Source organism: Lontra canadensis, unplaced genomic scaffold (assembly GCF_010015895.1).
Source record: "Lontra canadensis isolate GAN:19392208 unplaced genomic scaffold, GSC_riverotter_1.0 scaffold206, whole genome shotgun sequence".
NCBI lineage: Eukaryota > Metazoa > Chordata > Mammalia > Carnivora > Mustelidae > Lontra > Lontra canadensis.
In genome coordinates, this window is record NW_022631200.1 from 1,872,238 (window position 1) to 1,943,080 (window position 70,843).

At 50.0% G+C, this 70,843-nt stretch overlaps 1 protein-coding gene and 1 pseudogene across 1 annotated transcript; both read left to right on the forward strand.

Annotated features, from left to right (window-relative positions):
• The first annotated feature begins 1,868 nt into the window (after positions 1–1,868).
• Positions 1,869–28,186, forward strand: NLRP12 (NLR family pyrin domain containing 12). Its single transcript, XM_032848597.1, has 10 exons — positions 1,869–2,208; positions 6,989–7,069; positions 9,583–11,284; positions 14,816–14,986; positions 16,911–17,081; positions 18,508–18,678; positions 21,443–21,613; positions 25,616–25,786; positions 27,487–27,657; positions 28,099–28,186. Exons 1-10 carry the CDS (start codon positions 1,926–1,928, stop codon positions 28,184–28,186), a joined length of 3,180 nt encoding a protein of 1,059 aa, XP_032704488.1. The 5' UTR covers positions 1,869–1,925.
• A 12,671-nt stretch (positions 28,187–40,857) lies between these two features.
• LOC116861873 lies at positions 40,858–58,580 on the forward strand (annotated as a pseudogene).
• Positions 58,581–70,843: the final 12,263 nt, after the last annotated feature.

A 70,843-nucleotide genomic window follows, 5' to 3' on the forward strand; every position in this document is an offset into this window, starting at 1 on the left:
CTGTATTTCTTTTCTTACACAGGATGATCTAGCTTGCACTACTCTTAAGCTGGATATAGATTTAAGGTCTCATTTTCATTCCAAGTAGTTGAACCAAATACATATATTCTTTTTTCTCCAAATACTGTGTCCTCCCTTAGGTAATGTCTCCATCTAGGGTCACATAAAATGTTATATGTATGCATGATTCATTCATTGTGTAGCTCATCAAATGTAATGGGGGCATTTATAGCATTTCAGGCACTATTCTAGTTGCTGGGAAGAAAATGGCGATCAGAACGATTGGAGCTCAATTGAACCCCCTTCCTAAGGCAACTGATACCATAACTCCTAACATTGTTCACTGGTTTTACCTGTTTGTGAATTTCATACAAATGTGATTATGAAGAACACGCTTTTTAATATCTGGCTTCTCTTGCTTAACATTATGCCCACAGGATTAATCTGTATTATTTCTTGTAGTGGTGGCTTGCTTCTTCTTACTGTTTAAGACACTGAAATTAGGATTCTAGGCACCTGGGTGGCTCAGTTAGTTGAATGACTGCCTTCGGCTCAGGTCATGATCCCGGAGTGCCAGGATCAAGTCCTGCTCAGGCTCCCAGCTCTGCAGGGAGCCTGCTTCTTCCTCTGATCTTCTCCCCTCTCATGCTCTCAATTTCTCTCAAATAAATTTTTAAAATCTTAAAAAAAAAAAAAGAAAGAAAGAAATTAGGATTCCCAGTTTCAGCTCTAGGCATCCTAACTGAAGCAATCAATGCTGCTTTGACTGCCCTCCCCAAATCATCAAATCCCTACACTGGTCAGTTTTGGCTAAGGTATGCTGCAGTAAGGAATGAGCCCTCTGTCTTCCTGACTTACAGCAACATTGTTTCCCTACAAGTTCGCTGTGAGCCTGTTAGCCCTGGTTACATCTATATTCTTTTCATTCCTCGTCCAACCCAATGCAGACAAAAGAGTCTGTATCAGTTTCTTATGCTGCTATAACAAAGCCCCACTACACACACTGACTATTTTAGTTTTGAGGTCAGAAGTTTGGGAAGGGGCTAAAATTAGGGCGTCAGCAGGCTGCTCCTTCAGAAGCTCCAGGTGAGAATCCATTGCCTTGCCTTTTCCAGCCAGACATGCATCATATCACTCCTTCCTCTGCTTTCATTTCTCTTGGCTCTGACTCTGGGCCTCCTTGCGATGACACCAGGCCCACCTGGACAATCCACAGCGACGTCCCCATCTCGAGAGCCTTATATTTAATCACATCTGCAAAGCCTCTTTTGCTATGGAAGGTAGCATTTCAGAGGTTCTGGCATTGGGACACAGACATCGTCTGGGATCCAGTATCCTGTGTACCACACGGTGGTAGGTATAGGGCAGTCTTGGGGCCAAGAAAAGAAAAACGGTTGGTCCCTGCAGGTAAAGAGCTTCATGCTTCTCCCTAGAAGGGAGGTTTGCTCGCATTTGCCCACATTTCACTGCTCCTCTGGTGCAGGGCCACCTGCCGTGGCAGGTTCTCTGCGCACATCTGACACCAACAGACAGGATCCCACGAGGAGGGGCAGTAGCTAGTCTCATTATAATCCAAAGGAGCAAAGGCGCGGGCACACCAAGAGCAGGAAGGATTATGTTAGGAGTGTGGCTCTTGGCCAAAGGAGCTGGTAAGAGGGAGCAGAAGTGAAAGTCTTTCTCATGGTGGAATGGCTCCTGGGATTTCCTAATCTGCCCAACTTCCTCTTCTTGGAAGGGAACACCCACGACCTGGTGACTCTGGCCCGGGGCGGGCGTCACCTGTGAGGGGAGGAAGCTCTATTTCAACCCTAGGACTTTCGCCCCTGGCTCTGCGGAGGCAGAAGGAGGGCCTGCTGGCATCGCTCCGCGTGCGCCCACACGCCCAGGCCTCCGGCTTCTGCCCTCCGAGGTTCACGACGCCCCCCATGCCCCGAGCCCCGGTCAGCCACGGCCTCTGTCGCCTCTCGGCCTACCTGGAAGAGCTGGAGGCCGCAGAGCTGAAGAAATTCAAGCTGTACCTGGGCACGGAGGCAGAGGCGGGCAGGATCCCCTGGGGGCGGCTGGAGACGGCGGGGCCCCTAGACACCGCGCAGCTGCTGGTGGCGCACTGCGGGCCGGATGCCGCCTGGGCGCTGGCGCTGGGCCTCTTTCAGCGCATCAGCCGGCGGGACCTGTGGGAGAGAGGACTGAGAGAGGACCTGGTGAGGGGTAAGGAGGTCGCAGCCTGCCGCCGGGGGCCCTTTCCCTGGCAACAGTCTCAGTGCGCATGAGACCTGGGTCCCGCGTCTGCGCTTGGCCTTGCTTGCACTGCGTTCTGCCCCCAACGCCCTCGCTCTGCCCGGAACATCCCTGCTTCGCCATCAGAACCATGGAGGCACTACGTGGTGTGCGAGTTCTTTACTACCTCTGGGCCTGCCCTGTGTGCTCAACCTGACTTCTGCAGCGCCCCGATTTCTCTTCCTGTATCTCCCGCCCTGTGAGATACTTTCGGGGCTGCTCCCACGCACTCCCTCCTCTAACACTGCGTCCACGGTGCACAAGGACCCTTTGGGTGTTTGTTTGTTTGTTTGTTTTGTTTTTAAGATGTTATTTATTTATTTGACGGAGAGAGATCACAAGTAGGCAGAGAGGCAGGCAGAGAGAGAGGGGGAAGCAGGCTCCCTGCTGAGCAGAGAGCCCCGATTAAGGGCTCCATGCCAGGACCCTGGGATCATGACCGGAGCAGAAGGGAGAGGCTTAACCCACTGAGCCCCCCAGGCGCCCCTGCGCTCGGTGCTTTAAGTGCTTTGTGAGAGAGATGATTATGATCCCCCCTGTTAACAGAGGTGAGGAAACTGAGGCTCAGAAAAACAAGGTGTGCCCCAGGTGAGAGTTCCTGGGATAAACCATGCAGAGTGTTTCAGGCGATGTGCCGCGCCTGCCCGCTACTGTTGGAGGGGGCGCGCATGAGAAAACAGAGACCCTGGTTTGTAGCATTTGCTACTCTGGGTTGTGTAAATACTCCCGGAAGGGCTGATCTGGAGTTCCCAGTGGGATGCCCACTGACTTGTAATTCAGCGGGTGAGGCCTGATGACAAGAGGCCCCCTCAGATATGGTCTCACATGGCTCCTACTCTCCTTGTCTCCATCCCCGGAGAACACTGCAGAGGCCTTGGACTGTGGGAGTGCGAGATGGCATTCCATCTTGCCTCAAGGACACCTATGAAAGTCAAAGCACTCTCAGCAATAAAGAAAAAAGGATAAATGAATTAATTTATGATCTCATATAATTGTTGGACTTCTAGAAGTTCTATATACTTCTTATAGGAGATTCAAATAATGTACAAATATTGCGTGCCCCCTTCCTTCTCCTATTATACCTAAACCTCTCCCCAGCATCACTTTGGCCAGCACTTTTCTGCAGACTGTGTCCTTTCAACTTGTGGAAGGGCGGCCCTGTGGTCTGAAGCTCATTTTTTTTTTCAGCTGTGTGGTGCTGGAGGACCAGTGTATCTCTCCAGGCCTCTGTTGCCTCATCAGTAAGACAGAAGGGATTGGAGCAGCTCAGTGGTTTTTGAATGTTAGGCATGCAAGGGAATGGTCCAGACGTCCTGCTGGGAAGGGAGCATCCAGGACCAGCAGGTTTGGGGCACCAGGAATCTGCATTTGGATGTGGGTGGTGTTCATGGCACGCTTCAGAAAACGCTGAGATGGACCTCTCTGATGTCTTTGTCAGCTGTAATACTCACTGATGGCTTTTTTCTTTAAACTGTGGTAAAATACACATAACGAAACTATTATAAATGAATAGTTTTGGACTCTTCAAGAGATGTCATAGATGTGGAATCATAGAGTGTCTTTCGGTGGCTGGCTTATTTCATCTAGCATAATGTCTTTTTTTTTTAAGATTATATTTATTCATTTGAGAGAGAGAGAGAACAAGTAGGGGAAGTGGCAGGCAGAGGGAGAAGCGGGCTGCCCACTGAGCAGGGAGCTGGATGCGGGGCTCATCCCAGGACTTTGGGATCATGACCTGAGCCGAAGGCAGGTACCACCCAGGTGCCCCAAGCCTAATGTTTTCAAGACTGAAACATGTTGTAGCAGGTGTCAGAGTTTCCTTCCTTTTAAAGGCTGAATAATATTCCACTGTGGAATACACACACACACACACACATTTCATTTTATTTTATTATTTTTTAAAATATTTTTATTTATTTATTTGACAGAGAGAGATCACAAGTAGACGGAGAGGCAGGCAGAGAGAGAGAGGGAAGCAAGCTCCCTGCTGAGCAGAGAGCCCGATGCGGGACTCGATCCCAGGACCCTGAGATCATGACCTGAGCCGAAGGCAGCGGCTTAACCCACTGAGCCACCCAGGTGCCCCACATTTCATTTTAATTCATTCATCTCTTGACGAGCACTGGGGCTGCTATTCCCTTTTGCTTATTGTAAATATCGCGGTGGTTAACATGGGGCTACAACTAGCTCTTGAAGGCTCTGCTTTCAACTCTTCTAAGTATGTACTCAGAAGTGACATTGCTAGATCAAATAGTAATTCTATTTTAATATTTTAAGGAACACATTGTTTTCCATTGGGGCTGCCCCATTTTACGTTCTCACCACGGTGCACAAGGGTTCTAGTTTTCCCACATCCCCACCAACACCTGTTATCTCTAGCTTTTTGTGTCTTTTTTTTTTTTTTTCATTTTTAAAGAAAATAATCTGTACGCCCTCTGTGGGGCCTGAACTCACCTCCCTGAGATCAAGAGTCTCGCGCTCCACCGGCTGAGCCAGTGGGGGACCCCTCTGTTGTGTTTGTTTAAAGCAGCCATCCTAATGCATGTGAAGTCTGATTTCCATCGTTTGCAATTAGCTTCAACTGCTGTTACCTTAGTCCTAGTTTCCCAAAACCTCACACATCCGGTCTTTGGCAAATCCCAGGACTTCCAGCCCCAAGGCCTCCCTCGCTGCCACCCAGTGGGTAACACACCTTGCACTTGGGTAAGGGCCCCTACGTGTGCTTTGATTCCCACCCCCTCCCACACCCACCCCTCCCCCAGCTCCCCCAGCTCCTTCCTTACAGGCATAATAATCTGTGCAACCGTCTATTAGATCATTCCCCTCTCTCATTTTGAATTCTCCAAAGGCTGCCTGTTGTGAATGGAATGTAATCCAAACTCTTCAAACTTGCTCTCATAAGATCTGGCTGAGCCCCTCTCTCCAAACCCAGCCAGCACTTACCCTGAAACTCATTCCACTCCAACTTTATTCCTCTCTTGTGTCCACACGACCTTTATACTTGATGTGGTTTTTGGTTTTTGTTTGTTTGTTTTTTTTGCTTAGAACACCTTTGCTTGGGGCGCCTGGGTCACTCAGTGGGTTAAGCCTCTGTCTTCAGCTCAGGTCATGATGTTAGGGTACTGGGATCAAGCCCCGCATTGGACTCTCTGCTCAGTGGAGAGCCTGCTTCCCCCTCTCTCTGCCTGCTGCTCTGCCTACTTGTGATCTCTCTCTGTCAAAAAAAAAAAATAAATAAAATCTTTAAAAAATAAAAAAAAAAAACACCTTTACTCACGTATCTGGCCCCTTGCCACACTTAATCTTGGATTAAGTGTCTTATACTCTGTTCTGTTTACCCCCCATCCACCCCACTGATGAAGGAGGGATATCCCACCCTAAATGGTTTTAGATGGCTGCGCACATGACACCAAACACAGGAGAGATGAGACTGGCAGCAGGAGCACGCACTCAGCCCAGGGGAGGAGACCCCAGGCACCGTGCAGGTCTCCCAGGGTTGCTCTTGGAACACAGTGAATCTGAGGAGGCTGCAGGAGGCAGGCGTTGTAGACACAGGAGCATGGGGGCTTTGTGATTCCTGAAAAAAGGATGAGATCGACTTGTTTGATTTCACTGGCCAGCAGGGAACTGGAACCTTTGAGAATGAGGACCAGGTGAGGTGGAGTAAGGTCTAGGAGATGGGGATGAGGTGGGGGGCCGCTGGTCTACTTTTACAGGGAAAACTAAGCAGCTGGGGAGCCTGTCCCACTAGATGGGGCTATACCTGGTCGGAGCACCGGAACTCACACTTAGGCTCACATTTCAGGGTCCTGTGGAGCTCAGAGATGCCCAGGAAGCTCTTGGAATCTCTGATTTTACAAAATACATCCCCAGAAAAGCCTTTCCCGGCAACCCAAATTCAAACACTACTTTTAATCACTCTGTTGTGTGCCCTTCTTCAATTTTAAGTAAACTTTCATCATTATCTGGAGTTATCATGAAGTGTTTATTTAATTTAATCTATTTTATTTTAAAGATTTTATTCATTTATGTGAGAGGGAGACACAGCATGAGCAGGGGGAGGGGCAGAAGGAGAGGGAGAAGCAGTCTCCCCACTGAGCCCATTGAGCCCAGAGCAGGGGACATGGGTCTGGATCCCAGGACCCCCAGATCATGACCTGAGCCAAAGTCAGACACTTAACTGATGGAGTCACTCAGGCACCTCTGAAATATTTCTTTTTTAGGTGCTCAGCTCCCCACATCACTAGAATGTAAGGTCCACGGAGCAGAGCCCTTGTTTATTACTGTGTATCCAGTGCTAGCAAAATTTGCCTGGATAACGCTGGTGGCCAATGTATGTGTATTGGTTCGATGGATACGTGGGTGGGTGGGTGCATGGATGGACGGGTGGCTGGATGAGACATGGCCAAGGATGGAAGGAGAAGGAGGGAATCCAAGCTGATTCACACCTTCCTGCCTGGGGGAATTCTTGGGTGGATGGAGGTGCCAGTCATCATCACCCAGAAAGGAGAGCAGGTTATGAAGGATGAATGCTTTCAACAGCGATTCATATGTGAGGAAACTGCCAAACATTCGCGGCAGGGGTGGGCAGAGTTATATGCACAGCTTGATGTAATGGTAACTACTATTATTTTTTAAATTGACATACAAGTTATGTTGGTTCAGGTGTGCACGGTAGATGCTAGCTGACCTCCTAAAATGTCTCTTCCAGATACTGCACCTGGTGGCCCGTCCTCACTGGGAAGCCAGTCAGCATGTTCTCTCGAAGTCTTTCCTGGAGCTCCAACAAGAGGTGAGCTGTCAGCCACGTATCTCATAGAATGCGCAAGGCCACACGCATCAGACTATCCACCAGAGTCCATCAGGCCAAAAAAAAAAAAAAAAAAAAGGGACGTGTAAAATTAATGTTTGCATATAACAAAAAATCTTGGGTGGGGTGGTTGCAGAGTTGATTGATGTAGTAGATCAACAACACTGTCAAAGCCCCAACTTCTTGCTGGTTCATTTGTCCTGACACTTGTCATTGCACAGTTACAAGATGGCAGCCAAACCATGCAAGTGAATTCCAAGCTAGGGAGAAAAGAGACGGAAGGCTCTCTTCCTCGACAGAGTATCGTTTCCTTCAGGAAAACATCTGTTCAACAAGCTTCCCCCTTCCCAGCGGTCATCCCCATATACCTTCTTGATCGGGACTGGGGCCCATTCCCAGACCAGCCACTGGCAACAGGGAATGAGATTGCTCATGACTGGTTGAGCCAACATTCATCCTCTGGGGCTTGTGAAGGGACAGCATTCCTGGAATCAAGGGATCAGCACCCATTACCTTAATAGAGTCAGGACTGTTGGCAAGGAGGAAGTGACTATGGGCTGCAGGACAGGCAGCACCACCGTCAACAATAATGCCAATGATTCTGGACACCTTTCAAGGCGCCTGAAGTCACGGGGCATAGCACAGGGCCAATATATCGTAACTCCCTCTTTGTTCTCATCCTTATTTTAAGCTTTTCTATTTTCCTAATGTTCTGTGTCTCAAAATAAGAACACTTTCTCAGGAGAAGACAAAGAATTTTACAAAATCCAACATTACTGTCACAGTTATCTTTGTTCGATTGAAATAGAATCACAGTTGACAAAAGGGAAGGACAATGGGTGTATTTATGAGCCTAGAAGTGTTAATTTTTTTAAAATATTTTATTTATTTATCTGACAGCCAGAGATCACAAGTAGGCAAAGAGGCAAGCAGAGAAAGAGGGGGAAGCAGGCTCCTGCCGAACGTGGGGCTTGAGCCCAGGACCCCGAGAGCACAACCCAACTTAGCCACCCAGGCACCTCAATATTTATTAATACACATTAAGAGAGCTAATGAAATAACTTTATCAACAGATGAATGGATAAACGAAATATGGTGTATATATATATGTATTCCACATGTATACAATGTATTCTGTTTGTATACAATGGAATAATAGACTTAAAAAGGAATGAAATTCTGATACTTGCTACAGCATTAGGCCAAGTCAAAAAAGCCAACACAAAAAGGCAGATCCTGTGTGATTTCACTCACATGAGGAGCCTAAAGTAGTCACGTTCATGAGACTGAAAGTGGAACGGTGGCCGCCAGGGCCTGGGGTAGGAGGAGGAATGAGGAGTTAGTGTTTCATAGGCACAGGGTTTCTGTTGAGCATGACAGAAAAGTCCCGGAAATGGACAGGGGTGATGATTGCACAACTTCGTGAATGCAGTGTAATGTCACTGAGTCCATCAAACACTTAAAAAAGGGTTAAAATGCTAAATTTTAGATGATGTATGTTTTACTACAATTGAAAATAAAAGAGAACGTGCATTCCTTTTGAGAGAGTCCTGGGATCACATTGCGATCTTTCATTTACCTTCCTCTGGGCAGATAGTATGAGCCTCTGCTGACATCCAAGTAAGACAGGATGCATTTTAGTCTGGATCAGGGTTCCCCTCCCGTGACCCCCTGGCAGTTTGGGCTGGATAATTCTTTATTGTGGGGTGTCCTGGGCACTACAGGATTTTGAACAGCCTCCCTGGCCTCCACCCACTAGACAATAGTAGCCTGCCCTCACCCGCCCATCCCCCAGTTGCTGTGGCCCCAAATATCTCCAGACCTTGCCAGAAATCCCCTAGGGAGGACACTATCACCCGGCTGAGCACTCCTGTTCTAGATTAGGCATTCACTTCTATACCAAGTCGATTTCCCAAAGAGACTTTAAGCACGGGACTTATGGGAGGGATAAGTTCTCTGGTGCAGATAACGCATCTGGCTTTTTTTTAAAGCAGGCACAGAAAACTTGGCGGCACAGCCTTCTCAGACTTAAACGTGCCTGTAAATTATGCAGCGCTCGTTAGGAATGCAGTTTCTGATGCAGTGGGTGGGGACCGGGGCTCGTGTTCCCATTTCCCGCCCTCTCCTTCTGAGCCCACAGGGGATTTCAGTGTCTCTTCACCAGGAGGACCCCAGGGAACCGGTGGCTGGGATTGACATGTCCTTTAGGTGCCCTCGTGGCCTTCCATCAGCTCCTGGGCGTGCACCACTGTTTGAGTAGCAAGGATAGAATGAATACTCTTGGCTAAGGACAGTTCCCATATTAGTGTCTCCACTTCCCAAGAACAAGGGAGAGATCTTTTTAGAGAAGTACCAAAGTTCCCAGGCTCCATCCAGAAAACCCTCCCGTGGATACTTTAGAACAAGCAGGCAGTAGACCGTGGTTTGCTTTAAGTCATGAGTCGGTCAACGGTTGCTGATGATTCTTTCACGGACCCCTCCTTCCTCCCGGTTAGATCCCCAGGAAACCTACAGGGACTACGTGCGCAGGAAGTTCCGGCTGATGGAAGACCGCAATGCGCGCCTAGGGGAATGCGTCAACCTCAGCCACAGGTACACCCGCCTCCTCCTGGTGAAGGAACACTCAAATCCCATGTGGGCCCAGCAGAAGCTTTTGGACACAGGTTGGGGACAGGCGAGAACCATGGGACACCAGGCCAGCTTCATCCAGTTGGAGACCCTCTTCGAGCCCGATGAAGAGCGCCCGGAGCCGCCGCGCACCGTGGTCCTGCAGGGAGCCGCGGGGATGGGCAAGTCCATGCTCGCCCACAAGGTGATGCTGGACTGGGCCGACGGGAGGCTCTTCCAGGACAGGTTTGATTACGTCTTCTACATCAACTGCAGGGAGATGAACCAGAGCACCGCCGAGCAGAGCGCCCAAGACCTCATCTTCAGCTGCTGGCCTGAGCCCAGCGTGCCCCTCCGGGAGCTTGTCCGAGTCCCTGAGCGCCTCTTGTTCATCATTGATGGCTTTGATGAGCTAAAACCCTCTTTCCACGACCCTCGGGGCCCCTGGTGCCTCTGCTGGGAGGAGAAGCGGCCCACAGAGCTTCTCCTTTGCAGCCTGATTGGGAAGAAGCTGCTGCCCGAGCTGTCGGTGCTCATCACCACCAGGCCCACGGCTTTGGAGAAACTGCACCGCTGGCTGGAGCACCCCAGGCATGTGGAGATCCTGGGCTTCTCAGAGGCAGAGAGGAAGGAGTACTTCTACAAGTACTTCCACAACGCAGAGCAAGCTGCCCAAGTCTTCCATTTCGTGAGGGACAATGAGCCCCTCTTCACTCTGTGCTTTGTCCCCATGGTGTGCTGGGTTGTTTGCACCTGCCTCAAGCAGCAGTTGGAGGATGGGGGGCTTCTAAGACAGACGTCCAGGACCACGACCGCAGTATACATGCTTTACCTCCTGAGTCTGATGCAGCCCAAGCCTGGGAGCCCCACCCTCCAGCCCCCGCCCAACCAGAGAGGGCTGTGCTCCTTGGCGGCCGACGGCCTCTGGAATCAGAAAATCCTGTTTGAGGAGCGGGACCTCCGGAAGCACGGCCTCGATGGGGCCGACGTGTCTTCCTTCCTCAACATGAACATCTTCCAGAAGGATATCAACTGTGAAAAGTTCTTCAGCTTCATCCACCTGAGTTTCCAGGAATTCTTCGCTGCCATGTACTACCTCCTGGATCCCGGGGAGGTGGGGGCCGGCCCTGAGCAGACTGTGGCCAGGCTGCTGGCGGAGTATGGGTTTTCAGAACGGAGCTTCTTGGCCCTCACCGTCCGCTTCCTGTTTGGACTCCTGAACGAGGAGACGAGAAGCTACGTGGAGAAGAGCCTTTGCTGGACGGTCTCGCCTCACGTCAAGGCAGAGCTGCTGCGGTGGATCCAAAGGAAAGCGCAGAGCGAGGGCTCCACTTTGCAGCAGGGCTCCCTGGAGCTCTTCAGCTGCCTCTACGAGATCCAGGAGGAGGATTTCATCCAGCAGGCGCTGAGCCCCTTCCAGGTGGTGGTGGTCAGCAACATGGCCACCAGGATGGAGCACTTGATCACCTCCTTTTGCGTGAAGAGCTGCAGGAACGCCCTGGTGCTGCATTTGCATGGGGCTGCCTACAGCACGGATGAGGACGATGGGGGGAGATGGGCCTCGGGGCCCCAGATGCCACCGGCACAGTCGTAAGTACTCGGTGGGGCTCACTCTCCCAAGTTCTTGCTTTCAATCACTTCCACGTCCTCACCTGGGGTTAACGTGGCTGCCACTCCAGGAGATACTTGGCAAGATCTGCAGAAATGTTGGGTCATCACAGCTAGAGGAGATGGGGTTGCTGTGGCATTTGGGGGGTGCAGGCCAGAGTCCCCAGAATGGCCCCCCCAACCACAGAGGATGGTCTGGCCCCAAGTGTCAGCAGTGTCCAGGTTAGTGTCTTGCTCTAAACAGTACCATTTAGACTCATTTGGACTCATTTGGGGCCCCAGTCAAGGAGAGCATATCCACTTGACAAATATTATCAAGGGTGCTTTTCTGCAATGCGCAGACAGTGGAGTAGGCCAGCAGTACCCCTGCAAGCCCGGACATCCTAATGGGAAGAGAGAGAGACAATGAACAGTTAACAAATGAACAGGCAAACAAGCAAAAAAAATTGATCATTTGGGTAGATTCAGATAGAGAGAAGCATTATAAAGAAAATACAACAGAGTGGTGTAAGAGACAGTGATTTGGAGGGCTGGGGGGCTTGAAGGGGGGATGGAGGAAGGAAGCTCAGAGGATTCTTTTGGCTTTTTGGCAAGGAGTAATCGTAGACGTGAAGAGTTGAATGTCACTAAAATAGAAGAGGAAAATCATCCTTTTCCCTTCTACCCTCTTAGGTCTGGCGTGGAGGCCTGTAAGTTAAACAGCCAAAATACAGAGTAACAGAGAAGAACAAAGACGTTATTAGATGTTTATTAGTTCTGGGGTGCCTGGCTGGTGTAGTCAGTAGAGCATGTAACTTTTGATCCTGGGGTCATGAGTTCAAGCTCCACATTGGGCATAAAAAAAGGAAGTTTATTGGTTGTTCTCACTTAACACTTGGGAGTCCCCAGAGATGAGTAACTCAAAAGGCTATTAGAACCTGGAATTTTATAGCATCCTAACACAAGATCAGGACATTTTTAGGGGCACCTGGGTGGCTCAGTGGGTTAAGTGTCTGTCTTCAGCTCAGGTCAGGATCCCGGAGCTCAGCTCAGGCTCCCTGCTCAGTGGGGAGTCTGATTCTCCTTCTCTGCCTTTCCTCCCTGTTCACGGGCTCTTGCTCTCTCTCTGTCTCTGTCTCAAATAAATAAATAAAATCTTTGAAAAAAAAAAGTGCAATACATTTTTAGAGAAGTGGCAAGACAAAGGAAAAGGACACTGAGTTTCTCCGGAGGTTAACTGGGGGAAGGTAGAAGTGTGGGGGAAGCTAATGGACTGACGTGTTTGATCAGGTCTGTCTTGGAGCTGTAGGGGAGGAAAATTCTCTTCTTCCCTCTTTGGGTCCCTGGCTGGGCCTAAGAATCAAACTGACATATGACAGATTCCAGGGGAAAAGCAGACACAGTTTATTGAATTTTCACATGTGCCCGGGAGCCTACACCAGAGCAGGAAGCTCTCATCCACTCTGATAAAGACAATCAACTTGTGAAGAACTGAAAGGCCATCTGAGGGCACATCAGGCTGAATTTCGAATCAGCTTTATCTTGTCATTACAGAGAGAGCTACACTAAAGGATCTCTGAAATTTAGGGGCACCCGGCTGGCTCAGTGAGTTAAGCATCTGACTCTGGATTTCAGTTCAGGTCATGATCCCAGGGTCCTGGGATCGAGCCCCCCATGGGGCTCCCTGCTCAGCGGGAAGCCTGCTTCCTCTTCTCTCTCTCCTCCTGCTTGTGTTCCCTCTCTCGCTGTCTCCTGTCAAATAAATAAATACAATCTTAAAAAAAATTAAATAAAATCTGTAAAAATAAACAAAATGAAAGATCTCTGAAATGAGGGGTGTGCCTGGCTCAGTCAGTGGAACATGTGACTCTTGATCTTGGGGTCATGAGCCTGAGCCCCACACTGGACCCAGAGGTTTACTTAAGAAAGACCCTAAACATGGGTTCTAAGACAGACCGTGTAACTGGGAGCAAACCAGGAGGCCTCACGGGCCGCATGTCATGCCCTGTGCGGTGAGTCAACCCATTCTCTGTCCCAGGCTGATTCAGAGGAAGGGACTGTCATAAGACTTTAGAGATTCCAAACTGCAGTGTCTCCCAAAATTCCCCAGAAGGTGAAGAGCTTCTAATTATAGCTCGGTCTTTCTGGCCACCAGTCCCACCCAGAGGCTCACCCTGAGTCTCCTCAGGAGAGCAAAAGCTTCTCCTGTCCCCCAGAGAGTCCGAAGGACTTAGGAGCCCTGGGTCAGGGATGGGGTCAGAGACCACGTGCTGGAACAAGAGACGTGCCCTAGTGCTCTTACCACTTAGGAAATCACTAAGGTTTTAAGGGGGTTTGTGCCAGGAACCGGGGGGGGGGGGGGCGGCAGAAACCAATATATACACTTTCTAATCTCTCCAAAGCGGGAACCACAAATGGAAATGCTTGCCGAAGCCAGAGTGGGGGAGGGGGGCGCGGAATAATTCCCCCACCCCCAAAGACACCTGCGCCCTAATCCTGGAATCAGTGAGTATGTCACCTCCCAGGTTAAAAGGGACTTGGCAGGTGTGATTAAATTCAGGATCTTGAAGTGGGGAGCCAGGAGACACCTGCCAAGGGATGCGAGGGCTTTGGAAGGAAGACAGTCTGCCTTGACGCCCGCCCTGGGAGACCCCGTTCCGATTTCTGACCTCCAGAACCAGAAGACAGCCGGCCGTGCTGTTTCAAGCGGCCATGCTCGGGGAGATGGGAATCAGATGCCGGCAGGGGGCCGCCTGGCGCATTCAGGTTTCGTGGAACAAGGTCATCACGCACCCAGCTCTGGGACCTGGTGGCTGCCTCCTGCTCACGAGGTCCCTGTGCAGCCGGGCTTGGTTTTTCAAGAAAGTGTAGAAACCCCTGTTTTGTGTGAGGCCTCCTGATTGAGAAATTATTGGAGGAATTCAGCTCCCAGGCCACAGGCTCGTACTTCCGGCTCTGGATCTTTAGGGAGAGGGTTGTGCATTCCTTAGCTGGGAAGAAAGGGAGAGACCGCAGAAAGCCACCAGGTTCATCTGTGTTTCTGGAACGTGAGCAGAGCACCGGGAGGCTGTCGGAAACAGATTTCGGGGCTGCACCCTCCGGCCCGGGGAATGTCTGATGCAGCGGGGTTCCTGTTTCTGGCAGGCTCCTGGGGGCTGCTGCTGCTGGCGGGGGAGGGAAGAGGGGAGAGGGGAGAGGGGAGAGAAGGCCTCCCTGGTGTTAAATCCACAAGAAGCAAAGCCCTGACATTTTCTGCCCTGAGTTGGCTGCTAATGCTCTTGAAAACTAATAATAATGCTTACAGTGGGATATTTAAAGTACACGCAGGAGTGGGGGGCTGGTGGGCTCTGTTGGTGGAGTGTGGCACTCTTGATCTCAGGGTTGGGGGTTCAAGCCCTGAGTGGGCGTGGAGCCCACTTTGTAAAAGTAAGAAAGATGACAGATGCTTCCTCAAGCCCGAGGTGACACAGTCCGCACGCAGTCGTTGCGCAGCGTCGGGCACAACGCGGCTTTGTCCTGTGTCGCTCCTTGCAGAGCCGAAAAGAACCTGCTGCCCGAGGCCTACAGCAAACAGCTCGCCGCCGCTCTGAGCACCAAGCCCAACCTGACCGAGCTGGTTTTGTCCCGCAACGCGCTGGGCAGCCGGGGCGTCAGGCTCCTGTGTCAGGGGCTCAGACACGCTGGCTGCAAACTTCAGAACCTGAGGTGAGTCGGGGCGGGCCTGCACCCAGTCTTCGCGGGGCAGGGGGGCTGCGTCAGAAAGACCCGTGGTGGTGCTCGCTCTCACTGCCCTCACGAAGCACCGCACACTGGGGGCTTAACAGAAATTCATTTCCTCAAGTTCGCACCCAGGTGTGGGCGGGGCCGCTCGGCTCCAGATCCAGGTGTGGGCGGGGCTGCTCAGTTCCAGATCCAGGTGTGGGCGGGGCTGCTTTCCCCTCAGCCATCTCCTCACTGTGCGTTCACACCTGCGTTATCTGTGTCCTTTCCTCTTTTTGTAAGGACACCAGTCACAGTAGTGACCTCATTTTAGTTACTTCTTTAAAGACCCTATTTCCAAAAACAGGCACACTCCGAGATACAGGAGTTAGGATCTCAGTGTATGAATGAATGTGGGGGTACACGACTCAGCCCATGCCTGCCGGAAGCAGTCAGCAGAAAGCCCAGCTTCATTACCTCCCGCTTCTCTTATTGTATCTCTTCCTTTCCAGGCTTCTTACCTCCAATCACGCTGCCTGATTTCAAAGCAGAGTGCACAAAGCCGCAGTAATTAAAGCAGTCTGGTGCCAGGGGCGCGTGGCTGACGCAGTGGGAGGAGCAGGGGACTCTTGACCTCGGGTTCCTGGGTCCCAGCCCCACACTGGGGGCAGCGATTACTTAAAAAAAACAAAAACAACAACAAAACAAGTGAAGGTGGTAAATTTTACGTTATCCATATTCTACCACGCTGTTACCAAATGTGGCACTATTAAGGCTCGGCTTCCAGAAGTGAGATGACAGCCGGTTGAGGGAACCAGAAGTGTGTGGATGCTGACCCAGAGCACAGCCCTGCTCCTGTGGGGAGCGTCCTGAAGGGCAGACACAGAGATGGGGGCCCAGAAAAGCAAGCTACCATTATGTGAGCAGGACATGGGCCGGATCCCAAAGACATAATGATAATACTGTGCGTTCTCGAACCTGTGTCAAGTGCAAGGAACCACGCCCAGAGCTTCCGTTATATATGTCACCAACTCATTCGAGTCAGTGCCATCAGACTTACTTTCCTGGGGCTCAGGGACAGACGTGATGGGCAAGCTTCCACAGGCGGGTGGGTGCCTTGGGACATCTTACGTTATTCTTGTTGCTTTTATTTATTTATTTTTTATTTATTCTTTTATTGACATATCATTGACAGGCTGGAAAGCTCAGTGGTGCTTTTTCTTTTTTTTATATATTTTAAAGTTTTATTTATTCATTTGTCAGAGAGAGAGAGAGGGAGAAGGCACAAGCAGACAGGGTGACAGGCAGAGACAGAGAGAGAGAGAAGCAGGCTTCCTGCTGAGCAGGGAGCTCAATGCGGGACCCATCCCAGGATGCTGGCATCATGACCTGAGCGGAAGGCCGCCGCTTAACCCACTGATCCACCCAGGTGCCCATCAGTGGTGTTTTTCCTTCAGTGTATGCACTGTGCCAACGTCAGCATGAACTCCAGGCAATTTTCCCCACAGGGCAAGCAAACACCCTAGCCCTTAGCAGGCACTCTCCAATTCCCTCTCTCCCCTGGCCCCTGGTGCCCCCTGATCTCCTTCCTTTTACTTCAGATAAAGGGGAAATAGGGGGCACCTGGGTGGCTCAGTCGGTTGTGTCTGCCTTCAGCTCAGGTCATAATTCCAGGGTCCTGGGATTGAGACCCGCGTCCGTCGGGCTCCCTGCTCGGCGGGAAGCCTGCTTCTCCCTCTGCCACTCCCCCTGCTTGTGTTCCCTCTCTCGCTGTGTCTCTCTGTCAAATACATAAATAAAATCTTTAAAAGAAAAAAAAGGAGGGGGAATAGGTGTAGACCAAAGGAAGGGGAGAGACAAAGGACAAGGGGCAGAATCACCACTGTGGTGACCTGGCCCTTTTCCCCTCCTCCCCACCCCTCCCCCCCAGCCTGAAGAGGTGCTGTGTGGCCAGCTCTGCCTGCCAGGACCTTGCGGCCACCCTGATGGCCAGACGGACTCTCACGAGGATGGACCTCAGCTGCAACGGGCTGGGGCTGCCGGGCGTGAGGCTGCTCTGCGAGGGGCTCCGGCATCCCAGATGCAGGCTGCAGGTGATCCAGTGAGTCTCTGCCCCTCTCACTGCAAGGCCACTGCCCTAGACAAGTCCCCCAGCATCCCCTGGGCGGGGGGCTGGTTTCAATCCCTACACTTCTGGTCACAAATGAGTGGGGTTTCCCACAGCAAGTAACTCTGCACCCCAGTGGGGCGCCCTACAGTTCCTTTACAGTTCAAGTCCATTCTGCCACCATCTGCCAGGAGGTGACGGCTCAGTCCCCCCGAGACTGCCCTCTGCTGCCCCCCCCCCAAGCTTCAGATCAGTTACAAGTCCCTGTGGTCACCTGGTTTCTGAACGGCCTCGGGTTTGATTACTCTCCTAGAGTGGCTCAGAGAACCCAGGGAAACACTTAGGTAGGTTTATGGGTTTGTAAAGGATATGGCGAAGGAAGCAGGTGATCAGCCTGAGGAGGGCCCCATGGGGTGAGGTCTGGGAGGGTCCCAGAGTGGGTGCTCCTGACCCACGGAGCTGGGGCGCATCACCTCCCAGCGTGGACGTGTTCACCAGCTTGGAACCTCCGAGCTGTGTGCTCTGGGCGGGGGTGTGGGGTGGGGGGGGGTGTGGGGGGGTGTTAAGGGTTTATGGAGCCTTCCCCTTGTGACCCAAAGATCATTAACTCCATTCCCGGCCCCTCCGCCCTCTGGAGGAGGGTGGGGGGCAGGGCTGCGCATTGCCTGCCTCTCATCCTGGCTGGTCTCTCTGGCGCCCGGCCCCACGTGGCCCACCCATTAGAACCAGAGACTCTCCTGGCATTCTTGTCACATAGGAAATGCGGGGACTTCAGGAGCCCTGTGTCGGGAACAGGGTGGTGGGGCAGAAACCAGCATGTGTGTTTTCTATCATCTCCTGCCGCGTGTCTCATCCTGTTCCTGACCCTGAATGCCTACTCAGCCTTCGGGCACCATCCCAGATGACCCAGAGAGCCCTTCCTAACTGTGCATAGCGTGTCAAACCTGAATTAGACGGCCCCTCCCCCGGGTGGTCTTAATCGACAGTAGCTCACTGTCTGAGCACCTGCTGTGTGCCCTGTCCCTTTAGTCAAGTTCGCGGTCTTTGCAACAGCCTTATGAAGCAGGTGTGATTATTGTCCTTTCCGTAGAGGCAGTGAGCCTCAGACACAGCGGCAGCTCCCAGAAATATGACACACGCTCGCTGACAGCTTGCTTGAGGGTGTGGAGCTCTAGGGGCCTCACCCTGAGCTATGGTGCGCTCCGGCCTCACTGGCATTGCCTTCCCTGGAGGGTCCTTGCTTACCCCCTGCCTCATGGGACCAGACGCTCCCTGCTGGAAATGATGAAGTCTTGTTCATCCGTGAGCTGTAGTGACACGTGAGTGGGTTTGTATCGGGTGATTCGAGGACCCAGGAGATGAGCGGGCAGGATAGAGGACAGCCAGACGGCACCCTCTTCACCGTCTCTTTCCTCCCGAGATTGAGGAAGTGTCAGCTGGAGGCCGGGGCTTGCCAGGAGATCGCGTCCGTGCTCAGCGTCAACCAACATCTGGTGGAGCTGGACCTGCCGGGAGACGCGCTGCAGGATTCGGGTCTGAGGTTCTTATGTCAAGGCTTGAAGCGCCCCATGTGTCGACTGCAGATCCTGTGGTGAGTTCTTCATGGGGCCGACTTAAATGCAAGTCTCCTGGGGCGCCTGGGTGGCTCAGTCGTTAAGCATCTGCCTTTGGCTCAGGTCATGCTCCCAAGATCCTGGGATCGAGTCCCACATCGGGCTCCCCACTCAGCAGAGGAGTCTGTTTCTCCCTCTCCCTCTGCACACTCTCTCAAATAAATAAATAAAATTTAAAAAAAATCTTAAAAAGATGCGAGTCTCCTCATATGGAGGGATGGTATAAAAATGCATCCATTACTTGTACACCTGTGTTTGTAGCAGCCTTATTCGCAAGAGCCCAAAGGTGGAAACAGCCGAATGTTCATCCACAGGTTCATGGGTAAACAAAATATGGCCCAGCCCCACGACGGGAAATTATTCTATCTTAGAAAGAAAAAAGGGTGGAATTCTAACACGTGTCCCAATGTGGATGAAACTGGAAGACATGGTGTTGAGTGAAATGTCAGTCAATCACAGAAGGAGAAAGATAATATGGTTCCATTTACGACACCCCTAGAAGAGTCCAGTCCAGATGGAAAGTAGGACCTGGTTGCCATGGGACTGGGGCAGGCGGGAATGGGGAGTTATGCAGAGTCTGTGTTTGGGACCATGCGAAGTTCTGGGCGTGGGTGGTGGTGATGGTTGCACAGCCCTGCCAGTGTACTTAGGGCCACTGAGTTGTACACTTAAAAATGGTTAAAACGGGGGCTGGTTCAGTTGGAAGAGGGTGTGACTTTTGATCTCGGGAACGTGTGTTCGAGCCCCACGTTGGGTTGGGCGCAGATTCCTAAATAAAAAGAAAAGGTTAGGTAAATGTTATGTTTTATATCTTTATTTATGTATATACTTTTTAAAAGTAAGCTTTATGCTCAGTGTGGGGATCAAATTCAAGAGCACCCCTCCCCCATCAAGAATCGCATGCTCTACCGACTAAGCCAGCCAGGCATGTCATGTGATGTATATTTTACCAGAATAAAACATAAATAAATAAACATCAAGGGGATAGTAGCATCAGTGGCAAGCATCAGTGGCAAGCATCATAAAGCCCCTTAAAATAAAGAACCTCCCCCAAAACGCTTGTGGTCGCCAGCGACAGACACCTCATCTCAGTGTGTTTGACGATAAAAGTGAATTTGTTGGCCTCTGTGACCAAGAAGCCCAGAGGGAAATACTGGTTTCCAGCACGGCTGAATCCAGGGACTCACGTGGTAAAATCAGGACTCTGTCCCTGTCTTCCCTTTCTATATATAGGCAGACACTATGCTAAATGTCAACAGAGGACATCTTTGAGGGACAATAGTGTTGCCCTGCTCTATATTTCTATCAGTGAAGGCGGTTCTAACTGAACCCCGGACACGTGACTACAAATTTATGGTGTCACATCCAAGAGAGGTTGAGGAATCACACACGACGGGCATGGAAATGTTGTTCTGTGTTTTCGTGGTTATTTCAGCCAAGAAAATGCATTGCACACACACACACAAATGAATAAATAAAATACACATGTCGTAAATGACCACCTTAGTTTTTATTTATTTATTTTTTTTTTTTAAAGATTTTATTTATTTATTTGACAGAGAGATCACAAGCAGGCAGAGAGGCAGGCAGAGAGAGAGGAGGAAGCAGGTTCCCTGCTGAGCAGAGAGCCCGATGCGGGGCTCGATCCCAGGACTCCGAGATCATGACCTGAGCCGAAGGCAGCGGCCTAACCCACTGAGCCACCCAGGCGCCCCACCTTAGTTTTTTTTTTAAAGTAGTCTCTGCACCCAACATGGGATGCTCAAACTCACGAACCAGAGATCAAGTGTCCCATGCTCTACCAGCTGAGTGGCCAGGCGCCCCCACCATCTCACCATTTCGAGGCGTACAGTTCTTGCAAAACTAAGAGTGTCCGTTCAGCGCGGACTCCCTGTCTCCCTCCCCCGGCACCTGATAACCTCCATTCTACTTTGTGTCTTTACGAACTTGACTGCTGTAGGTACCTCATATACGTAGAATCACAAAGAGTATGTGTGTGTGTGTGTGTGTGTGTGTGTGTGTGACTGGCATATGTTACTCAGTATCTTTTCAAGGTTCATCCACATTGTAGCATGTGTTCATGTGTTCGAGGTTCCTTCCTCTACACAGCTGAGTGACCTCTCATTGCATGGATACACCACAGTCTACCCATTCAATTTCTCCACTGATGGACACTTGGGTTGCTTCTACCTTTTGGCTATTTTGAATAATGGTGTAAACACTGGAGTACAAAAGTCTCTTGGAGCCCTTACTTCTAATTCTTCAGGCTATGTAACCGAGAAGTGGAATGGATGGATCCTATGGTTTCTTTAATTTTTCATGGAGCTGCCATATTGTTTCCCACAGCCACCGTACCATTATCCACTCTTACCGACAGTGCGTAAAGTTTCCAGTTTCTTCACGTCCTGGCCAATGCTTGTGATTTTTGGGCTCTTTTTTTTTTTTAATTCTTAAAAAACCTTATTATTTTTTAATAATAGCTCTCCTAGTGGATGTGACATGGAACCCTGGGGTGGTCTTGATTTGCATTTTCCAAATGATGAGTGGGGCTGGGCATCTTTCCATCTGATTTTGGACCCTGTATTTATTTTCCGTGGAGAAACTTCTATTCAAAAAGCTGCTGCCTGTTTAAGAAAAAATGAGTTGTTTGTTTGAAAACCATTACGAGTGGGGGTAGGGAGGATAAAATCGGCGCTGTGTGGAGAACACTCCCTGATCCATGTTGAATGGGGTTTCCGGCAGGTTGAAGATTTGCCATCTCACTGCAGCTGCCTGTGAGGACCTTGCCTCCACCCTCAGTGTGAATCAGAGCCTGCTGGAGCTGGATCTAAGCCTGAATGACCTGGGGGACCCTGGGGTGCTGCTGCTGTGCGAGGGCCTCAGGTGTCACCAGTGCAGGCTCCAGACCCTTCGGTGAGTCTTGCTTTGCTCACCGTCATCCGAGTTCAAGTCTGCAATCCTTGCTCTTATGTCTAAGCTCACTGGGGTCATGCTCACTCCCCTCTTCTCCTAGCCTCTAGCTACCCCTGCTGCAAAGATTTTTCTGCCACAGGGCCTTTGCACAAGCCATTTTTTTCTTCCTGGGATGCCCTTCTGCTTTGCTGATCCCCCTTTCACCCTGGTGACATCTGTTTTATCTGTGAGGAAAAACAAACACTTCTTCCCCCTGCATGGCTTCCCTGACCCCTAAATAAGGTCGAGATTCCTAGTTGTAGGATTTAATTTGATGTTATGCTTCTCAGCATCCATCATTAAAACTTGATATTTGTGTGCATGGGTGTGCACTTCCAAAAGTGAAGAAGCTGTGCCAGCTCCATGCTCTGATGGCTGGTGTAAGACCTGGCTCAGGGAGGGGTATTTGAAAATTTGCGTATTTTATTTTTATTTATTCTTATTAAGTTTTTTAAAGTTTATTTTATTTATTTAAGTTATGTATTAAATTTATTATTTGTTATAATATCCAACTCATGACCCTGATATTTATTATTTTATTATTATATTTATTAAATTTATTATTGAATTTATAAAATTTATTTGTTATTTATTTGTTAAGTTTAAGTTTATTAAGTTTTTATTTTAATTCCAGATTAGTTAACATTTTTTTAAATAAATAAACACATAAATACACCCAAGGATTAAAAAGAACACAGAGGGCTGTTCATTTTCAGAAAATCATTTTTTGGGGGCTCCTGGGAGGCTCAGTGGGTTAAGCATCTGCCTTCGGCTCAGGTCATGATCCCAGGGTCCTGGGATTGAGTCCTGATCCTCCCCTACTGGTGCTCTCTCTCGCTCTCCCTCTCCAATAAATAAATGAAATCATAAAGAGAAAAAGAAAAAAAGAAAGTCATTTTTCTCTGTAGTCCTAAAGGAGAGTCTGTCTGTCCCACAAAAGCCTCAGGCTTTTTGGTTTTGTTTTGTTTTCCTTTCAAGACATTGTGGACAGTGGGCTTTCTCTTGCTGTTGCTGCGTTTGGAGACGTGCCCTGTTTCTTCACCTTCTTTTCTCCACTGCATCTGGTATCACTACGGACCCACACACACCTGTGGGTGAATTCTGTCTCCTTCTGGCACCCCAGAGCTCTTCTGCAGGCACCCCTGTCATCTCGCCATTGGCTCCCTCTTCCCCCACCAGCCCCACTGAGCTCTACACCTCCTGAGGCACTGATTTGCATTCCTTTGCCCTGCCTGGCCCGCCTTCCTCTGCACGCCCCAGAGGCTACGGAGCCATGCCCCTCCCCTCCCCTGCAGTTCCTTCTCTCTGAGCCCCAGGGAGATCCCACCCCGGAGTGGAGTCGCACACTCAGCCTGAATTTGCACCCTTGAGATCGCAACCCTTCTGAATAGCTCTCTAGAAAGATGGGCCATTTAAACTTCCACCCGCAATTTAGGAAAGCTACTTTCAGTTCTCTATCTGTGAAACCCTGGTCGGTGTAAACCATTCCTAAGTGGAATTTCAGTGTTCAGTAGCTCTTCCTGTGCTTACCCACTTTTTTGGTTCCTCCATTCTGTGGATTGCCTGTTCGTATAATTTATTTATGTCTTTGGTGTGTGTCCTACATTGGTCTTCATGCCCAGATGTTCCCTGTGTCAGGGATCAATCTTTTGTTGAGGGCAGCCCTTGGAAAGGTCTGCTCAGTGGGTCACCAATCTGTCAAGTCGTCTGTGGTTGCTTTCATCAAACTCTAATCTTTATGTTTTGAGGTCAAATCCATATGTATTTCTATAATTTACATTCTCTTTTTAGAAGATTTTATTTATTTATTTATTTGACAGAGAGAGAGAGAGAGAGAGAGATCACAAGTAGGCAGAGAGGCAGGCAGAGAAAGAGGAGGAAGCAGGCTCCCCGCTGAGCAGAGAGCCCGATGCAGAACTCGATTCCAGGTCCCTGAGATCATGACCGAAGCCAAAGGCAGAGGCTTAACCCACGGAGCCTCCCAGGCGTCCCCGATTCATATTCTTTGGCCAGGCTCCTGGCTGGCTCAGTCAGTAGAGTAGGTGACTCTTGATCTTGGGGTTTTGGGTTCAAACCCCCCATGTTGGGCGTAGAGATTACTAAAAAAAATAACAATAATAATAATAAGTTAAAAAAACTTAAAAAAAAAAAGAAGTCCTTTGCTAGTACACTATCACAGGTGTATTCCTTTTCTTGTGTCTACATATGTGGTTAGGCACAGTTCAGTTTTTTTCCTCTAATTTTTGTGCTGCCATTTAATAAAGGGCCCATGCTTTCCTTGCTGATTTGTAATGCCAGTCCTATTGCAAACTATTTCCCCATATTGTAGTTTTTTCTCTTTCTCTCTCTCTCTCTCTTTCTTTCTTTCTTTCTTTCTTTTTAGGTTTATTTATTTAAGTAATCTCTACATTCAGCATGCGGCTCCAATGCATGACCCTGATATCAAGAATCCCGAGCGCTTCCGCCTTAGCCAACCAAGTGCCCCTCCCCCAGCCTCTGCTCTCCCTGTGTCTGGGCTTGGAATCTAATTTCCTGCTGTTGTAATTGCTGTAGCTTGTCACATGCTCCACTGTGAGGAAGAGTCTGTCTTTTGCTTTTTGTTTTAGCAGATTTTCAGTTCTTCGTAGACATTTATTCTGCCATTAAATTTTAGGATGCATAAAAACAAAACAAAACAAAACAAAACAAAACGAAACCAAACCCAAGTCTTTTCAGAGTGCATTGGTCCAGTTACCGAGCGTGGCTCGTACTGACGGACTGAGGCTGGGCTCCTCCTCTGGTCCAGACACAGCGGGCCAGCCAGACGTCTACGTTACACAGACCCTGCGGGTCACCCTCAAAGGACAGTTCAGGAGTTCACCGTTGGGAGCTGTATCTCAGGCAGAAATACCTGAAAACCAGGGGAAAAATACTATGCCGTGAAATAGGGCACTTCTGACCCTCTCAAGCCCCCACATGGTCTCCCAGCGGTAAGGGCAGCTACATTAATGGTGAGGACGGTGGCTGAGGGTCCCCAGGTCTGTGACCTTGAGCAGTGCATAGCATCTGTCTGTTGGGACCTCGGAGCTCACAGGTGTCTCCTAACAATGGTAGGACATGTCGCATTTCCCTCCCAGCGGCTGCCGCCAGGAGCAGAGGAAGTTCGGCTTAGGAATCGCTTGCTGTCCCGAATCACAAACCGCCCCGGTTTCTGGCGGGCTCAGTCAGAAAAGTAGGCAGCCTGCTTCTCCCTCTTCCTCTGCTGCTCCCCTGCTTGAGCTCTCTCTCTTTCTGTCAAATAGATAAATAAAATAAAAAAGATTTTATTTATCTATTTGAGAGACACAGGGAGAGAGGGAACACAAGCAGGACAAGTGGGAGAGGGAGGAGGAAGCCCAGTGTGGGCCTTGATCCCAGGACCCTGGGATCATGACCTGAGCCGAAGGCAGATGCCCAATGACTGAACCACCCAGGCGCCCCAATAAATAAAATCTTAAAAAAAAAAACAAAAAACTACTTCAGGTGAGGGCCTGCTGAGGCCTCCTCCTGAAGAAGGGACATTTGGACACAGTGCACAGGCAGGAGGACGCAGTGTGAACATGGGGGCAGAGAGAGCGGTGATGCTTCTACAGGGCGGGGAACACTGAGGACTCCCTGGGGCGGAGGCTGGAGCAGGTCATCAGGGCCTCGGAGGGAAGCAGGCTCCCGGCGCAGTGAGATGGTGTTTCGGCCCTGGGCGCAGCTAGCGTGGTACTCATTACAGCAGCTGGGGGATGCTCGTGCTCCGACAGCCGTCCGATAACCAGCTCACTCCAAACATTCCTGTCTTCCTCCCTTCCCGCTCCCCGCTTCCATTCTGGTCTCTCTTCCTTCTGCCTGCCCCTTGCTTCTCCCTTCTTCTGTCTGGGGGCGCCCAGCTGGGGAGCCCTCCCCAGGGAGGTCTGCAGGCTGAGTCACCTGGGCTCTGGGCATCCTGTCTTCCAGGCTGGGCATTTGCAGGCTCAGCTCGGCCGCCTGCGAGGGTGTCTGCACGGTGCTCCAGATCAACCACCACCTTCGGGAGCTGGACCTGAGCTTCAATGACCTGGGGGACGCGGGCATGTGGCCGCTGTGCGAGGGGCTACGACATCCCACCTGCAGGCTGGAGAAACTGTGGTGAGCCCGGGGCGCCGGGACAGGTGGGGTGCATCCTCGTCCCATGGCCATCCCTCCGCGGCTCCGGCAGACACCCCCAGGAGCCCCCGGAGGTGGAAGGAAAAGCCACAAACAGCTTCCGGAGGAAGAGTTCATTCTGTGTGGGATGCAAACATAAAATGCCTCCCTTTCTCTTGGCTCCTTGCCCGTGAACATTTTCTGTAAAATTCCCCTTTTCCGTCGACACTCACTTGCGCAGCTGCGTGGCTCTTCAGTGACCTTTATAGAATAAAAACTCAGTCTGCTCCAGTGTGAATTCTGGGCAAATGTGAATTGTCCCTTCCTCCTCCTCCTCCTCCTCCTTCCTCCCCGGAACCGCTTGGCCCCCACCCTGAGGGAAGGACTGTCTGTTTCTGTTGTGGTTGATTCTGAGTCTCTCCATTATCTGGGGCCCTGGGTAGGTGGCCATCGAGATGGGGTCTCAGGGACAGCACTTTCCTCTTATTTGTGCTGCTGGGGTCCCTGGATGTCGGTATCTCTCCCCATTTGGCCGGCATCCAAACGCCACCGGCCACTCTGTCATGGGGACCATGTGGGCATTCTTACGGGACCCCTGGGAGGTGCCCCGACTGCCCAGTCTCCTGTCATGAATCAGGGTCGACCCCCTCATATAGCACCCCCCTCCACTGTGGGTCTCACCCTAACCTTCCTCTCCTGACCCTTCTGCACCCGTGATGTGGGTGGCCCTTCAGCCCCAAGCTGGTTTTTCCTCTTCCTCTGCAAGTTCGTGGCCGTTGTCTTGTACCTCCTTTTGGAAGCTGGCATCTCCTGCCTCACAGCCTCAGCCAAATCAAGATTAAATATTTCCACTTAGCATCCCAGCTGTGGTAGTACTTCTTTCAGACAGTTGCTGTGAGGAATAAATGACAAAGCAAACAAAGCCCTTAGCAAGGTGCTCAGCACACAGTTGGCCCTCAGTAAATGTGACCTGTTCTTATTCTAACAGCAGAGAATGCAGGAAAGAAACACAATGGGAGGCAGACTGGAAATCAGAGAGAATCAGAAGGCTTACGGTTTGGGCAGGTGGCAGCCCAATTCATACTGGCTCCCTAAAAAAAAAAAGGGGGACTTATTGGTATGTGTAACTGAACACTAATGGCTTCAGGCATGGCTTGATCTAGGTGTCTGGAGTCTTGGTGTCTATTATCTTCTGTACTTGTTCCTGCCTTGGTTCCTCTATGGAAAAAGTTTAGCCTTGATTCTGCCTGGTGGCAAAACATCTGCAGCTCTACGGAGGACTTCTTACCAGGTCTAAGTTCTGAAAGAAAAACTCCAGGAATTGAATAAAGTTCTGATTCACTGGTTTTGGGTAGGTCCTCTGTCTAACCAAAACATAGTAACTGGAGCCATGGAAACCACCAACCAACTCAGGCCTGGACCCTGAGCTTAAGGACAGTGTTAACCCCCGATGGGCTGAGACTGGGGTTTCAAGGAGAAATTGGGGTAGAACTACCAGGAAGGGAAGTGGGTACTTGACTGCAAAATCAGTGGGTGTCCTAGAGGCGTAGAGCTGCGATTGACAAGCATCCTTGAATGCCTCTCAGTTGGGTGCTACTCTGCTGTCTCTTCAACTGGTCCCCTAAAAACATTATCCTGAATCCCTCTCAAGACTTTCCAAAATAGCTCCTTAGGTTTCTTCCACCGTTCTTTGTCCTCCACAGGCTGGATAGCTGTGGCCTCACAGCCAAAGCTTGTGAGGATCTTTCTTCTGCCCTCGGGGTCAACGAGACCCTGAGGGAGCTTTATCTGACCCACAATGCCCTGGGGAACGGAGGTGTCAGGCTTCTCTGCAAGGGGCTGAGTCATCCTGGCTGCAAACTTCAAGTCCTCTGGTGAGAGATGGGTTTCTGGTTTCTGGTACAGAAGGAGGGAGGAGATGGGGCTTGGAGGTGGGAGTCAGGGTCAGTGATGGAGATCCATGATTGGGATGGACAAAGCAGCTAGAAAATTTACTAACATTTCTTCCGGACACTAATGTGTGCAATTAGCATGGAATGCCGAGGTGGCCTTCCTTTCCTATTCTAATTCGGCCACTTGCCAGCTTCGTGATGGGTTTCTGCATGTTCTCGGGCTCTTCAGTATCTGTCAGATTGAAAGGGTCGGCACAGGTCAGGGACAGATGATGGTGTGGAGCCCAGTCTGGTCCCCGATGGGATCTGAGCTTTCCAACAAAGTACTAGTCAATAAACTTAGGGTAATAAGGCAAGAGGTATGATGGATTCCAATGTCGCAGCAGTGGCCTGGAGTAATGTGTCCCACTCTGTTGTCCTAAGGTTGTTTGGAATGGACCTGAACAAAATGACCCACAGAAGGCTAGCAGCCCTTCGGCGAACGAAACCTTACCTGGACATCGGTTGCTGAACATCCTAGCTGCTGGCTCTTCGCTCGGACTTGGGGCAGAGGAAGGTGATCCCGGGACCCGCCAGTCAACATGTTGGTCTGCAAACTCCCACACCGGATGAATCCCTTGGGGACTTAGGTCATCCACGCGTGCCCTGGAGCGTTGGTTTTGGGAATGTGGGTGTCCTGGGGAGAACTTAGGACAGGGCCCCAGGACTCTCAGAAGGGGGTGGTTTTGCACCCCCCTCCCTCCCCAGGACGCTGGGGTGGTGCCGGGAGCTGCTGGAGTGGGCCGAAGCCAGGGGTCCTTCTGAAACACCCCACAAAGAACACAGCCCCGCTCTGGCCAAGTGCTGAGCTGCAATGACATTTGGGGCAACGCTGAGAAACCTTGTTCAAGGATCCCTGAAGGCCGGCGTGCCTTAGGACGCATAACACCCACAGCCCCAAGCCCATCAGTCTTGTTCTGCCCGCACATGGCTCTGGCCACTGGCTGGAAGCAGGCACATCGCAGCTAGACCCCTTCCATGGTTAATCTACTGTAGGCCGCCCAATAATCATGCTTTGGGGGAGAACCTGAAGTGGGGCACCTCAGGCCCCAGCCAGTGATGGGCAGTAACACACTCCCCGCCTCGTGATCATGACCAACTGGAACCATAAGTGGTGTCTGGAAGACTGGAAACTTCCGACTGTCAAACTTTGACTTGCAACCCAAGTCCTAAAACTCTTATACAGAGGTCATTTGTATGGTAACACATCCCAAGAACGGCTTGTCACACGAGTTCGGCTGCTCATTCACCAGCTGCCTGTTAAGGCTCTACATGCGTTTCACAACGCAAGCCCTACACCAAAAACTCAGAGAAAGCAGGCCCTCATGCAGACCCCGGGATACTCAATGGCGAGGGAGCCAGTTAAGGAGTCTGGGGAATCTAGCAAACGCAGGTGCACAGCCGCTCCTCAGGCCAGCGTACTTCAGAGGTCCGGCCGGCAGTTTGTCCTTGCCTCACAGTAGGGGGACCGCCAAGCATGCATTCTGCAGTTTTTCTGTGGGAGCCCACCTGAGCTGGACCTCTCCAATCTCAACAGCGTTCCAGGAGCTTGCAACTACGGGAGGGGTCATGCTGAAACTACCGAGGGGCTCTAATGGGGTGAAGCACGTGGTACGACCATGGAGAGGACTGCAGGCCGTAGTTCATTTAGCTTCCCAAACTTGTACAAGACAGGCCCTTCCCTCACGCAAACACCACGACCGATTTGTTTTTTAAGATTTTATTTGTCAAGAGGGCAACAATGAGTTTGTAGGGGGACAAACAGGCTTGCCTGGTCAGGAAGTCAGCTCTTTGCCAAGACCCCGGGATCATGACCTGAAGGTGGAAGCAGACACCGAGGACTGGACCACCCAGGTGTCCCAGAGGTCTTTACACCAGGTGAAGCAGCATGCTCTGTAGCCAGCCAGAAAATGCACACCTTGAATGGGGAGGTGAAGTCAGAAGGGAGGTCGATCCTAGGCTTTACTAAAAGCTGCTAAGGGCCAGATAATGGAAAAAACTTTAAGTTACAAAAAACCCATAAAGTTAGACAAGTGGGCAGGACAGATGGACGTGGGCTGTGGGGACAGCTGGGCTGGAGGCCGCGGCTCAGACCCCGGAACTGGAGGCTGGAGAAAGCATGGCTGCCACCTTTGGAGTACATCCAACAAGAGCCCTTGCTTCCCAGTCGGGCTCTAAAATGCAGCTGCTTTCCTCAGACAAGGACACACAAAAATGGGAGCACTTTCCAGACGGGAAACAGGAAGTGCCCTCATTTTGTGTATCCCAGCGTGAGCAGTTGGAATCTGCTCTTGCTGTCACCGCACCGCGAAGGTCAAGCACACATGGCACCAGAAGCTAATATGGAAATAAACGATGTAGGTTAACATGCACTGAAATGTTTATGTTTCTAAGACCCAGACGTCCCCGGAATTCCCACCAAACCGCATGAATTCCACTTAACCCCATCTCCCTCAAAGGACTCAGCCACTGACAGGATTTAGTCAAGCGTAGCCCAATCTGGGTTCCGTGATGGTGCCCTCCAGCAACACCCAAATATTGTAGCACTTTTCACTGAGTTGTCCGAAGAGTGCTTCCACATTTGAGTGCCACGGGGGAGCCCTGCAGAGACGGGACCTCGGCCCCCTCCACCCAAACACGTGGCTCTTCAGAACGGTCAGGGACCCGTCCCACAGCTCCGAGGAGACATTCTCCGTCGGTGACACTCAAAAAATGGCGGCACTTCCCTACTCAGAACAGAAAGTGCCCCCACAGTTTGAGTGGCACAGACTGAGTCCGCACGGCCAGACCCCAGCGGAGGCACTTACCAGGCAAGACCGAGATTAGACCTTTGCCCTGAAAACGAAGGATGATATAGTGAAGGGAAAGCGGGATACAGAAACAAAGGCTTTTTGACGTGGACCTTAGAACTCTTGAGAACAAAGGCCTTGAAATTGTGATTCTTCCTCGGACACTTCAGCCCGGAACTCTGAAAGAAATGGGTTTTAATTCAAAAAACGAAGAACCTGGGTTTACGCACTCAACCAGAAAAAACTCCACTCACACCCACTTCTCCCCACACCAGCCCACAGGGTGAGCCCGCACAACACGAAAGTGCTTGGAAAGTGGAGATTCTAGCGAAAAAGAGAGAAAAATAGTCCAAGTCCTCCAACAACCTCAGACACACAAAACGGGGGAAAAAAAAAAACCGTAGAAAGCCGAAAAAAGCGAAAAAAGCGAAAAGAGATAGATAATACTCACAAAAGAAGACACGAAAAAAAGACGATGCTTTCCGAGGCAGGTAAGGGCCCTGGTCCTGCCGGGCTCTTATATAAGCTGATGGCCCAATCTTCCCCAGATCCCTGGGGGAGGACCCTTCTCCCCTCCCCTTCTCCTCCCAGACCCACCTGAGTGCCTCTGATTGGAGCTGGTCTGGGTCAGGCACTCCCTTACCTGGTAAACTGTTTCCTCCGGGCAGGGTGGCTCTCCTGGGGAAAATGCAGATTCATTCAGCAAACACTTATGTATGATCTGTTTTACGTTTATGGAGTTGACAAGATTTACCAGGCTTTGCTAAGCTCTAGCGGGGGTGGGGGGCTGGGGGGGTGGGGAGAGGATGAGTAAGACCATGGGTTGTGTTGTCTAGAACAGGGGTTTCCAACCAGAGGCGGGTGGCTTTCTCCTCAGGGGACAATTGGCAATGTCTGGGGGACGTTTTGGTTGTTACAGCTGGGTGGGGGGACAGAGTGCTTCCAGCATTTAGTGCCTGGGGGTCAAGGACTGCTTGTAAGCATCCTCCAACGCAGGCAGCCCTTCTTGGTGAAGAAGGATCCCCGGCCCCAAACACGAGGAACTGATTAGCACGAGGCTGTAGAGCCACCCCCCCCAAAAAAAAGCCGGTTCCCACCCCGCCCCCCCGCAGCCAATAAGCACACAGATGTGTAATTGCTGTTCAAATGAGTCCATCTCAATGTTGCAGGATACTCATAATCGTCTGTGTAGGGAGCAGGCCTCAGTGCTTTTTAAATCCAACAGTGTGTTACAAAGTATTTAAAATGTATCTTAAGGGGGCGCCTGGGTGGCTCAGTGGGTTAAGCCTCTGCCTTCAGCTCAGGGCATGATCCCAGGGTCCTGGGATCAAGTCCCGAATCAGGCTCTCTGCTCGGTGGGAAGCCTGCCTCCCTCTTTCTCTCTGCCTGCCTTTCTGCCTACTTGTGATCTCTGTCTGTCAAATAAATAAATAAAATCTTTTAAAAAAAAAATGTATCTTAGGGATGCCAGGCTGGCTGGGTTGGTGGAGCAGATGACTTGATCTCAGGGTTGTTGAGTCTGAGCCCCGTGTTGGGTACAGAGATTACTTTTTTTTTTTTTTAAGATTTTTGTTTATTTATTTGACAGATCACTAGTAGACAGAGAGGAAGCAGGCAGGGGGGCGGGAAGCAGGCTCCCTGCTGAGCAGAAAGCCTGATGCGGGGCTCGATCCCAGGACGCTGAGATCATGACCTGAGCTGAAGGCAGAGGCTTAACCCACTGAGCCACCCAGGCGCCCCTAGAGATTACGTTTAAATAAAAATCTTAAAACATGTTTTTACAACCATTTAAGTTTGATACTTTTGAAAGTGTGCCGTTTTACTTAATTCATGCATCTTGCTGTGGTCTGAGGCCTTACTGGAATTCTCCCGTAATAGATCTTGGAGGTGTATCTGAAGTCCTTGGGACCTGATAAGGGAGGTTGGGGGAATTAGAATATATAAGCAAAGCCATTGAGAAATAGGTAAAATGTGTTTTAAAGGCTGAAGGACATTACAGAGAATGCTTTATCATAATTTCACGAATCCTCTACAGTTAGACGTTTTCAATTAAAAAAATATTTAGGATTTTTTTTTTAAGTAGGCTCCTCCTCCAATGTGGGGTTTGAATTCTGACCCCCAAGATCAAGACTCAGATGTTCTACCAACTGGGCTAACCAGGCACCCCTAAATTTTAGGATAATTTAAAAAGTTATCCCAAACTTGTCTGAGGGCAGCTCTAAGAGTGCGGGCATTTCTGACATCATTTAGGAATCCAAGTTAACCCTCCAAAGGCTGTGGACGGTTGACAGATGTGACCATGGAGATGCAGCGATTTCCCCGGGAAAATAAGGGCCAGAAAGAAGTAAGGTTTAGAAGTTCAGGCTCCAGATTCTTGCTTTGGCTCTTGTTGAGTTGCTGGAGAGCCGTGCATTGGACGGGGGTCCTGCTCCAGATTCAGATCTGGACTGGTCCTCTCCCCCTGCCCCCCACCACACCCGGACACCTGGACCTTCAGGCATTTCTCCAAACTCAGCAAGCTCTCTTCCGTCACTGCACCTAGTCCTTGTGACTTTCTGGGCCAGCGGCAGCTTTCTCCTCCCGCCCTTGACCCCCGTATGCCTCCTCATACTGACAGTTGCCTGTCTAGGGGTTCCCATGGGCACTGCAGAGACAATGTCCTGTATGCCTTTTTGACCGTGTGCTCCTGCTTACGAGTTCTGTCTGTTGCTCTAATGAAGCACTTAACCAGCTCTGGTTATTTCCCAGTTTTTTACCTGCCTCTCATGCATAGCTCTTGGGGAGCGATGGCTCGTCTGTGGTATTCATCTGTCCCACCTCCCCCTGCCCCCAACCCCCACACCAGTCCTGGATTTGACACAAGGTAGAGGTGCAGCAAGCATTCTCCCCCCACGCCCCCCAGGGCAATAAATGTGGTCAATGCAATTGAATTTAAGAACATTAAAGATGCAAAGGTGCTTTTAAGTAAATTGATAGTAAAGGACCCAATTTGGTATTTTCTCAGTGGATTTGTGATGTTTGTGCTGAGACAGGGAAGAGAACACACCCCTCACGCCTTCCTCTGACTCGCCAATTCCAACCTTGGTCTAACCTTGCATTTTGGCAATTTAACACATCTGTTGAGTCTCAAGTCGATATCATTGTTAGTAATTTTTTCTCCAGCGTTCCGCTTTCTTTGTTTCCAGGTGTATTGACTTTAAGTCTCAAATTAATATTCTAAAGATTTTTTTTTTTTTGATTTCTGATGGAAAGAATCAAAAATTCCACAGACTTGATTTGATAGCCTGAGGTGGAGGTCTTCGCGTGAGGTTAGGAAGACATCCAGGAGTTTTCCCTAATCAGGAATTCTTCCTGCGGAATTGGAAGATCTTCATTTGCAAGTCACTAGACCTTGTTGTCATTACAATCTCCCTCGACAGCCTTCCCCGCCCCGCCACACGCACACCCTCCCCACCCAGGGCTCAGCACTCTCTGGCTGGTTTCCATACCAATGAGAATAGGTTCTTCCGTGAGGATCCCAACAGTTTTTTGAAATCCTTTTAGGTAGGTATTGTTCCCTCTAATCCCACATTCTCTTGCTCCCGTGATACCTACAGCCCCGGGGGTGGGGAGAGTCGATAATCCTATTTTTGACGGTGAGAGAATCCCGCCATTTTATCTAAATGTCCAGCTTTGGAAAGAGGTTTGGGAGAAAAAATGGGGAAAGGATCCTTTCTTGAGTAGCTGAGATGCTCCTGAAGAGCATAGAGGACGTCCCTGATGCCTATCTGTGCCCAGCACCTCCCAAGACTCGAGACACATCCTTTAATATGGTGGGAGACTTAGTGGGGGCTGGCAAGGCTAAGTGCTGGCTAGGAAACACTGAAGCAGAGTCCTGACTCAACTGGGAGTTTGCATCATGGACCAGCAAAATGTGCGGTCACGTTAGGAAGTCACACCGTGGAACGGAAACCGGGAGGCTGGGAACGGAGCTCACGCAGACGCAGAAGAGTCCATGAGCCCGGACGTGGCCCCTAGGGCTCCATGCAGGGCCACGGATCCAATCATGCCTCTTTCTGGAAGCTTCCTCCCGTGGGATTTCTAGAGGAGCAATCCCTGATGCTTTCCCCCACACTGCGGCCATAATAGGTCCGATGACTCCACTTGTCTGTATACGGCCCTGTCTCCACGACTAGAAGGCAAGCTTGCTGAAGGTGGAACGTTCTCCTGTTTTGTTCAGGGCTGTATGTCCCACAGAGGCTCAAAGTATTTACTCAGTCAGTGAATCTGTCAATTGGGGGGGGAAAAAAAAGGTCACGTGTGGGGGACACTTGAGAAACTGGGGGAATCCTGGTGAATGTGCTGTGTTGTGATCATTTTGTCTTTGGAAAGTATAAGCAAACCTTCACTTTTGGGAACACCAGCTGAGCAGCTAGCAGAAGACTTTGGGGGGCATTTTATTTAATTTTTTCAAGATTTTTATTTATTTGACAGAGATCACAAGTAGGCAGAGAGTCAGGCAGAGAGATAGGGGGGAAGCAGGCTCCCCTCTGAGCAGAGAGCCTGATGCGGGCTCAATCCCAAGACCCTGGGACCATGACCTGAGCCGATTGCAGAGGCTTTAACCCACTGAGCCACCCAGGTGCCCCTGGGAGACATTTTAGATGTTCATTCTTCACAAGCACAGGGGCTCAGGGTGGGGTGGGCATTGAGTGAAATGGCCCCAGGGTGGAACATTTTCTGAGGCTTTTTTTTTTTTTTAAGTAAGCCCCATGCCCCTTGTGGGGCCGTGGGGCTCAAACTCATGATCCCGAGATTGAGAGTCCAGCCCCACCGACTGAGCTGGCCAGGAGCCCCTCTGACGCACCTTTGCAAGTTCTGTGCTGGTTTTCACCTCGATAAGTTCCATTTCCTTCAGGGTGCTCGCATACCGTGTGCGGTTAGGAAATCCAGGAAAGGGGGTGAGTTTCGGTCTCTCCCAGATGTGCCTAAGGGCCTAGGGAAAGAAACTCAGCACTTGTAATGTCAGGACCGCCCTCCCCGGACCCCAGGGGTCGCTCTCAAACTGATAAACGCTGATGTTAAAAAACAGTCATGACCCACGCCTTGTAAGTCTGTTGCATTCCCCGGCTGATGGAGGTAGGGTTAGGGTTAGAGTAGCGGACTTGGTAGGAAATCGGGGTTTCTGGTGCTAGAATGGGAGGGTTCGTGGTGGTCCTGCCCCCTGGTTTGGGGGAGTTGGCTGAAGCAAGTGCCTTTTGTGGTCATCAGCCAGAAGGCCTCAGCTTGGGGCCAGCAGGGATCTGGCCTCCAGGGTCAGTCACTCAAGGTCCCTGGACGTCTGCGCTCATCTGAGGAAGCCGGTGATGATATTCTGCAGGTGGTCTGGGGGCCTTCTAGGCAATCCTGTTGCAGAGACCCTCCTGGGGTCTGCTCGCACTCACCGGGCTGCAGCCTCTCCCTCTCCCGCCCCCCCCATACCCTTCCTTAGAATGTCCATGACCTCAGGATCCCATCCTGCCACCCCCATCCCGCCACCTTAAACCACTTGATTTCTCCTCAATACCCTTGTGACCTTCAGATGAAGTGTCCGTTTTTTGGTTTCATTGGCCAGCCTTGGGCTTTTCCTGCGTCCTGAAAGCAGCGCTGGTGAGGAAGTCCCTTCCGGACCCTTCCGTGTTCCAGGGAAAGACTCTGTAAATTGCTCCCTTCTCCATATGCCCAGGCGACTCCCCTGTCCCGAGACAAGGCCAAACACTGACCTCTGCCCTTTATGCCTGCACCCGCTGACCAGGCCAGACCCGGAAACTGGGCTCCCTATTCTGTGTCTCCCAGATGCTTTAGCCGAAGGGAAAATCGTGGAACTATAGAGAGAGATGCTCCCTGGCCAGGGGCCCCTCAGACCGGTGATCATGCTGTCCTGCTCATTCCTTTCTAAGAATCGGCCGCAACAGAGCAGCTCTGCCCAGATGCTACGATCGTTGCTCAGTCAGCAATGGTCTGGAATGTTCTCCCAGCTGGAAAAGCGTGAATACATCCTCTTTCCTTCTGCCTTTGGCTCTTCTCCGTGATGGCTTTGTTGACTTTCTCGCCCCACAACCAAAATGTCGTCAGAAAATGGCTATTCTGGGGGCACCTGGGTGGCTCAGTCAGTGGAGCCTCTGCTTTCGGCCCAGGTCATAGTTCCAGGGTCCCGGGATTGAGCCCTGAGTCAGGCTCCCTGCTCAGGGGAGAGCCTGCTTCTCCCTATCCCTCTGCCTGCTTCTCTGCCTGCTCGTGCTTTCTCTCTCTCTCTCTCTCAAATAAATAATTTTTTTTAAAAGATTTTATTTATTTATTTGACAAATAGAGATCACAGGTAGGCAGAGAGGCAGACAGAGACGGGGAGGCAGGCTCCCTGCTGATCAGAGAGCCCGATGCGGGGCTCAATGCCCAGGACCCTGAGATCATGACCTGAGCCAAAGGCAGAGGCTTTAACCCACTGAGCCCCCTTAGTGCCCCATAATCTTAAAAAAAAAAACAAACCCGGGCTCTGGCACTGACCACCTGTGGGACCTTCATCCTCCACGTCCCCATCCATGAAGCAGGGCCAGTCCCGCTTCTCCCGTGAGACAACAGTATGGCTTTCCTTTGCAGAGGGAGGACATCTTTCATCTGGAAATTCCATCTCTTGCTCTTCAGGAAAAAAAAGGAGTGCTTTTTGTGGATTGGCTGTGTTTCGGGTGTCTTTCACTCCAAAGAGCCAATCTGTCAGAGCAGAGTGGTATAGTTTTGGGGTGTCACGTTCTTAAGTCCGGAAATCCTTTAGGGTCCAGACTCTCAGTGGGTGCACTGATTGAGCTCAACGACCACGGTAACAGGGGGAAATGGGGATTTGCAGCCGAGGAGCTGAAGGAGGGGGACAGTGGGTGGAAATTAGTAAGAGGGACACCTCGGGTATGGGGCTCCTCCTAACCTGGCCTCAAGCTTTTTGCAGAGGACGGGGATATCTGAGAGCCGGGATGGGAATTCTATCAGATATCAAGGATCATGAGATACCAAGGGTGGGGTGGCAGCAGGATTCTTTATCAAGATTGGGCTGGGCAGGCCTCAAAGGTCAAAGGCCAAGGTCAAGGTCAGGGGAGCCCGGCTACAGTCTGGTCAGGGACAGAATCTTATGCTCAAAATACACAAATCACAAAGGAGGAAATGATCCGAGATCTTGGTCTGGGAGCAAAGTGGGTGTTGAGCCTTAAGAACCGTTTGTGACCGTCCATCTCCTCACCCCCAAAGTCCTATCTGTGGGGCCGCAGGAATCCATGGACGGCCAAGAGTGATGGCGTCGGGGCGGGGGTGATCTAAAGGGGACTGGGAACCAGAGGCAGGAATTCCTCCTTCCACCGGCTTTAGCAGACAGGCAGACCTTCCTCCCGTGCAAAGAATGAGACTTGACAGCCGTTTTAGGGAATATTTTAAATACCAGGGAACACAAAGGGTAGGCACGCATCAGTTAATAGTGGCAAATTCAGTTGTTTACTAAGCCCTGGGGGTTGGGGGGGGTTGGGAGGTTGGGGGTGGGGCATGGAACATGCTCCCAGTCCAGTTGCTGGATTTCTAGGAATTTGCCAAGCCAGAGACCTTTTTTTTTTTTTTTTTTTTTAAAGATTTTATCTTTACGTAGTCCATACACCCAGCCTGGGGCTCGAACTCACAACGATCAAGTCTCACACTCTGCCAACCGTGCCAGGCTGGTCCTCGCACTTTTTTTTTTCTTCTTTAACAAAACTTTAAATTTTAGAACAAGCTTAGATTTATAGAAAACCTGGGAGGATAACAGAGTTCCCATGGTACCTTATGGGCCCAGTTCTCCTACTATAAATGCGTTGGTATTTGTTACAGTTCCAGAGCCAGTATTACCAATGTTACTGCCCACAGGCTGCAGTTTGTTCAGTCTCCTTAGGGGCCCTGGCTCCCACCCAGGAGACCACACGCTCCGTCTTCACCAGGACTCCTCAGACTTCATGTATCTCCGATGACAATGGCTGGGTTGGGGCATCCTGTCAGACTTTGTAGAAAGGGCTTCCGTTGGGATTTGTCTCATTTTTTGGTCCTATTAGCCTGGGACTGTGGGATTTGGGGAGAAAGAGCAGGGACGTGTATGCCTTTTTCATCAGGCTCCAATGGGACATCCTGACCCAGATGCTCCCCAGCCCTAACTAGGCCTTGACCTTGGCCCCGACCTGTCTGGGGCCTGCCCTGCGGGTCTTAACAAGGAATCCTGCTGTCACCTCCTCACACCCTTGATATCTGATCAAGTTTCTCATCCTCCACCTTTGATGTCCACGTCCTCTCCGACCCTCCTGGAGAAGCCCGAGGCCACTTCAATAGGATCGCCCTTCCCGTGGCCCCCCTCTGCAATTTCCCAGCCATTCCCCTTCCTCTGCACCTTGTCTGTACCTCCCTCCCTGCCTTCCTTACGCAGTTGAGCCCGGTATCTTCTCCCCACTCCTGCCATCATCATGACTCTGCAAGGGTTCGGAACGCAGCACCCTAAGACTGGCCACTTCAGCATGCTGCTTAAGGGACATGAGCGACCACAGGGGCAAGGAGGCCATTTTGGCCTTCCTCTGTCCTTGAAAGCAGGACATAAATTTCTCATGTGAAGATGCCTCCCAGTAGCCAGAAGGTGGACAGCCACCTTCCTCACCAGAGAGGGGGTCCGCAGGCCAAGGGGGCTGTGTAAACCACACCTGTGGACTACCCGAGGGCCAAACCCCTTCCTTTTATCAATTCTTCATGACTTTTTTTCTGAAAGGTCTAGAACCCTCCTGCTCTGGTCACCTTACAGTCTTAACTAGTATCTTTGGGAGCCTCTCACACGTACGTCTGTGCACAAATTTGTCCCTGCTCATCTTTTTATTATGTGTGGGGAGGGGGGGGCCTGCTGGGGGAGGTCTCGGCCCAGACCCTAGAAGGGTCCTAGACAATTATTGGAATTATTTCCTCTTCCTAACAATCCCTAGTCATTTGTCTTGAATACACTCTTACCATTTTTTTAAAGTAAGCTGTAGGCCCAACATGGGGCTCACGCTCACGGCCCCAAGAGTCACCTGCTCTACTGACTTAGCCGGCCAGGCGCCCCCGCTGTTAGTTTTTAGTCCCCAGATGTTCCAAGGAGTGTGGAGCACGTTTTACTGGGTGCCCCGTGTTCATGTGTCCTAAAGCTTACAGCTGTCCTCAAGCATGGTAGCCCGTCAGGGTCCATGGACACCCGAACCTTGTGTCCCTGTGCAGGAGAGCAGAGACGCACACCTGCGTCCTCGCCAGACGTCTGGCTGGGCAGTGAGGTGCAAAGCAGCTGGCGTGCACACCGTCAGACGTGCAGACCTGGAGGGACAGGGCTGAGGGGAGCCAGCCGGGAGGAAGGGCGGGTTTGACCGCGGTCTGGGAAATGGGAGGAGACGGCCAGGCCTGAACCACACGATTCGCTGCTTTTGCAAAAAGAGATTTCAGGGGCTGGTGCATTCGTTCCAAGAGTAGCTTCTGATGGCCTTGATGCAAAAATAGTGGTGTTTTTTTGTTTTTGTTTTTTTTAAGTGACACGGGTCAGGGATCGGGTCTGTTCTCCACAGGGAGCTCCTTTCGGATTACTGCAGAACCCCCGAGAGGACTGAGGTGGAGCAGAAATCTGTCTCTTGAGGATTTGCTAGGCAAGGACTGTGTTTAAGGTTCCAGAGCTCCCCCTTGGTGATTCCTGTGAATCTCGGTCGCTCAAGCAGTCCTCGACACCTGCCACCTTCCGGGTCCAACAGTAAGGAGGGGAGATGGAATTCCTTCCTAGCTGGGGGCTGCGTCCAGAGCTCAGAATCGGAAAAGGCTGGGAACTGAGGCAGTTGGGGTGGTGGTGGTTTGGGTTCCCCCCCCTCGGTTTGGGAAGCGATGGAAGGCGTTCCTTAGAAAACGTTGGGAGGGAAAACTTTCCTCTTCCAGCCAGAGTCCAGTGCTTGGGGGCCTGGAAATTAACTGACAATGGCCAGATTAACAGGAGAAAGACAGGTTTATTTACACATGGATGCGGGACCTCCGGGCAAACTGCAGGAAGGGCCCAAAGAAACATGGGTGTGTATCAACGTAACAAAAGGAAGGTCGTTAGGGATTCGGTGGGAGAGGATGGAGATTCTTTGGGGGGGCTTTTTGATGCTAAGGGAATGGGCAGAGGAGTCCATCTGGGCTGACGAGCCCATCCTGCCAGGCGACTTTGCCGGAAACTCCCCCAGAGGGGGGCTGAGGGCAGCTGTCCCTGTCGTACCACCCACCCCCTGCGGGGGGTTCATCTAAGATTTCTCTCTGCATCTTCTTTAGCTGTGATGTTTGGGGCAAAGATACAGTTATCCCGATGGCCGCTCTGGGCTCCACGTGGGTCCCTGCCTCCGAGCCCGGTGAGACGGGCACCAAGGTGTGCGCGGGCGGACGGCCGGTCTGCTAGCACTTGCACACGCGGGATGAAGAACGGTTCAGGAAGACCGGGGTGTTTCTCAGGGCAGTGTGCTAAGTAAAATAAGTTGGACACAGAAAGACAAATATCATATAGTCTCACTTACATGCGGAATCTTAAAAAAAAAAAACTTAAAAATAGAAACAACCCAAACTCCTTAATATAGACAGCAGATCTGAGGCTGCGGTGGGGGAGGGGCAAAGGGGCTAACGAGTACAAAGTCCGTCATAGGGATGTCATGTACAGCACGGGGACTGTGGTTACACACACTCGACTGGATGTCAAAGTCCTCATCACAAGGAAACATGACAAGGAGGATGGCGATGGATGAGAGTTCTGGGGGGGACCTTCCGAGACTGGGGGACGAGTTGTGAGGCCCACGAGCAGGGCTGCAGCCTCCAACAGGAACCTGGTCTCGGAAACAAGCAGCCCCATGAGAGCAGAGGTCAGCCCTGAAGGAATGCCCGGTGTCTTTCCAGCAGAGTCGCGTCTGTGATCGCCATCTGATGAGTCATTTATGAATATTATCCTACAGTTTGCTTTTATTTTTTTTTAAATTGTGGGTCAGCTGGAATTCGACAAACAATGTTGTTGTTTAGACGGTCGGTCGCTGTCCTCATTTTGCAGATGGGCTCACGGAGATGGCGGCAGGGAGGGTGTGAGGTCCCAGCTGCCATCTCCCGTCAGGGACCAGTGAGCACATCTGGGTGCGCACGGGGTCGAGGCCGCAGGAGACTAGAAAGTAGCCCCCAGAAAGATGCACATCTGCAACGACAGGCCCTCTTGGGGTGAGGACTTGCGTTCGGAAGTGTCATTTATGACTTGCCAAGTACTCCACTGCTCGGGCCGCCCTGGGCTGTGGCTGCCTTCCCCTCAGCCGGGGAGGGTCTCGGACGCATCCCTGGTGTCATTGAGCATTGGTGCAGGTCGGCAGAAAGCTGACTGGAAGTGGGCAGACGGACGGACGGGCGGACGGACCGACTGACGAGCGAGTCAAGGAGCCTCAATGCAGCAGAACCCAGGGAAAAGCCACCAGCCACAAGGACCCTGCTGGGTGGCTTGGTCATGAAGGCTCCATTTGCTGTGTGGGCCGTGTTTGCTACTCTGCACGCCCAGCGCCCGCAGCACAGTCTTTCCTGCATTTCTCTCCCCTGCACCCCATGAGGAAGGCATGGGGTGTCTGAGAACCCAGAGAGGTCAAGCCGTTTGCTCGCTCAAGGTCATGGCGCATGGAGGCTTCCTGCCGCCGTTCTCAGTCAGTGGTCCAGCACCTCAGCCGCGGTCGGGGAAGTGCAGGAAAACCTCCGTCCGGCCCGCTCAGAGCCAAAAGCTGGCAGTGTCCGCCTGGGAGGACTCTCCTCAGGCGGAGAAGGCAGGCAGGGTAGGGAGGGGCTGGCCGAGGCTTCCTCCAAGGCCCGGGCGTCCGGAATTCAGAAGGAACAGGGATGTTTATTATACTACACGGTGATAAAAGCAGCGGCGATAAAGGAATCGCGCTATTAGAAAATGGCCACACTCCTAAGGAATAATAGTCACCAAGAAGTTACTCCAAGTCAGATAAGACGCCAAGCCGGCCACCCAGAGAAGCCGCCCCTGCTCAGCTTCGTTTTGTGCAAGTCCCGGAAGGGGAGCCTGAGGATGGAGACTTCAGTGTGACCGTGAGGGCCGGGAGGTGTGGCGTGAGATAAGGAGGTATCTGGCTTTCAGATCAGTGTCCCCCGAACAGGGATGACGGCCCCCCAGAACAGATGGTCAAACACTTGGCATTCTCTGTCCCCAGCGTTGCCCGCTACAAACAGTCTGTGGAACGGAACTCATTCTGCTGGAAAAGCAGTGAAGAAACACAACAGCTCAGACGCTGGAGACACACACACGCACACACACAGGGACCTGGCGGGCTCCCACGGTGGAGCGCGCAACTCTTGATCTTGGGGTTGTGAGTTCGAGCCCCACGCTGGGTGCAGAGATGACTTAAAAAAATAAAATCTTAGCAGGACTCCTGGGTGGCTCAGTCCCTTAAGTGGCTGCCTTGGGCTCAGGTCATGATCCCAGCGTCTTAAGATGGAGTCTCACATCGGGCTCCTGGCCTGGCCGGGAGTCTGCTTCTCCCTCTGCCTCTGCCTGCCACTGCCTGCCTGTGCTCTTTCTCTCTCTGACCAAACATAAATAAACTCTTTAAAAAAAAGAATAAAATCGGGGTGCCTGGGTGGCTCAGTGGGTAAAGCCTCTGCCTTTGGCTCAGGTCGTGATCTCAGGTCCTGGGATCGAGCCCTGCATCGGGCTCTCTGCTCAGAACAGAGCCTGCTTCCTCCTCTCTCTCTCTGCCTGCCTCTCTGACTGCTTGTGATCTCTCTCTCTTTCAAATACATAAATAAAATCTTAAAATAATAAACTTAAAAAAAAAAACAAACTCGGGGCACCTGGGTGGCTCAGTGGGTTGGGCCTCTGCCTTCAGCTCGGGTCATGATCTCAGAATCCTGAGATTGAGCCCCGAATTGGGCTTTCTGCTCGGTGGGGAGCCTGCTTCCCCCTCTCTCTTTGCCTGCTGCTCTGCCTACTTGTGATCTCTGTCAAATAAAAAAAAAAAAAAATCTTAAAAAAAAATCTTAGAAACAATCTGTCAGTGAGGGACCACATAAAAAGGATGATACGTACACACATATTGGAATGGTATGTACCTGCTACGCAAAAAAAGGAAGGAAGCTCAGATTTGGAAAGTTCTGCAGGACACTGCTGAATTTAAAAAAAATTTTTAAAGACTTTATTTATTTATTTGAGAGAGAGAGAGAGAGAAAACAAGCTGGGGGGAGGGGCAGAGGGAGAAGCAAACTCCCTTATGAGCCAGGAGCTCCATGCGGGGATCCATCCCAGGACCCTGGGACCATGACCTGAGTTGAAGGCAGATGCTTAACCCCCAGTTTTTTTTTTTTAAGGTGTAGGCTAAGGCATATAGTAATGGGAGAAAATCCTGTTCAAGATGGGAGTAGCAGGGGACACCAGGGCCCGCAGGGGAGCATTTATATGGGAAGTGGGATGACTGAGAGCAGAGAAACGAGGGTGGCTGGGAGAGACACCTGTCAATTTTCATCTTCTACAAACCCCTGTGAAAACGTGGAACACATACATTTAATTAAATGCATTCTTTTATTTATCAAAACGTAGACAACAAGAAAAAGGACTGGGGAAATGCTGGATCCTACTTTGTCCCTTTTTGGAGAGTCACAGTTCCAGGGGAGAGCACAGAAGAAAAATGAAGCCTGAGTGATTGTTCGTTTTCCAAATTATTTTCAGGAACACTTTGGGTTTTGTCTTCCTGGGGGGCCACTCTGCCTCCTAAGGGCATGAGCTTGTACCACGAGCTTGGGGACCGGAGGTCACGTGGTCACCCGGGGGGCCAGGACACGGGACTAACATTTGTCCACAGCCGAGCAGTGTTTGAGTGGCTCATTCTATAAAGTGCACAGAACGGGCACCTGGGTGGCTCATTGGGTTAAAGCCTCTGCCTTCGGCCTAGGTCATGGTCTCAGGGTTCCGGAATCGAGTCCCGCAGGGAGCCTGCTTCTCTCTCTCTCTGCCTGCCTCTCTGCCTAATTGTGATCTCTGTCAAATAAATAAATAAGATCTTTAAAAAAAAAGAATCTTTAATTAAAAAAAAAAAAGATTTTATTTATTTATTTGACAGATCACAAGTAGGCAGAGAGGCAGGCAGAGAGAGAGGAGGAAGCAGGCTCCCTGCTGTGCAGAGAGCCCAACGCGGGGCTCGATCCCAAGACCCTGGGATCATGACCTGAGCCGAAGGCAGAGGCTTTAACCCACTGAGCCACCCAGGCGCCCCAATAAATAAAATCTTTTAAAAAATATAAAAAAATAAAATAAAATGCAGAGAGGTAGGGCGTCCGCGGTGGGCCTGCGGGGTAGCGGGTCTTGAACCCAGGACCCAGCTTCGGAAGCGCGCCTGCACCGCGGGGCGAGTCTGGCCCGGCTCGTGTTCTCCCCCCACTGGCCGGAGAAGGAAGTGCTGGCGGCCTCGGCGCCTCCGCTTACCGGATGGCCGGCCTCGGCGCGCCCCCTGGTGGCCGCCATGGGAAAGCGCCCCCGGCTCGCCAAACGCTCCCAGCAATCCGCACGCAGGGCACTTTGGGTTTTACCGATCTTCGCACACTTTCCGCCGGCTGTGGAGCACTGCCCTCTCCCCTACCGCCCTGGCGGGCGTTGTGGGGGACGAGTTCAAATGCGCAGTACCTGTGAGCCACCTCCCCGACGCCCCACACCCCGCCAACCCCTCCCCACCCCCGCGGCCTCCAGCTGGGCAGCTCGGTCACCTGCGGACCAATCAGGGCGCTGCGCTCGCCCTACATCCATGCAGGCCTCCCCGGGATACGCGCCGAGCTGGACCAGAATGTTCCTCTCCAAACGCAAATAATTGCCCTGACATGAAACCAGCCAGAAAGACCTGACTGGTCCCCAGCGTCTGGAAAGCCACATTCTAACCCCGCTGCGGGTTAGGCCTCAGTAACCTGTCCCTGTTCGTTTCCTCAACGTCATTACTTGCTCTCCGTCTCCCTCCTCTCGCGCTCGCTGGCCTTCACTTCTTTTCTGACCGAGGGCCGTCCGCGTAAGATTCGCTCTGCCTGCAACGGTTTCCTAGCCCATCGCCCGGCCAGCCTCTGCGCGCCCCTCAAACCCGAACGCAATGCGATTTCCTTAGAAAAACTGCTCCGGACAAAACCCAAATCCCCATTCTTCTCTTTTGCAAATCAGATCACTGTTCTTTGTTTTGTTTTTTAGTTCTCAGAAGTTTCTATTATAGCTCTGATATTACTATTATTATTGAAGATTTTATTTGACACAGAGAGAGAGAAATCACAAGAAGGCGGGGGGGGGGGGAGCAGGCTCCCTGCTGAGCAGAGAGCCCGATGTCATGCCGGGCTGGTTCCCAGGACCCTGAGATCATGACCTGTGCCCAGCAGATGCTTAACGGACTGAGCCACCCAGGCACCCAAACCCTGCTTATTTTTAGCCCTAGACAGAAAAAGCAATGTCTGTTAGACACCCATGGCTTGTGTCTAAGAACCAGGCTGCCTTGCATAGGAGCTGGGTGGAAACAGAGGTTAGTGGTGACGTGGTACGTAATCTGTCTTCAGGTAGGAGCACCGGGGATGGAGTCTGGGATGGTTACCAGTAGAGGTTCAAGTACACACAGAACATTCTCTGAGCGGGACCATAAATCCCATAGGCCGAAAACAAGAGAAATACAAAAGCATGTTCTCCAACCACAAAGGAATTACTTGCGAGATCAGTAAATCTGCAAAAGCCAGCTATGTGGGAGTGAACACAACACTGAAGACCTTTCGTGTTGGGGGTTCCTAGGCAGTTTGCTCACCGTACCTTCACGGTGCTGTGAGGATGGGTATGGAAGAGACGTCAAGTTCAAGGTCGAGGGATTAAGGTCACTGACTGAGAACAAGAACTACACAGACCCGGGACCCTGTCTCCAGGAAGTCCACCAGCACTCACAACAACCCGGCCCCCTGGACAGCTCGCCTTGGACTGCGAAGGCCCAGCCTTGGGGGTGCTTTCCTTTCAGACGTACAGAAGGCGCTGTCCAGCTTGGAATCATAGCTGGGGGTCCCGGGAAGGACAACTTGAGGTGACCCTACTTAAATAGCTGAACTTAGACTAATTCCCATTTTAAAATTATATGCTAGTATCTTATCTCCTCTCTGGGGGAAAAAAAAGATTTTCAAATGGGAAAATGTCTTTTAGGGGTCTCAGGGTTCAACGAGGCTACATACATTTCAAGGATGCTCTTCACAAAACAGACCTGATGCCTGAGCACAGGGACTTTTTTCTGAGCTTGCTTTCAATCTACAAGGTCCTGGGCATTGGAGGATTATTTCTATGCCAGCCTCTAGTCTGTTCTTTTGTGTACAGAACCCCCTGGACAACCCAGTGCTAGGGGACCCAGCCATCCAAGTGTGCGGTCTAGACGTTTACACTGACAGTGGGGCTCAGGCACCCCAAGGATGACATTCTCATTTTAGGACCCAACCCAGACCTACTGTACCAGAAATTCTGTAGGCGAGAGCAGCAGCTTGTCCTAGCAAGCCTTGCAGATTTTCGTTGTCACGAATTTGAGAACTTCCCGTGCAGGAAATCCTGGAGGATAAACATCTGGAAAACGGGAGTGGGCCATGAATTCACAAGTAATGAGTTACCTGGAATTCCTGGTGGCCAGAACCACGTGACCAAGCAGGCTGTCCTTGACCACGGGACTCAGTGGGACAACACCGTCCTGAATCTTGTACCACGAAGCATCCCTCCGCGGGAGGCGTCCAGGAGTTGAAACTTGCAGTAGTTACTTCCGAGGCCACTGTATGGAGGGGGACAAAGAAAGGTTTCAGACCACCCGATAAATTTGCCGTCCATGTATGGCAGACGGAGGAGGGGGTCCGCAACAATTTGCATGAATGCAGAGCCTGGTGATACTCATCCCACCCACGTGCGCCACGCATCAGACCTTCATTCCCTCTTATGGCCAAGTAACATCCCACCGTTCGGACGGACTGTATCCCTCTCACCCTCGCACCTGCAGAGGAGCCTCTGGGCTGCTTCCAGCTCTGGGCTGTTGTGAATGACGCTGCTATGAACACGGGTGTGCGTGGTGTGTTTTCTTTTGCACGGTTTACCTTTTCGAAAGCAAGGGTGAGGGTAGGATCTCCCCATCCACCCTCCTAAGCCCTGCTTCTCTTTTACTTTGGCAAACTCCTCCTTACCCTTCAGATCTCTGCCTAAAAGTCTCCTGTCTGGGGATTCGTCCCAGACCTTTCCCTCTGACTTGGCTCCTCTCCCCACTGACCTACCACATTATTCTCTCCTAAGCCTGATCCTCCCTTCAAGACTTAGTCCATTATACAAAACCAGGGGGACACATAACAGAACGGCATTAGCTAAGGACTGTAGGCAGGTGAGGGCACTGATCACAGCGCGGCACGTGCAACTTTTCAGAAGGAAATGTGTCGTAAATGTGTTCCTCCAGCTTTGTTGAGATACAACTGAGATGTAACATTGTGTATGCTTAAGGTATAAGGTGATCCCGTCAGATCCCATCAGATGTTCACGACCTCCAGAGGTGGGTCATTGTATCTATCACACCTGTAAGAATAAGGCTGTATCTAGTGTCTTTGTAGATGTACAGACGGACGGTGTCCCAGCCATATTATAGAACACAACTCTGACCTGTGACTTACAGCAGCCAGCCCAGAAAACCAGCCTGCTCTCTACAAGTCAGGCTAGGAACTAGTGTGGGAAGCCAAACAATAACCTGTCAGCAGGTTAGCAGTCGGCCGCAAATGACCAGGAGTTAATAACTGATAGTTTCCTTAACACCTGTCCCTGCTTTCAAGTTAGGCTTACCCAGAGAGAGCCACACTGGATCCCCAGCAGATTACGCAGGGCGTCTGGCTCCTGACTAGCCTGCCTCCAGGCTTCCCGTGCCAACAGCCTGAGGCTTGCTTCCCCCCCCCCCCCCCCGCCCGCCCATCCCCACTACAAAACACTGCCCCTCCTTTGCCTGTCCTAGTTTGGGTGGTCTTTGTTTATTTCTGCAACTCAGAGACTGAAGGTCATCTGCTCAGTTCACACAGTGCTGTGTTGGGAAAGTCAGGATTTTGGGGAATCCAGTCTGAGTCCCAGAAATCCTTGACTCCCCCCCATCCTGAGAGGGTTCCCAAGATGAAGTCCCCAGCACTGCTTTCCCCCTCTTTGGGTCTCTGACCTCTCTATCTCTATCTCTCTTTTCTGGAGCTCAAATGTGTGTTTGTGTGTTTTCAATCCTACCTTTGACTCAAAGAGACGTTTACTTTTATTTCCTGCAATGGGGAGAGGGAGGCCATGGCCAGAGTGTGCTGTGGGCGAGCGGCCAGGACAGGGCTGAGCCTCAGAGCGCCACTGTCGCCTCCTTCTCTTAAACACGGTGCACGCTTCCTATGAAAGGGAACAGGACGGAACACTGTTCAGCCTTAAAATCAAGGACACCCTACCACTCCGGAAAAGCACGGACCTGGAGGTCACTGTGCTAAGTGACATAAGCTGGACGCAGAAGGACCTAGGCCATATCATCCCGCCGTGTCAGGAATCTCACAGGACAGTGAGGCCATCAGACTGGGAAGCAGAGTGCGGGGGTGGGGTGCTGGTGCCAGGGCCTCCCCTGGGAGGCGAAAAGTTCTAGAGCCTGCAGCATGGTGACAACGGTAACCAGCGGCGTACCGTGCACTGAAAACCTCACCACCGGCGCGCCTCTTCTGTCCAGTGTTGTGATCACACACGCGCACGATACACAGCGAGGATGAAATGGGCGGGTAGACACACTTGTGACATAAACTGCTCCCAAACTCATCAAGTCGTACACACCGAACCGCAACCACACCTCAGTCAAGTGGTTAAAACACACATCGAGCCTGCTGAAACTGTTTCAGAAAAGCAACAAAAGTATCGAACACGTTTTGAGACAGCGTGTGCCCTACCTGTGTAAGTCCTGTCCTTCCCACCTCACACACCAGGAAGCCGGAGATCTGACGGATTAAAGACTTGTCAGGCGCTCGCAGGGCTGACACGGTAGGAGTTGAACCCAGAACCCCGTATTTCCCGGGTGGGATCCCGAGGCTGAGCGAGGTACTCAAGGAAATCCCCTCGCTGTTGGTTACAGTTTCCTCCCATCAGTCCCATTAAGTCAACAGGGTGACTTACTAATATTTAAAACAATTTTTGTTTTTGGCCAAGAATTAGGTCAAAAACATCACACTTAGTTTAACTTGTATTTCTCTCTCCGATCAGGATATCCCTCTCTGCTTTAGACGGCAGTATCAAGGTCTACTTGACACACCCCCCAAATTCACTCACCCTGCAACTCAAATTTTTATGAAGTCCACAGAGTTGTGCAAACATGGCCATGAGGCACTCTTAGTTTTTCATCACCTGCAGCTCCTTTACGGTTGGGACGCCTGCTGCCAATCTCAAGCACCCACCCATCTCTTTTCAGATTTGCCTTTCCCGGACATCTCACGGAAATGCAATCATGAGATAGGCTAGTGCCCATTTGCCTGGATAGAGCCGTCCTGTAAGCCAGGAAGCCTGCATCCACCTCAAGCTTGTGGCCATACTGATCCCTCTGCTCTACCCCATGTGGGCTCCTCTAGCTTCCCGCCTGGCTCTGACACCCTCGAGCTCCTCCCAGCCCACCCAGAACCTCCGGGGCCTCTTCTATCTCCGCATTCCATTTTGCTACAATTTCCATTCATTTTTCACATTGAGTGGATTTGTCGAGGGAAGGGTCAGAGATCTGGTTGGGGGAGAGGAGGAGGATAAAGGGTGTGTCTTACTATTTAAAGGGTGCTGAGATAGCCCGTGGGAAAGGTGCCTCGGAGCCGGAGGGGAGGAGCCCAGGGTCCTGGGAGGCTCTCTGGCTAAGGTGGGTCAAGATGCTGGGGCCTTGCCAGGGCATGAGGCTGGGAGGTTGCTGGTGGCTGGGGCTGTGCCAGACCTCCTATGACTAACCTGTCCAGTTGTCCCTTATGTGCCCAGGACCCAATGGCATGCTTGTCTTGGCCTGAACAATCCCCAAGCAGTGTATGTGGGTTAACTTGTTGAACCGAGTCATGAAGAGGAGTTAAGTTTGGATCTGTTCCCTAGGGAGCTTTCTGCCTCTAATTCTAGGAAGATGGGAACTATACCAGGGGCTCTCAACCAGCATTCACCCTGCCTCCTCCCCATCCCCTGCCTCAGGGGACAAGGAAGAGGATGCTTTCCTTGCAACAAGGAATTATTCAGCCCTAAGACACCCCCAGTATGTTTAGGACCCCTTGGTTGCAGGGCTAGAATAGGATGCACAGATTTGTGGGGTGAGGTTAAGGAGGGGAGGTTGGAAAGGGTTGGGGGAAGGCAAGTAGGTTTAGGAAAAGGGCTTGCTTTCCAAGGGGTAGACCAAATATCAGAGGACAAAGAGGTGTCTTATTTTCTGTGAATGATAAACAGGAACTAGAAGCAAATGTCCACATGGAGGGGCAAAGGAGATGCCAACCCCATTTTGTTAGTATAGTAGCATATGACTATATTTCCATTGTTTAAAAAAGAAAACCTCTCCCTCTCCTCCCTCTGCTCTTCCCCTTGTGCTCTCTCTCTGAAATAAAATCTTCAAAAATAGAAAGGATACAGCAAAGTCCAAAATCTTATTTTTTTCCTAAGCCAGTCTAGGTTTTTCCCGAGTCTTTACAGTTATCTGCCTGCTTATATGCTTGAAAAAGTTTATTTTTTAAGATTTATTTATTTTGAGAGAGCATGAGCGAGTGGAGGGGCAAAGGAGGGAGAGATGCCCCCCTCTCCCTAGGGTGCAGACTCCCTGCTGAGCACAGAGCCTGACCCAGGGCTCCATCTCATGATCCTGGGATCACAACCTGAGCCAAAATCAAGAGTTGGACACTTAACCAACTGAGCCAGCCAGGTGCCCCATGAAATCATGTTTATATTTTTAAGCTTTTTGATTACTAAGGCCAAATTTACATACAGTAAAATCACTTTTTAGTGATTTTATGCTTTTATGCTTTATAGTTTTACAAGTTTGTTCATGTGCCCATTATAATAAAGGTACAGGACAGTATCATCACCCCAATTTCCTTGTTGTCCCCCTGTAACAATTCCCTTGGGAACTGCCCATCTCCTTTGCCCCTGGAGTTCAGCCTTTTCCAGAATGTCCCAGCAATAGGATCATACAGTCTTTGGTGTCTGGCTGCTCTCACTCAGCAAAATTGCATTCATCCATGTTGGTTCCTTTTTCTTGCCGAGTTACATTTTATCATGTGGACATACAAAGGTTTCTAAAATCCTCTCTGCTCTTGAGGGAATTTTGGTTGTTTTTAGTTTTTGTCCATTATAAATAAAACTGCTTTAAGCATTTATATAGGGTTTTGCGGGAACATTAAATTCTCACTTGGTAAACTATGTGGGCATGGGATGGATAGGTCATAAATGTGTATGAATAGCTTTTAAAGAAATTGAGAAGATCTTTGCCAGGGTAGTTAGTTGTTCCATTTTTTACTGAGTTATGGGAATTCTTTGTATTCTGTATGTGAGTTCTTCATAGGAAATATGATTTGCAAACACTGCTACTCGGTTTTGGTGGGTTGCCTCTTCATTCTCTTAAGAGTGTGTTTTGAAGAAAAGTCATTAATTTTGATGAAGTCTAATTTAAAAACCCTTTTTTGGGGCACCTGGATGGCTCAGTTGGTCAAGTGTGTGACTCTTGATCTGGGGCTTGTGAGTTCAAGCCCCACTTTGGGCATAGAGATTACTTAAAAAATGAAAATCTTAAAAAAAAAAATCCCTAACATTACATTGGGATTGTGTGACCTGGAACGTTTGAGCACAGAATAAATGAGATTTTGTTTTTAAGTAGGTCTGGCTATCTCCCTACCCCATCTAGCCTTTCTTGTGGCTCAGGGCAGCAACAAACTGACCCTTGTATACAAGACATTGGGTACTTTTGTCTTTGCTTATCTCTTCATCTTTGTCCCCTTAAAATGTAGAGGCTCTTATCTTTTCTCCCAGGAACCATGCACCCATTGCTTTCATAGCCCTCCAAATGCACAGGGCACTGTTCTTATTCTTATTATGTCAACTTATTTAATCCTCATAAGAACCTTGTGAGGTTTAACAATTGTTACCATTTTCCCTGAGGAGACACAGAGAAACTAAAATAAGTTGACCTTCATGTTCTGGTCCATTCCAGAAATGGAACTTCAACTTCGACCGTCAAGGTCTAGGGTCTGGTTTTTTGTTTTTGTTTTTTCTAAATGTGGCAAAACCCACCTAACTTTAAATTGCCATCTTAACCATTTTTAACTGTATAGCTCCTAGTGTTAGGTTCATCACATGGCTGTGCAGATCTCCAGAACTGAGCTAGACCGGTCTCCTAAAACTGACCCTACACCCATTACACACTAACACCTCCCCTCCCCCCAGCCCTTGGCACCCACATTTGTACTTTCTACTTCTAGGACTTTGACAACTTTGGATGCTTCATGAGCAGGTTCACACCATAGTTTCCTTTGGGGACTGGTTTCTCTCGCCTAGCATGTCCTCAGGTTTCATCCATATCTTCTCACGTGACAAGATATAGAATCTTTGAGGAACCTCTGTATTTTTTTCCATAATGGGTTCACTGTTCCACATGCTCACCAACAGTGTGGACGGGCAGGTCTTTATTCTTAATCCCCCCAAATTCTTAGCAATCTACCTTTGAAGAATACTTGCTCATACATACAGAGAGATACACACATTCAAGTTCATGACAGGATCCATGTAAGCAGAATCGTGGAAACAATCTAAGTGTCTATGTGTAAGTTCTGGTAACTTATATCATGGTACATTTCTATGGTGGGGTATATGTGGCTCTTAAAATCTGGCCATAGACCAATGCTTCAGACTTTTTTTTTTTTTTTAAGATTTTATTTATTTATTTGACAGACAGAGATCACAAGTAGGGGGAAAGAGAGAGAGAGAGAGGAGGAAGCAGGCTTTCCGCTGAGCAGAAAGCCCGATGTGGGGCTCGATCCCAGGACCCCGGGATCATGACCTGAGTCGAAGCCAGAGGCTTTAAACCATTGAGCCACCCAGGCGCCCCTCCAGACTTATTTTTAAGAATATTAGTTGCTAAACAAGACATAGAGCATGATAGAATTTGTACTTAAGTTTGCACTATTTAAAAAGCATTTTTAGGGGCGCCCCGCATCGGGCTCTCTGCTCCGCGGGGAGCCTGCTTCCCCCTCTCTCTCTGCCTGCCTCTCTGCCTACTTGTGATCTCTGTCTGTCAAATAAATAAGTAAAATCTTTAAAAAAAAGCATTTTTAGTTTGAGAATTTTAGATTATACAACAGTTGCAAAAATAGTACAAGACTTGCTGTAGACTGCTCCTCCAGCTTCTCCTGATATGATCTTTCATTTTTAAATTTTTTAAAGATTTTATTTTTTTTTTAAGTTTCTTTTTTTCCAAAGATTTTATTTATTTATTTGACAGAGAGAGAGATCACAAGTAGGCAGAGAGGCAGGCAGAGAGAGGGGGGAAGCAGGCTCCCTGCTGAGCAGAGAGCCCGACTCCGGGCTGGATCCCAGGACCCTGAGATCATGACCTGAGCTGAAGGCAGAGGCTTAACCCACTGAGCTACCCAGGCGCCCCTTAAAGATTTTATTTGTAAGTAATCTCTACACCCAAAGTGGGGCTCAAACTTACAACCCTGAGATCAAGAGTCACCTGCTCCATTGACTGAGCCAGGCAGCTGCCCCGTGGTCTTTCAGAATCACAGTACAACTATCAAACCAGGAAGTTAACACTGGATCAGTACTATGAACTGAGCCACAGACTTTCTTTACATTTCACCAGTTTTTCCAACAATGTTGTTCTAATGCCGTGGGATCAAACCCAGGATCTCACTTAGCATTTAGCTGTCCTGTCCCCTTCCTCCTCCTCCAATCTGTGACATTTCTTCAGTCCTTTCTTGTCAGTGTTGACCCTGACATTTTGGAAGGGTCGTGGTCAGTCACCTTGTATAAAGTCCCTCAGTCTGATTTGCCTGATGCTTTCTCCTAACTGCATTCACAGTATCCTTTTTTGGCACGATGACTATGAAAATGGTGTGTGTCCTTCTCAGGGCATTGCGACTGGAAGTACATGATGCTGATAGACTTGTCATTGGTAATCTTTTGGCTAAGGCGGTGACAACTTTTCCTTTTCAATGAAAAACATTTGTTAGGGATATGCTGTGTGACTATGCAAATAATCTGCTTCTCCTCACACATCTGATGGATTTTAGGGTCATTAATGAATCTTGCACACAACAATCAGTCCTGTGGTTGACTTTGTATTTCTTTCATTCTCTTTGTATTTATTCACTGGAATGCTTCCATAAGGGAAGAGCTTTCCTAGAGACAGGAATTCTATTCCTTTTTTTTTTTTTTTTAAGTTTTAAATTTAATCTCTGCACCCAGTGTGGGGCTTGAACTCATGACCTGGACATCAAGAGAGCCAGCCAGGTGCCCTCTTCTATTCCCATTTTAAATTAAGACCTAAAGAGGGGCACCTGGGTGGCTCAGTTGGTTAAGCATCTGCCTTCAGCTCAGGTCAGTCTCGGTATCCTGGGATTGAGAACCAGGTCTGATTCCTGCTCAGAAGGGAGCCTGCTTCTCCCTCTCTCTCTGCCCCTCTCCCCTACCTCATGCTCTCTCTCTCTCAAATACAATTTTATTTTATTTTATTTTATTAAAATATTTTATTTATTTATTTGTCAGAGAGAGAGACACAGAAAGAGAGGGAACAAAAGCAGGGGGAGTGGGAGAGGGAGAAGCAGGCTTCCCGTTGAGCAGGAAGCCTGACACGGGGCTTGATCCCAGGACCCCGGGATCATGACCTGAGCCAAAGGCAGACGCTTAATGGCTGAGCCACCCAGGTGCCCCTGGAATAAATAACATTTTAAAGAAAAAAAGATTCCCTATTAAAAAAAATAAATCAAGACCCAAAGAATAAAAAAAGAAGGCTTCTTTTCCTTTTTTAAAAGATTTTATTATTTATTTATTTGATAGAGAGATCACAAGTAGGCAGAGAGGCATGCAGAGAGAGAGAGGAGGAAGCAGGCTCCCCACTGAGCAGAGAGCCTGATTCGGGGCTCGATCCCAGGACTCTGGGATCATGATCTGAGCTGAAGGCAGAGGCCTAATCCACTGAGCCACCCAGGTGCCCCAGAAGGCTTCCTTTCCATTCAAACTTATGGCCAGAACTTTATCTGAACATTTACATTTTGTTTTTCTATGTAAAAGAAATACTTGCTGTTGATTTGAAAATATTTTTCTTTTCTTTTCCGCCAGGTAATCTAGATGAGCTTCCTTCATTCTTCTGCAGCCTAGAATATCTTAGAAGGAACATGTCATATTTTAGAAACACTTATGTTACAGGTAAGCACTTTGAGTACTTCCAATTTATTTTTAAAGTAAGCCCTATGAGACACACACACACACATACAGAAGCAGAGGGAGACTCACGGGGCAGGGAGCCTGAGACAAGACTCGATCCCAGGACCCTGGGATCATCACTTGAGCCGAAGTTCAAGGCTTAATGGACTGAGCCACCCTGGCACCCTTTATGTTCCAAGAATCAACACCATGAACCTCTGGCTTTGGTTTTAGCTCATTTTCCAGAGGAGAAGAGAATAAGGGCTCCAGATGGGTCAAGAGGGAACCTGTTGGGATGCCTGGGTGGCTCAGTCAGTTAAGCATCTGTCTTTGGCTCGGGTCATGATCCCAGTGTCCTGGGATGGAGTCCTATATCAGGCTCCTTGCTTGGCAGGGAGCCTGCTTCTCCCTCTGCCTCTGCCTGCCTGTGCGTGTGCGTGCTCTCTCTCTCTGACAAATAAAAATAAAATCCTTAAAAAAAAAATAAAAAAGAGGGAACCTGCTGGCATTCATAGACTCTTTCGACATATTTCCAGGGAAGTCGAGGTACTGACTCTCTCTAGGAAACCAACTTTCCAATGCAAACAAAACTGCATTTTAGCATTCAAACTATAATCAGTAGTCTTAACAGGGGTTGGGGGACTTCAAACATGAAGAAAAATAAAAAGTTTCCCTTGAGACTCTATCTAAGCCCCAAGTTTTACCCCTTCCCAGCACCTATCGCTCTGTAGGTGATTGTTTGAGAACTACTTGGTTACACCAGAGGTAACTGTTTGGTATGGACTGAATACAGAATTCATAGACTCTATTAGCATGCATTCCATCTTAATTAAAGACGCAGCATACTAAAGAAGCCTCAGCACATCATGATGTTGATCATACGGACCATATTTTCTGAAGCAACGTATGTAACAAAAACGTCACGCCTGAGCCGAAAGGTGGAGACAACACACATATCAATGGCCTGAATGGATAAACAGAATGTGATATACACATATAACAGAATACTCTCCAGCCTTAAAAAGGTAGGAGACGCTGACACGTGCTAAAAATGGGCGGACCCCCATGTTACGGAAAACACTGCTGAGTGAAGGGAGCTGATACCCAAAGTACAAATATCGTACACGTTCACGTATACAAAGTCTCTAGATGTGTCTGTAGATGGAAAGTAGCATGGTGGTTGCCAGAGGATGGGGGGAATGTGAAGTTACTGTTTTATTAATGGGTATAGAGTTTCAGTTTGGGATGATGAAGTTTTGGGAATGACCGTACAACAGTGGGAATACACATATTGGCACTGAGCTTGTACACTTAAAAAGGGTAGAAATGGTAAATGTTATGTATATTTTAACCACAGTAAACAAACAAACAAAGAAAGAACCTAATGCAATAACAAGCAGAAGCAAACTCCTAAAGACGGCAACCCCTCATTCATCTGGAAACTAAAGAAAATGAGAACTGGAGGACCAAGTGACAGCAAAGTAATTACACTTCGGAGCTTGGGAGGGGCAGCCGCAGCCTCTATGAACGTAAAGACACGGGAGTGATCAGTAAAACGGGAAAGTAGGAAGTGATAAAATTAAGAGCAGAAATTAACTTAAAAGAATACTACAGTGAGTACCTGCTTTTGTGTTGGTTCTTACAGTGCTGGCTTGGGGATGTGGACAGACAGGGGTTTGTGTACGAGGAGCCCGCAACACCCAGTGTGCAGAGATAGCTCTCTCTCACAGGTTGGAGGGATTTTGTGGAGAGAGTTGGAGAGCATGTGGTTGAGGTATTCAAGGGTTCCAACCCTGCAGACAAGTGCACATTAGACCTCAATGAGGAATATACTCAGATTACCTACATGGAGCCATACTTTAACACGTATGGGATGAAGGACAGAATCATGAATTTTGACCAAAATTATGATATTTGCTGTTTCACGTACTTCAGATGGTCATGTCCATGGGGAGCTTCGTGAACAATTCAACCTCCCCTTATGCTAAGACAAGGGTCAGTGTGACTCACAGAGAGATCAGCTAAACCCGACTGAAGCTGGTATTGAAGATACACAGAAGACCTGACAGGTGGCATTTCCAACGCTTTGGGATCCAGCAGACCCCAAATGCTTTAGACAGCATTCTAGGGATCTGTACGTACAACTAGAAATCAGGAGCCTTTGGAAGTTGCCTAGGTATTCCTATCTGAAACAGCCAGTGACCCCAAACTTTTCAGACTTCACAATAAACTACCGATCTGCTCTGAAGATTTTACTGAAAGGCATGTGAGGATGCTTTAAGGAAAAAACAGGGTGGTTCAGTTGGTAGAGCATGCAACTTTTTTTTTTTTTTTTTTTTTTGAGTGTGCAACTCTTGTCCTGGGGATTGAGCTCAAACCCCATTTTAGGTGTAGTGCTTACTTTAAAAAAAAAAAAAAGAAAAGAAAAGAAAAGTAAAGTAAAGTAAAACAATATTAACTGGGCCAGATCAAAAGTGGTATCAAAGGGACCTGGAGAGAAACTGTCATTGCCTTAAAGAGGTTCTCACAGCCTCTGAAACAGAGAGATCCCTTAGTTGTACGAGGTCACCTGCCAGAGGTGGTTTCAGTCCAATAAGCCCGTGGACTCTCTAAATGGATCTCTAAACTAGATGCACTTTGCCTCATTTGAGAAGAGCCCTGTGTTCAACACTAGGTGTGAAAAGAAGTTAAGATCTATTGAAAAGTGAGACTTGCGAACTTAATTCTGGAAATCATAGCGTTGACTACCCACTGAAGACCACAGTGGCCCCCATAGTATCAGGTATAGATCATACAAGTCTGAGACTAACGGCCATGTCGTTTCCAAGGTGCCGGTAAGATGCTGGTGTCCTGTTTAAAGACATTTTAAAGGCTCCCAGGCAATGATTCACTGTGTTTAACATTTCTGATACCATAGTGAAGGTTAAATTTAAGTCTGCATTTTCAAATTTATATTACCATTTATAGATTCATTTTGGAAACTTTTAAAATGTGGTGATGCTTATTTTATTTTATTTTTTAGTGATGCTTATTTTAAAGGTGCTATTAAATGTGAGAATGCTTGCGCTTAAAAAAAAAAAAAAAGACAAAATAAACATCTACAGATACCGAACAAGAGCTTAGAAAAAGGCACCAAAAAACATACCAGAAATAAAAAGATAGAAGTATCTCTTGGCTGCTAAATGCAAAAAATAGAAAAATCTGACAATTCTCTAGAAAAATATTAATGACCCCCCCCCCCAAAAAAAAAGAGAGAGAGAGAGAGAGAAGTATTGATGACCACATTGAGTGACCTTTAATGACCAGGGGGGTCAATGAGAGCTTTTTCTTTAAGGGGGCAGGTATTTTCCCTTTAAAAAACCAGACTATTTACAGAATGTAAATAAAGGGCCAAGGTCAACTTTGGTCCGTGGGCTGCACGCTGTAGGTCCTTCAGGTTCTTAACTAAAGTCCGACCTTGCACCTTTAAGAATAATTGAGGCCGCAGTACAACAGAGGCCCCCCACGGCCCACCTACCCCTTGCCTGATCCTCACAATGGCTAGACAGTATCACTGACTCAAAAAGGAAGAAAAATCTGGCAAAACCTCATGCTCCTGGGGTCACCTGGAGATGAGATTTTAAAAATATTACAGGGGTGTCTGGGTGGCTCAGTTAGTTAAGCGTCTGCCTTTGGCTCAGGTCATGATCTCAGGGTGCAGGGATGGAGGCCCTCATCAGGCTCCCTGATTGGGGGGGGGTCTGCTTCTCCCTCTCCCTCTGTCACCCCCTCCCACCCTCCTCCGAACTCTAATAAATAAAATCTTTTAAAAATAAGGTGAAATATTATGAAAATTATAGGCAGATACATTTAAAAAAAGATTTTATTTATTTATTTGACAGAGAGAGACAGCAAGAGAGGGAACACAAGCAGGGGGAGTGGGAGAGGGAGAAGCAGGCTTCCCGCTGAGCAGGGAGCCTGATGAGGGGCTCGATCCCAGGACCCTGGGATCATGACCCGAGCTAAAGGCAGATGCTTAACGACTGAGCCACCCAGGTGCCCCATGAGAGGTATTTTTGATATATTTCAAAATTAAATCTTAGCAAAAATATTGGATTACATGAGGGTTTTGCAGCCCTGGCAGTACTGACACCAGGCACTGGATGATTTTCTGTTATAGGGGGCGGTCCTCCACATCCTTAGTCCCATTCCTGTATTGGTAACATGTATTTACTGTTCTCTGCTGTACTGGGGGGGCTCTGAGTGGATGGATGGAAGCATGCCAGGGAGTGGCCTTTCAGAGGGGGCGGTGGGGGGATCTGGGGAAACGCAGGATCTTTGGATTTACATCCTTTGTACTCCCACCCAAGGAACCGATGAGGACAGCAGCAGGCCTGAGCAAAGGCTTCCTACTACCCAAGCAGGAATGGCACACAGGCCAGCAGGTAAGGGGCCCAAATCTGTACTGTCTGCCAATTATGGTGATGCAAACACTCCAAAAATAGTGGATCTCAGGCCACTGATGCACTGAGGTTTGTGAAACATGTGACCATTTAACAGTAGCGAGCCAGTATGCATTGATCTGAGCTACCACTCAAAGGTGATGGGATCCCAACGCTGGCTGGGAGGTGATCACTTTTTTTTCCCATCTGGAATAATTTACTGTATCATGGAGTGGTCTTTCCTTAAAAATTAGGAGATCTTACCCATTTAACCCCCCCATGTAATATTTTGGGTGCAACTGTGAATATTTTTCTTTTGAGGTTAATACAGCCTCAGCGTCCATAGTGTTTGGCCAAATTTGGTAAATGTACAGTCTCTCCTAAAAAAGAGCCCTTCCTCTAACTACCAAATCTCACTTCCTTCTAAGAGGCACCCAGAGATCCAGGAGACTGCTTAGGATCACAGTCTGTATGGGACTGTTGTGAGCCCAGATTAAACGGGGGAAGAGTGACACCCAGAGGCACATGGTTTCCTTGAGTCAAAAATGGGAAAGGAAAAGTGGACACAGCACTGGAGAGACTGGCCTTTTCTTGTTTAGAACAGATTCTCCCATGCAGCACACGTCAGCGCTGAGCAGAAACCAAAGTGCCGGGGCAGAGAGCTGGGCTAATGAGGGGCCAGACTGAGTTCCAGGGTCTGTGCTCACACCGCACGGTGAGATGGCGGGTTCCAGCTAACCAAGTGTCCCCTTCTCCTCAGCCAAACTGAAGAGAAGCCGAGAACGTACCTCCTTCACCTCCCATCAGAAAGCAGAGCTGGAAGCCTTGTTTAGTCTGACTCAATTTCCAGATTATGTCACCCAGGAGTCACTGGCATCAAAAATCAATTTGCAATACACGGTAGTGCAGGTCTGACCCCCTGGGGCGTGTGCCAGGCCCGCCCCGTGCTCCCCAGGCCCTTCCCCTGCATGCCGGCTCCCTCTCCCTTCCCTTTGTCTCACGACCAAATAATCACAACTAACCCTCCTGTATGGAGCAAGCGTCAGTAACCTGACTCTTGTGCTAGAAATACCCATTTTACACGGGGGATAAACTGAGGCACAAAATGGCACGGTAGCTTCCCCGACACTGTCAAGATGGAACTTCTCTGCCTGTGGAGCACTTGTCCTACACTGTGCCTCACACAGAACCACAAAGACCAGAAGGGCCTTCCTTTAGAGTCGGACACACCCTTGTTTGCTGAAGCTCTTCCCCGGGACTTGCTCAGTGAGAGCACTAAGCAACCAGACCCGAGGTCTCCAGCTAGAATCACACCTAGGGCATTGCAGATCCCTTCTGGAATGCTCCTCTTCTGTGTGCATCCATCAGAGAGGCTAACAAAGATACAAGATAACAAAGATCCTTCTTGAGGACCTCCTCAGCCAGACCCCATACTCTATGCTGTCCTATGGAGCCCTGACCCTTTGTCCTGCAGAGAGCTCCTGGCATTCGGCAGAAACCCCCCGACTCCTGCTCTGGGGTCCAAGTACTCCCCTTCTTTCGTCTTTCTCCATCCTGGCCACGGGTGAGAAATAGCTCCTCCCCAGCCTCAGGTACAGTGGGCAGAAGCCCCCCTTGCCTCCCCAAGGAAGACTGGTTCCCAAGGAAGATGAACAGCCACCATCCTGGGTCCCTTTCACTTTATGGATTCACACCCCCCCCACCCCCAATCTCCCCTCTTCACTCCACAGGTCTGGTTCAAGAACCGCCGAGTTAAATGGAGAAAGAGTGTCGAGAAAGGACAAGAAGTGGGGCTTCCACGTCCCACCCCTGCAGCCAGGAGGAACACAGCCCCAGCACCCACACACCTGGCCCACAGCAGACTCACTCTCCCCAAATGTCCCCATCCCCCAGAGGCAGGTGCTGGAGACTGTGACCCCGAGCTGGACAGGCTGGTGGCCACAGTGCCCTCCTTGTCCTCTGCCCCTTATGACATAAGCCAGGTGATGGAAGCTTATGGGTGTCTGGGAGAGGAGGAGAGTTCCAACACCTTCACCTGTCTTTATCAGTACCTCTCCCAGTCTGAGTGTCAGCCAGGGCCAGAGTCCCGCTAGCTGGTCCTGTCCTAGCCACTCAGCTCTGTAAGGCTATTGATCTGTCTAGGACAGGAGCAAGCTGGAAATTCCAGAGACCTGCCAGGATGGTTAAGCCCATAAATTTCAGAAGTTACAGTTTTAGGGGTGACTGGGTGGCTCAGTCATTAAGCCTCTGCCTTCAACTCAGGTCATGATCTCAGGGTCCTGGGATCGAGCCCCATGTCGGGCTCTCTGCTCAGCAGGGAGCCTGCTTCCCCCTCTCTCTCTGCCTGCCTCTCTGCCTACTTGTGATCTGTCTGTCAAATAAATAAATAAAATCTTTTAAAAAAATTAAAATGAAAATTTAAAAAGTGCAGTCTAATTAAAAAATGGGAAGTAAATCTGAATAGATATTTTTCCAAAGAAAACACAGTTGGCCAACAGGTCCATGAAAAGGTGCTCGACATCACTCCTCGTGAGGTAAGTGCGAACCCACACCTCGGCAGGGCATCGCCCCATACCTGGCAGCATGAATGGCAGTTACCAGAAGGAAACAGGGAGCGTTGCTGAGGGTGTGGGGGAAAAGGAGCCCCAGAGCGAGATGAACATCTGCACAGCCATTGTGGAAACCAGTATGGAGGGTCTGGAAAAACTTAGAAGTAGAGCTACGCTATGACCAGCAATTCCACATCGGGGAATATGAATGAGAGGACAACGCTATCCCATAGACTTCTCTGAGCCCCTACGTGCACTGCAGCATTATTTACATTAGCCAAAACACAGAAACAACCTACGTGACCATGGGTGGGCAAGCGGTAAAGAAAACGTGGTCTATACCCATAACAGCATGTTACTGAGCTATCAAAAGGAAATTCTGGGGGCGCCTGGGTGGCTCAGTGGGTTAAGCCTCTGCCTTTGGCTCAGGTCATGATCTCAGGGTCCTGGGATTGAGGCCCACATAGGGCTCTCTGCTCAGCAGGGAGCCTGCTTCCCCCTCTCTCTCTGCCTGCCTCTCTGCCTACTTGTGATCTCTCTGTCCAATAAATAAATAAAATCTTAAAAAAAAAAAAAAAGGAAATTCTGCTATTTGCAACATCATCGGTGGACCTTGAGGGACTTAATCCCAAATGAAAGAAGTCAAAGACTCATGGCGTGATTTTACTTATCTGTGGCATCTAAAAAAACCCTGAAGTCAGCAGAAACAGAAGAACGGTAGTTAACGGAAGTGGTAGGCGGCAGGGGAAGGAACTAGGTGAAGACGGTCAAGAGGTACAAACCTTCAGCTATAAAATATGCCAGTCCTGGGGTGCGTGGTGGCTGAGTCCGGTGGGCATCTGACTCTTGATTTCAACTCAGATCATGATCTCAGGGTTGTGAGGTCGAGCCCCATGTCAGGCTCTGTGCTCAGCGGGGAGTCTGCTTCTGCTTCTCCTTCTCCCTCTGCTGCTTCCCCTGCACACACACTCTAAGTCCATCCTGGGAGGTCATGCACAGCATCGTGACTACAACTTGCAATGCTGTATGGTATATCTGAAAGTTGCTAAGAGAATCAGTCCTAAAAGTTCTCATTACAAGGAGAAAACTTTTTTCGTAATTATAAAAAATAAAGATAAAAGGCCACATTTGCTTCTGTGATTTCAGATGAGGCTTTTATCCTACAACTGAATATCCTTGCATCTCTTTTTTTTTTTTTAAGTTTTATTTATTTGTCAGAGAGAGCGAGTGAGCACATAAATAGGGGGAAGAGCTGAGGCAGAGGGAGAAGCAGGCTCCCCGCTGGCTCCCCGCTGAGCAGAGAGCCCGATGCAGGGCTCCATCCCAGGCCCTGGGACCACGACCCGAGCTGAAGGCAGACACTCAACCAACTGAGCCAACCAGGTGCCCCCTATTATCTCTTCCTATCCCCTGTCTGCCTCTGTACATACCAGTACCATAGGAAAGAAGTCTAGGGAAGAAGTCTGCTCCCTCTTTCTTTAAGATTTATTTGTCAGAGAGCGAGAGCGAGAGCACAAGCAGGGGGAGCAGCAGGTAGAGGGAGAAGCAGGCTCCCTGTCAAGCAAGGAGCCTGCTGTGGGACTGGATCCCAAGACCCTGAGATCATGACCTCAGCTGAAGGCAGATGCTTAACTGACTGAGCCACCTAGGCATCCCAGTCTAGTCCCTTCTAATCGCTTTTTTCCCTCAGTGCTTCCCTTGTTATTTCAATGAGCAAGTTACTGATGCTGGTAACACCTGGACAATACAAAAAAATGCATGGAAGAGATGAAAGAACAAATCCACCCTAATTGTGAAAATGCCAAGTGCCCCTGCTGTCCAGTACCCGGCCCGTAGCCATCAGCATGCATCCAGATGGCTTCCTCAGGACTCAGGGCATCTGGGGGAGAAGCAGGGTCCAATGGAAAGGAGACCGGTTCTTCGGAGATGAATCTGGGAGGGGAAGAAAGCAGCAGAGGGAAGGCATTAGGGTCCCGCAGAACAAACAGAATTAAACGAAATCATCAGAGGCTATAGAAACCCTTCCCCCAGATCAGAATCTAGTGGAGAAACTGTCCTTTGCTGGACTGACAGAATGGGGTGGGGGGTGGGGGTATAGGGAGCCAACATTTTAGAAACTACTCACAGCCACAAAATGAGAGGAAAAAGGAGTCTTCATAAATTGCATACTTAAAGAATGATAAAATTTAACTTGATAAAACATACTATGTTAACAATAAAGTTTAAAACATGCTTATGAGTGAGTGGGACAAAAGGAAAGAATTATCATTTTCTTAGATTAGCTGAAGAAAATAATGGAACCACATTTCGTAGGGGCGCCTGGCTGGTGCAGTCAGTACAGAATGGGACTCTTGATCCTAGGATTCTGAGTTTGAACCCCATGGTGGGTATAGGGATTACTTCTTTCTTTCTTTCTTTCTTTCTTTCTTTCTTTCTTTCTTTCTTTCTTTTCTTTCTTTCTTTCTTTCTTTTTTTTTTTTAAGATTTATTTGTTTTAAAGAAAGAGAGAGGCGAGGAAGGGCAAAGGGAGAGGGGGAGAGCGGGGAGAGAGACCCAAGCAGACTCCACATGGAGCCCCATGCAGGGTTCGATCTCACAACCCTGAGATGAGGACCTGAGCTGAAACAAAGAGTCCAACACTTAACAAACCACGCCACCCAGGTGCCCCAAGATTACTTTAAAAAAGAGAGAGACACCTATTCACCAGTAACAATTAGGGGGAGAAAAGGAGTTTAAGGCTCCAAGTATCAATCTGCAAATGGTCTTCAAGGTCATGCTGCATGAAGTGGTGAGCATTTACTTGGGGGGGGGGCGGAAATACAGGGAGCTACAACATACCCATGAGTGGAAAATTCTCATGAGCAGATGCCTCCAAATTCATTTGTAAACTTGAACAACGCTGATCGGAATGCTAACCTGGCTTTCCTGGGGTGGGCTGGTGAGGACTTGCTGGTTTTGCCCAAAAATCATAGAAAAGAATAGTATGCAGGAAATGCTCAACTATTCTAAAACATGTCTTGAAGATGGAGATTCTGGAAGCCATGAAGCAAGGGACCTGTCTGCCTGTCCTTTAGAAAGGATAAAAATGATCAAAGGCTGGTAAATGGTGTGGGTTGGTCAGGGCGAGAGGGTAGAATATGGACAAGGGTAGCCTAGTGGAGAGCAATCTGGAAGGATTTTTTTTTTCCTAAATTTTACGTTTAAGTAATCTCTACACTCAATATGGGGCTCAAAGTCACAACCCGAAGATCAGGAGTCACATGCTCTACCCCCTGAGCCAAGGGGATGCCCCCAGAAGGACTTTTTCAAATTAAGTACATTTTATTTATTTATTTATAAGATTTTAGTTATTTATTTGACAGAGAGAGAGAGAGAGAGATCACAAGTAGGCAGAGAGAGAGAGAGAGGAAGGGACGCAGGCTCCCTGCTGAGCAGAAAGCCCGATGCGGGGCTTGATCCCTGGACCCTGAGATCATGACTTGAGCCGAAAGCAGAGGCTTAACCCGCTAAGCCACCCAGGCGCCCCTTAATTAAGTATTTAAAACACAACCAAGAAACCAGGGTCCGGAAATGGATAGGGGAAGAAATCTCCATACTTGTCAATGAGTTGAGAGCTCCAGGGAGCTCCTTACAAATCCTCAGAGTCAGGGGAGCAGGAGGCAAGCGAGGGAATGGGAAAGGAGAACTGTGGTAGACGTCCACCACGGGATGCGGCGCAGTGGCAGAGAGCAAAGGGACAGATGCACACACCATCACACAGTTTTATAAACACAGTGTCGAAGAATGAACACCATGAGACCTAAAACAATTCCATTTATGCATATTAAAAATGCATGCTCTTGTCAAAACATCTTAGAAAACAGACAATACAGGAAACATTTCACCATAGTTCAGGTGACCTTGGGGAGAGGGGTCCTGGAGGCAAGGCCACCTTCAGTTTCAACAGAGGACCAAGTGCCTTGAGACCTCCTGACTCTCTGTTTGACGACAGTGGATGATGTCAGGGTAGCCTGAACATGCACGTGGGGTGGGAGGCAAAAAGAGGGGTGAAAGCAGGAGGGGGAACCTCGTGTCTGGGCTTGTCCTCGGTGGAGCTCTGACCCCACTGCTTCATGGGGTCTAGTGTGCCCAAGGGTGCTGAATTCCTGGCCAGGTAGAGGGCCGCAGGGCGCAGAGCTCTGGGTGGGGGCACGGGGACCCACTCAACTAGTGGGGTTTGGAGAATGCCTGAGGGTAGTGCCTGGGGCACTTCCACATCCTGGTGTGGAAGCCAGAAGACACCCAAGAATCCAGTTTTGAGGTCAGAACCGAGAAGCAGAAGAAATCGAATTGTGCCAAATTCCAATCGTGCAAGTTCCGAGTTCTCAACAAGCTCTGGGTTCCGGGGGCCAGAGGGAGGCCTGGAGTTGGTGTGTGTCAGGCAGGGGACTGCCTTGAGGGCGTCGGGGAGTGGAGGCCCAGGAGACAGGCGCAGTGGAGGAGACGCCCAGGGCTGGCGTCCCAACATCCGGCAGGGCGCTGCACGAGGAGACTGTCGGGGCAGCGCGTGGAGCCGGCCCCACTGGCACGGTGGGCGGACTGGGCGTGTGTGGGGGGTGGGGATGGGCGGGAGCAGCGCTGGGGACACAAAGTGCCAGGACGCTGCATAGGGATGAGGACGGCAAGAAACCGGCCACTGAGGATGCAGGTGCAGGCGGGTGCTGGGCAGGTGAGTGGGCCGTCGAGCGGGGCTAGGGGGCTGGCATCAGAGGCGGGGGGTGGGGGCGTGGGGGGCGGTGCTGAGGGCCGGGGAACCCTGCCACTGCGCACCTCGGCGTGGACATGCAAGACTAGCCCAGGCCCTGGTTTGCAGGGTCAGGAGGCCTGGATCGCTGGCAAGGCGCCGGACCGCGGAGGCAGAGGGGCACGCGTCAGCAGAGAGTGCGGCTGGCATGTCTGTCCACCTTCTGCACTCTGGCCCGGTCCTCCTGGCTTTGAAGGCCCTGACCTTCCTGCTCTGGCTCTTTTGTTCTTAGACCAAATCTGAGGAGAGAACATGTGAGTCAAGGTGAGAGGGTATGGGAAGGGTCCTCGGGCCGCTCCCATGTTTCCCAGGACAGAAGCTGCCTTCCCAAAGAATCACAGAGCCCCAGTCTCTTCCTCTGGATCCAGTTAGGGGCCTGGGGTCCAACTCCTGCTATGACTCAAGCTCCAGAAGGGAGGCATGGGGGAAAGCATGAGCCTTGGGGAGTCACAGAGGCTGGCAGGGCCCAGGCGTGTCATGGTGAGGCTGGGGTCCTGTCGGAAGGCTAGAACGCCACAGCTCTTTCCCTGCGGGCCTCTGTGGATAGGGAAATTGTAGGTTTGGGCAGAAAGATCCTGCCTCAGGGATTAATGGGATATGAATGGGATGGGGCTGACCTAGGGGTCCCTAATGTTCTTCTGGTGATGTTTCTGCACTCACGAATAGGAAGAAAAATTGGGGTTGGAGGACCTAACCTCTGCAGATCTCAGTTATGTGATTGTGCAGAGTGAGTTTAAAGATTTATTTATTAATTTATTTTTAATGATCTATCTATTTATTTATTTATAGATTTTATTTATTTGACATAGACCAGAAGCGGGCAGAGAGGCAGGCAGAGAGAGAGGAGGAAGCAGGCTCCTCTAAGAGCAGAGAGCCTGATGTGGGGCTTGATCCCAGGACCCTGGGATCATGACCTGAGCCGAAGGCAGAGGCTTTAACCCACTGAGCCACCCAGGTGCCCCAGGATTTATTTTTTTAAAGAGATTTTATTTATTGGGGTGGGGGAGAAACAGATTCCCCGCTGAGCAGGGTCCAGGTCTGGATCTCAGGACCCTGGGATCATGACCTGAGCCAAAGGCAGTCGCTTTACTGACTGAGCCACCCAGGCGCCCCTAAAGGTTTGTTTAAATATCATTCAGTCCTGAGAAAGGAGGAGATCCTGACATTTGTGAAAATGTGGATAAACCTGGAGGGCATGATGGTAAGTGGGACAAACCGGAGAAAGACCTACTGTACAAGCTCTTCTGTGTGGAGTTTAGAAATGCCCACGTCCTAGAACCAGGGAGTAGAACGGTGGTTGAGGAGTGGGGTGGGAATGGGGGACGCTGGTCAATGGGTACAGACTTCTGGTAACTGTGAGGTGGAGTTCTGGGGATGTCACGTACAGCACAGTGATGACAGTTACCACTACTGTGTAGACTGCGGAACTGAAATCTGCAAAGACCGCAAGTCCACATGAAAACTGTGTGAGGCGGGGGCCAGATTAATGAACTTGATAGTAGTGGTCATTTCTTTTCTTTTTGTGGGGGAGAGGGAGGGAGAGAACCCCAAACAGTGTCCATGCCCAGCATGCAGCCTGAGGCAGGGCTTGATCTCAGAACTCTGCCATCGTGACCTGAGCGGAAACCAAGACACTTGGCCACCCAGGCACCCGGCTGTGATCATTTCACAGTGTGTGCTGACTGTGATCATTTCACAGTGTGTGCCGATATCAAACCACCTTAAACTCATACCATTTAAATTTGTCAAACTGGACTTCCTTAAAGCTGGGGGAAAATACCGACAGTTCCTTAAGTTGGGAGTTGGGTAGGTAGACAGTCTTGCTCCTCTGCTGGTCTTAGGAAGCCATGGCTGTTGGCCGTGCAGTACCCTTGCTGTCCTAGGAAGGAGGGAAACAGCCGACCAGGAAAACAGAGTAGCCATGGACATGCACCCTGTGCACTGCCCAGCTAGACCCTGTTCGCCTCAGCTCTAGCCCTTGTCCTTCCTCCGGGTGCCCTGGAGAGGGTGGACACTTGCCCAGACAGTGCAGCCCGTCTTCCTCCGATTCCAAGGGGAGAAGTGTATGAGAGCTACCCCGATCTGGACACCACCTGACCTCCTTCCCATATCACTGCATTTAAACTCTTGTAATTTACAGACCAGCCGTGATTCCATTCCCAGTTTCACATTAGGGTTGAGGCAGAGAACTTACTTGATGAGATGAGGAAGGAAAGTAAGAAATAACGAGATTATTCCTCCCCAACCTCATTTATACTTTGATAGACGCCCTTTGGGAAGGTATGAGTCCTCAGGCCTTCTAGGTAAGATAATCAACGCATCCTGATTTGTTGGGGGGTGCTTTTCAGTTTTCGCCCCAAAGGGCTGGATTTGCAGAACCTCTTAGAGGCAAAGAAACTGGGACAGGGAGTCACCCAGGTTCTGGACCAAAGGTTGGCCAGTTCTCTTCTCAGCTAGTCGTGTGGTGAGTGAAGACTGGTTTTGCATTTTGTAGAGGTGTAGAGAAGAAAGGAGGGTGTGTAGGGAGGATGAGGGCAGGGATAGGGTAGGCGTGGAGATGAGGATGATCTGGGGGAGGGTTAAGGGAAGGGGGGCGGGGGGCGCAGGTGAGGGTGTGGGGGGAACAGAGCCTGGGGCAGACAGACGGGGATGAGGAAGGGGACAAGAACAGGGGACAGATCATGCATGGCAGAGAAAGCTTAAGTTATTTACCATCCGACTGTGTAGAATTTTTGCCGGCTCATGCTCTTCCTGTTCTCAAGGTTAGAGCTGGAGCTCCAGATGTGGATGGATGAGGGGAACAGAGAGGAGAACAGAAGCCAGGGCAGCTCAGACGCCCTGGAAGGATGCTGGGCTTTCCTGCTGGGGTTGCCGTGGGAGTCAGAGAACCAGCGGGGTCAGTGGAGCGGACGTGTTGGGCAGGGCAGGGGTCCTCGAGGACTGGATGGCATGCGAGTGTCTGTGGGATGGACGGGCTGTTGGCTTCGTGGTCCTTCTAAGGGGCAACAAGGACACAGCACCCACCAGTTCCATGTCCTTGGTTCAAGGTCACCTTCCTGAGTTTTATTTCCTTAGTGTGGGGGTGTTCATAGGGGCTGCTCAACAGTCCTGCACACTGTCCTGCTGTCAGCCCAGAGTAA

Excerpts from the sequence above, each read along its gene's own strand:
- NLRP12 (XM_032848597.1), top strand. The coding sequence starts at position 1,926 with ATGCCCCGAGCCCCGGTCAGCCACGGCCTCTGTCGCCTCTCGGCCTAC. Across the intron at positions 2,209-6,988 it reads GAGAGAGGACCTGGTGAGGG|ATACTGCACCTGGTGGCCCG; the intron begins GTAAGGAGGTCG and ends TGTCTCTTCCAG. Across the intron at positions 21,614-25,615 it reads TGCAGGCTCCAGACCCTTCG|GCTGGGCATTTGCAGGCTCA; the intron begins GTGAGTCTTGCT and ends CCTGTCTTCCAG.